At 35.9% G+C, this 66175-nt stretch overlaps 9 protein-coding genes across 15 annotated transcripts; 3 read left to right on the top strand and 6 right to left on the bottom strand.

Moving 5' to 3' along the window:
• Positions 1 to 5478: 5478 nt before the first annotated feature.
• On the bottom strand, positions 5479 to 8150 carry LOC6646050. The gene is made up of 4 exons (XM_002068850.4): positions 7301 to 8150; positions 7070 to 7232; positions 6616 to 6922; positions 5479 to 6551 (listed from the first exon to the last, which is right to left on the bottom strand). Exons 1-4 carry the CDS (start codon positions 7406 to 7408, stop codon positions 5726 to 5728), a joined length of 1404 nt encoding a protein of 467 aa, XP_002068886.1. The 5' UTR covers positions 7409 to 8150; the 3' UTR covers positions 5479 to 5725.
• Positions 8151 to 10575: 2425 nt separating this feature from the next.
• Positions 10576 to 14753, bottom strand: LOC6646031. 3 transcript variants are annotated; one of them, XM_023177851.2, is made up of 4 exons: positions 14597 to 14753; positions 12100 to 12262; positions 11645 to 11951; positions 10576 to 11580 (listed from the first exon to the last, which is right to left on the bottom strand). In XM_023177851.2, exons 2-4 carry the CDS (start codon positions 12251 to 12253, stop codon positions 10674 to 10676), a joined length of 1368 nt encoding a protein of 455 aa, XP_023033619.1. In that variant the 5' UTR covers positions 12254 to 12262; positions 14597 to 14753; the 3' UTR covers positions 10576 to 10673. The 3 variants fall into 3 exon arrangements, with proteins under 3 accessions (XP_023033619.1, XP_046866257.1, XP_002068887.1); XM_047010301.1 differs by having other exon boundaries at positions 12100 to 12278; positions 14626 to 14753; XM_002068851.3 differs by lacking the exon at positions 14597 to 14753 and adding an exon at positions 12331 to 13173.
• A 5808-nt stretch (positions 14754 to 20561) lies between these two features.
• Positions 20562 to 25358, bottom strand: LOC6646032 (uncharacterized protein DDB_G0271670). The gene is made up of 5 exons (XM_023177908.2): positions 25341 to 25358; positions 22239 to 22743; positions 22109 to 22175; positions 20971 to 21360; positions 20562 to 20792 (listed from the first exon to the last, which is right to left on the bottom strand). The coding sequence occupies exons 1-5, from the start codon at positions 25356 to 25358 to the stop codon at positions 20573 to 20575; spliced, it is 1200 nt and encodes a 399-aa protein (XP_023033676.1). The 3' UTR covers positions 20562 to 20572.
• Positions 25359 to 26253: 895 nt separating this feature from the next.
• Positions 26254 to 32443, bottom strand: LOC6646033 (chondroitin sulfate N-acetylgalactosaminyltransferase 1). Its single transcript, XM_002068853.4, has 4 exons — positions 32382 to 32443; positions 27273 to 28326; positions 26735 to 27201; positions 26254 to 26671 (listed from the first exon to the last, which is right to left on the bottom strand). Exons 2-4 carry the CDS (start codon positions 28306 to 28308, stop codon positions 26501 to 26503), a joined length of 1674 nt encoding a protein of 557 aa, XP_002068889.1. The 5' UTR covers positions 28309 to 28326; positions 32382 to 32443; the 3' UTR covers positions 26254 to 26500.
• LOC6646034 (synaptobrevin) lies at positions 28698 to 32304 on the top strand. Of its 3 annotated transcripts, none has more exons than XM_023177841.2 (4): positions 28698 to 28835; positions 29165 to 29218; positions 29694 to 30028; positions 30338 to 30367. In XM_023177841.2, exons 2-4 carry the CDS (start codon positions 29172 to 29174, stop codon positions 30352 to 30354), a joined length of 399 nt encoding a protein of 132 aa, XP_023033609.1. In that variant the 5' UTR covers positions 28698 to 28835; positions 29165 to 29171; the 3' UTR covers positions 30355 to 30367. The 3 variants fall into 3 exon arrangements, with proteins under 3 accessions (XP_023033609.1, XP_002068890.2, XP_015033171.1); XM_002068854.4 differs by lacking the exon at positions 30338 to 30367 and adding an exon at positions 31932 to 32304 and having other exon boundaries at positions 28700 to 28835; XM_015177685.3 differs by lacking the exon at positions 30338 to 30367 and adding an exon at positions 31932 to 32303 and having other exon boundaries at positions 28703 to 28835; positions 29763 to 30028.
• A 3-nt stretch (positions 32444 to 32446) lies between the features above and the next one.
• Positions 32447 to 34121, bottom strand: LOC6646035. Of its 2 annotated transcripts, none has more exons than XM_002068855.4 (5): positions 33738 to 34121; positions 33522 to 33672; positions 33321 to 33467; positions 33128 to 33265; positions 32447 to 33060 (listed from the first exon to the last, which is right to left on the bottom strand). In XM_002068855.4, the coding sequence occupies exons 1-5, from the start codon at positions 33851 to 33853 to the stop codon at positions 32878 to 32880; spliced, it is 735 nt and encodes a 244-aa protein (XP_002068891.1). In that variant the 5' UTR covers positions 33854 to 34121; the 3' UTR covers positions 32447 to 32877. The 2 variants fall into 2 exon arrangements, with proteins under 2 accessions (XP_002068891.1, XP_046866270.1); XM_047010314.1 differs by lacking the exon at positions 33738 to 34121 and having other exon boundaries at positions 33522 to 33543; positions 33636 to 33652.
• A 125-nt stretch (positions 34122 to 34246) lies between these two features.
• On the top strand, positions 34247 to 35823 carry LOC6646036. Its single transcript, XM_002068856.4, has 5 exons — positions 34247 to 34661; positions 34735 to 34879; positions 34947 to 35072; positions 35142 to 35291; positions 35362 to 35823. The coding sequence occupies exons 1-5, from the start codon at positions 34534 to 34536 to the stop codon at positions 35650 to 35652; spliced, it is 840 nt and encodes a 279-aa protein (XP_002068892.1). The 5' UTR covers positions 34247 to 34533; the 3' UTR covers positions 35653 to 35823.
• Positions 35824 to 37285: 1462 nt separating this feature from the next.
• Positions 37286 to 41608, bottom strand: LOC6646037 (histidine decarboxylase). 2 transcript variants are annotated; one of them, XM_002068857.4, is made up of 8 exons: positions 41467 to 41603; positions 40805 to 41383; positions 40627 to 40736; positions 40421 to 40474; positions 39628 to 40321; positions 38468 to 38613; positions 38166 to 38403; positions 37286 to 38017 (listed from the first exon to the last, which is right to left on the bottom strand). In XM_002068857.4, exons 1-8 carry the CDS (start codon positions 41492 to 41494, stop codon positions 37446 to 37448), a joined length of 2421 nt encoding a protein of 806 aa, XP_002068893.3. In that variant the 5' UTR covers positions 41495 to 41603; the 3' UTR covers positions 37286 to 37445. The 2 variants fall into 2 exon arrangements, with proteins under 2 accessions (XP_002068893.3, XP_023033576.1); XM_023177808.2 differs by having other exon boundaries at positions 37950 to 38017; positions 38141 to 38403; positions 41467 to 41608.
• A 12284-nt stretch (positions 41609 to 53892) lies between these two features.
• LOC111519074 (protein kinase 4) lies at positions 53893 to 54220 on the top strand. The gene has a single exon (XM_023177909.2). The coding sequence runs from the start codon at positions 53909 to 53911 to the stop codon at positions 54218 to 54220; it is 312 nt and encodes a 103-aa protein (XP_023033677.2). The 5' UTR covers positions 53893 to 53908.
• The last annotated feature ends 11955 nt before the right edge of the window (positions 54221 to 66175 follow it).

Genomic DNA, 66175 nt, shown 5'->3' with positions numbered 1-66175 from the left:
TCAAGCCATCGATGACAATAAAAATTGCCACCGGCTAAAGGGTTTTCCCTCTCTCTCTCTCCCTTTCTCAACGTGGCCTAAAAGCCAATGACCGCAAAATTTTTGACTCACTGTTAAATATATAATGCATGGTCTGGCCTGATTCTCAAAATATATGGGAAATTGAACAATTGATTGGCCTAGAAAACATTTGGGAACTTAAACAGGTGCAGCTTAAAAAACTTGACAAAAACAAAAACATAAACAATTTAAAACTCAGCAGGAGAATCAATAAGCGCAACGAAAGAAAGAAAAAGCAATATACATTAAAGTTTCCCTTGGGTTTATAATAGATTTTAGTGGGCAAATAGTTTTTAGCACCACTTTACGCTATCGCACAAAATAATTGACAATATTTGTTGTTTTTGTTGGTTCACTCTCCAACTCTCTGCGTAATGCATAGAAAAAAAACCATATAAAGCAGCATTTTTAATACCCTATAAATAAATGAAGTAAATAGCCCACATAAAAAATGGAAATAAAAAACCTTTTCGATTTATGTAAACCGTAGAGGAAGAGACAGTAGATTTCAAGGTCGACTTGGCTACTGCAATCTCTAGTTTAAGCCACAGTTAACAAAGTGTTTCTGGAGGTAGGTGATTACATATATATTTTTATACATATGAGGTTTATCTTAGAAGATCTAAAATCCTAATCGGTGGCTCAGTGGAGACCTATTAAATCGTCAATTCTGTTATCGAGTTCGAACCCCAACGTAGGTGGAGTTTCCCCCTGATGAAGCAATACTAAGAAGTAGTTCCGTCGGGGATAATGAAAACAATTGTGGATAACGAATAATTTTTTTTTTATCTTAGAAAATCTTATCTAAGCTGGGTTGACTCTTCAAATGACCTTCTGCCAATATATTTGCATAACTAAAAGTAGCCAGAAATCTGAACAAGTTTAATATGCACAGCAATAAAACTAAATGGAACAATTTTAACATATAACTTATCCATATATGCGAAGTATCATTGCTTCAAAAAGCTCTTTCGAGGGTTTTTTTTGGACCAAGTAGTGATTCCTTACACTAATTGTAAGCTTAAAACCCTAAGATCGTATTGCCCTCGTAAAACCAGTTGGGAACTACAAGCGGATGAAGCAAAAGAAGAAAATTTTCTCAGAGTTTACTTTATCTAAAGGTGTCAGACTTAAGCTTGCTTGTCAGAAAGCTAATAATTTGCAAAAAAAAAAAAAATCAAAAATAATATTTATAAAATTATAACTTATAATTAACTAAATAATATATATATCTTATTATTAGTTTGAAATTTGTCACATGTTTTATATTTCAAGGAACGAAAAAAATTGAAATTCATGGTATTCAAAAAAACAAAATATGTTTGTAGAAAAAGTTGATGTCAAATTTTCGAAGTCTTACAATTAGCTTAAAAGATATAAGTTGATTTTATCGGAGCAGCAGCAATAAGACACTTAAGACACTTTCCAATACTATAGCTGACTTTAACTCTCTAGTACAGATAAGTCCAAAATCCTAGCAGCCTAATGAGTTGAAAAACCTTTATAGAACTCTCTTTCTCTCACCCTGTCAACTTGTTTCAGCATAGCCATATACCCTTTAACCCATGCATACAGGGTATAAGCATAAACTAGACATGCCAGCTGAGGCTTATCAAAAATTTTGAATTTTTATGTTCTTGTTGCTGTTGCTGTTGTTGGCAATAAACAAAAAAAAATAAAAGAGCCAGAATAATATATAAAAAATTAGCGCAACTAAATTTCAAGGCGAAATCAGTCAAACAAAATTTTAGAATGCGAGACAACAGTCCCAAAAAGAGAGAAAAAAAAAGAATTTTGTTTAATTAATCATGCAAAGTTAATAATGGGGTGGAGGGGAATGGGAGGGGGCCGAAGGGGAAGCCAATTAAATTAACTTGAACAAAGATTCGATTAGGGCATAAGAGTAATTAATTAATTGATATTTGATATATTGAAAAATATGAAAATGAACACACAAAGTGGAGAACTTATGTCTGGTCTCTGTCTATGAACTTCATTTGAATGCAGTCCAAGACCAAGCACCCGAAACATCCGGTCATTATAATACATATACCATATAAACCTAATTGATCCGAACCAGAAAGGTTGCACTGTATAATTTAAAACGAATTAAAATCACAAACACACACACACACACACAAAGAGACTGAGAAAGAGAGACACTAGCACACACACTCACATGGTTAGTGCTATCTAGATTTTGTCTATATAGACAATAGAGCGCAACCCATTTTTAGATGACACAATTAAACCAAATATGGTATCTCAAAAACAAAAAAGATATAAATATGCTTACAAAAATATATATTTCGTCATTTTATCTACCAATTTAAATATTTAATGAACCAAAAGGTTTAGCCAAAGCGCCTACTGATTTTTTTTTTTTTTTTTGCACCAAATTTCAAACTCAATCTCTGAACTTTATGGGAAAGGTATTCTTGTGTTTTGTTTTATGGTAAAAGCATTTTGCAACTCACTTGGCGTATCTATAAGATATTTTGAGCAGCCATAAACGGAAGAACTTTTTTTTTTTTTTGTTTGGTTTTCCAAGCTCTTTTTCTCTCACTCACAAAAATTTTCACGTTCGCTTCTTAACTGTTATTTATTTTTTTTTGTTAGTTAAGTTTGTTGTTGTTGTACGATCGCCGCGAGACGTCCCGCCAACGATTTGCCTATATAGATTTAACACGAACGAATGAACGAACCAACGACTACAGAACCTCTATAGTAACTAAATAGCTATAAAGGGGGGGAAGCCGGAGCCTACGGTATATCGTATACAGCACACACACATTTGGCGACTGCGACGCTGGCAGAGCGAATCAGCGAATCGGCATAGTCAATGCGTTGACTCTTAACATTCGCATATGTACATGCCTGTTGATTAGCGTTGGACGTTGACGTTGACGTTGACGTCGTCGTTGACGTTGACTTCGCTGCCACTGTTAACAGCAAGTGGTGGGTGCTAGGGCAACTGGTCTGGGGTCGGCTTCTCTTCATCTCTCTCGCTTGCTCTCTCTCCCTCTCTCTGTGTGTATCTTTGCTGTCTTTGTTGTTGTTTTGTTGCCGGCTTATAGCCGTGACTTGTTGACGATTTGTTGAGCACGAACCACAGTTTCGATATTTTACAATTTGTATGCATAAATTTACACACAACTGCACACACAACAACAACAAAGACACACACACACACATAGACTCAGACAGTGTATTTAGAATAGAGGCGGTTTAGGGGATAGGCTGCTTGGGCAAAACAAAACATACACAAAAACAAAACAAAAGAATCCAATCATTGTCCATAGCCATGTGCACATCTGGCAAGTGGGGCAAGCAGAGGGGGCTCAGGGCGGGGGTGGGGGCAGCTAGGGAAATGCGGAGGAGACACATGTCTGGAGTGGAGTACAGTAGTGTGGAGTGAGGAGGAGGAGACACAAACGATGAATGAGGATGGAGGATGACGACATGTCGGGTGACTGGTGGCGGTTGACAATCTCACATGGTGAGTTTGATAACATTTGCCTTAAATTGACAGCATTAAAACTCAACTTAACAGATCGTAAAAACTTAATTAATTGCTTTAGTTAGCTATGGCAATCTGGAATGGATTAACAAATAGTGGAGGGGAGTCGTTGGCATAATACTTATGGGAATATTTGAATAAAATTCGAAAAAAATAAACACTTTGTAAATATTACAAATGAATGAAATGAGGATTTCCCTTCCCAAAGCTTCTTTTCTTTGCTGAAGCCCCGAGTTTCCTAGGCGCCAAATCGGCCCCTGATGTGAATTTCTTGAAAATTTTTAGTCAGTTCATTTAAGATACTCAAGAATCCAGGCGTATTCGTTTCCATAAATGAGTACTCATTCAATAAATTCGTTTCATTCGTTTCAGTATTTGATTTTGATGAGCAATATGATCTTGGCCATTCAATTTCATGAATGAGAATCGAATGAGGTTTTAAATCAGAATAGTTATTCCACCCATATTAGCTTTAAACCTCATTCATTTGATACATTCTAACTTTGAAAGTCTAAAGTGTCTTTTGGAATGCATTTTTTCAGCCTTTTTCTTCAAATAATCAAAATATACAAACAGTACTTTATATTTAGGACTGTTTTTAAAAAAAGAAATGAAAGTATGCCAAAATAATAAATTGGATTTGTTTGAGAACAAAAATGAATGAAAAATCAAATACTGAGTAATTTTAGTTTGTTTTAGGGAACTGTCAAAAAACTTTTTTCAATATTAAAGAGAATTTTATGTCCATAACCTAAAAAAAGAGAGAACTAAGATAGAAAAATGTTCTTGGGAATTTGTTTAAAAGTTCTAAGCTAAACACCCTTTAAAAAAATTAAGATCAGGGCACTTTTCAGTTTATAGGCACTCTAATTTTCAATTTCTACACCACTTAAAGACTGGTAATGCAAAAAGACAAACAAATATATTTGGATTGTACTAAGAAATTGCAAATACAAGACATTATCGTTATATTTTGAAAGTTTTCCAATATAACTAGCAAGTTATAGAAATTTTATCCTTCTTAATCAAACAAGTAAGGAGTTTTGATTCTCAGAATAGTAATAGAATTCATTCTCTAAACTCAAGGCCATAATTGACTAGTTATTAATAGTTAATAATGTAGTGAGAAATTTCGACAAGTACATGAGCAACCCTCGCATTTATGTGTATATGTAGATGAGAACACAGTTGCCTGTTGCCGACTTTAGGCAATGTCCACTCTACTCACTCACACTCAATCCCTCGAACACATAACACACCCTCAATTTTGTTGTGACCCCTCCACTTCCACCTCCACCTCCACCTCTCGTCTTCCCCTCCTTTACCCATATCTATAATGCCCGTAATGCCCTAGCGTCATTGTTGTCAACGCGTTCATATATGTCGTCAAGCTCCAACAGACACAGAGACCTAGTATAGGCATCCCGAAATCGGGGTTCACTCTAAATGAGAGGGTTATCTCAAAGGGACAGACTCAGTATGTAAATTGTTGAGATCCAATATATGTTATGTTACTGTAGTTCATGCTGTTACTCATGCTGTTAACTTAACAGTGTTCTGTTAACTTAGGGTACGTGGGAATTTCTGCTCACCTGCAGAGTGATTCTTGCGCTGCGGAAACGGTGTGCCACAATTGGTACAAGCTTTCGGTCGGTCTAAAGGCTCCCCGCTGCAATGTCAAATAATTCCACTTGGCTATAATAGGTAACAGTTTGCTTATAACTTTCACTCACCTGCTCAGAGCTAAAATCAAAGGACCCCTTTGACGTTGCGATTGAAGCACTTTAAGCAGCTGGGCATCGCTCAGCTTGATGTCCTGCAGCCGCAAAGAGGACTGAGAGTTGGACGAGAAAGAAAACTCTATAAATTTGCATCACAAATCACTTAAAGCCACAATTTATTATCAACTAACACTTAGAATTACAAAAGAGAAGGGAGAGCAACAGAAATAAACTTAACTAACTAACTAATTTATCGTACACTTTTGGTCACACGTTGACTTGAAGTCGGTGGTTGGGTGGATTGTTCTTTAAAACGACGTAGTGAACAGAATTTAAGCATGTTGCCAGCTTCAGTCGTATAGATGAACTGATTCAAAATGGAATTTGAGGGGCGTTTTTTCTAATGTCACAGCTTATCAGTTGGCTACGCCAGCTCACAGATGCCTCTGCGCTCCATGAAGACCTCCAGGCAAGTGGTGTCCACGCGATCGAAGAGCAATGATCCAAATCGTCTCGCCGAGTAGTCGACTATCAGAACCATCTTGCAATTGATGCACTTGTCCCGATAGTGATACAACAGACCCACTGTGGGATGGACAATGTGATCCACGAAACCCGGCGCTGTGCGATACACCTGATGGTTGCCCATCTCGACAACGGCGCGAGTATTCACCACGACTTTGCTCCGCATGTAGGCTGGCAGTACCTCCAGGGTTCGCCGCACCTTCGACTGAGTGTAGAGCAGGCGATTGATCACATGGGGCGGGGCATTGAATGTGTCGTTGCTGTCCTTGCGATAGAAAAACACATTGCGGAAGACAAAACCCGCTGTTCGTCCCTCATCGCACTGGCGCAGATATTCGATGAGTGTATTGTGTTTCAAGGGCATCAGAACTTCGTCCAGATCCACGACGGCTGCGTATCGATAATTGTCCACGACATTCGCACGATAGACACAGTCATTGAACTGGGCCACTATTCCCGCATAGTGGAGATCCTGCAGATGGTTCTGCACATTCCACTCGAACACATCGGCCAATCCCATACGCTGATAGTGGTGGAGCACTCGCTGCACTTCCTCACTGGCTTCCACATAGTAGAAGTAGAAGTGAGTTGCTCCCTGGAGGCGATACATCTCTACAAATTCCACCAGACGCAGCACATTCGAGTAGTTCTCCTGCAGAGGACCCACACACATGGATATCGTGGGTCGAGATTTGGCAAACAGCTGAGATATATCGCGGGGGTAGCTGAAGGAAGGAAGCGTAGTTGGATTAGAAAACAGTGGGGCAGAGTACCCTCCAACCCTCTCACCTTATCTGTATGAACGTCGGACTCAAGTGACTCAGTCTGTTGGAGGCATAACTCAAGGCCACCGCCTGGGGCAGTCGGAGGGGCTCTCGTCTCGACACATGCACTGGACACATGATGCTCCAGGCCGCGAAACTATTGTTGTGGACATCATGCATCGCTCCTGCCTCCTCCGCCACGATTTCGTGACTGCTAAAGTCCGCATAGCGAACTATGCAACTCACTTGGGAGTCGCGCAGACGTTCCGGCAATATGGCAAATAAACGCAACGATCCAATGGTAATTTGTTCATCATCCAGTACCACCTTGCCTGTAAAATAATGTGGAAAGTGCCAATTAGAACTCGGAGCGCAGCAAGGTGACCATTAAATTAATGCATCGCGGGCCATAAAAACAAACACACACTTTATGATTTCAAAGGTGATTAAAAATTTACTATTTTTCGCGGCAAACTCACCTACAACATTCGTTCTCACATCGAAGTACGCCGAATAGATCTCATGTCTGAGCGAGGCATTTCCAATCCGCCTCCAGCTGTTGTTGTAGGCCCAATGAGGATTCGGCTTCTCATAGATCAAACGTCGTTGCACTCCATCGAGATCAATGCGCATGCGTTCATTCTGTAAATCAAGAAAGAGAGAGAGTCAATCGGGATCATCGAAGGATTTGATGGATCTGCCTCACTCACAAGACTTGTGCGCATGGAAATGTAGACGAGAATCAAGATGGTGGAGGCCACCAGACCCGAGAGGGTAAAGTAAAGATACTGGAAACGATTCTCTTGGGGAGCCAGCATTGTGAGGAGAATTTAATTTGAATTTTCTGTGAAATTATTCTCGAGTAGGTGGACTCCGCGTGACATGCTCGTCAGGAATTGCCGCCAGCAACTAAAGCTGCTTCTGTTTATTTATTTCTAGTCGTCGTCGTTGTCGATTTCGTTGCGGTCGGTCGTAGTTGTTCTTGTTATTGTTGTTGCTGTTGCTGTTGTTGCTGGCTTCGTCGAGGCGTTCTGGTGGCGTCTCAGACCACCCCCAAAAAGCAGCTCCTGTTGCTTATTTGCTTAGCGTAGTTCTAGTTGATGGGCGACCATCGATTAACGATAACATTGCTTGTGGGGCAAGGTGCTGCTGTTGTCGGTGGAGGCGTCTCTCAGTGTCATCATCGCCGCCCCTCTCCAGCCCTCTTTCGCTCTTTCCACGACATTCTTTGCGGTTGTGTCTGCTGACCTGACGCTACGCAATTGAATAGGAGCAGCACTCAATATAGGGCCAGGACTCGGTCACAGTCACAGGACGCACAGAGCATTCAACAAGTTAATCAACAGACGCTTCGCATGAAACTGGCGCCAAACTGGTGATTAGACTGTCATCAGCCGCGGGCAGCGACCGCAGCAACAGAGCACTGTGACTTAAAAGTCGACAAAAAGGTAACCATTTGTTGATGAATGACTAGGAGAACAACTTGGAGAGATTTGGACGACATCTAATGGAGATTTGAGAAACGGAATCTTGAAGTTGTAACACAAAGAGGTTACTAGAATGAAGTAGTATCCTTCTGTAGTTTCAACAAAAGCATTTAATTTCTTTTTCGTTGCTTTTCGCCCACTGTCCATGACAGCGCAGTTCTCTTGTGTGAGTGGGTGAGGCACATGGACCTTGTAAACGCACTTCACATCACAAGTGTGGGGTTGTGTAAACCTAGAGGGGGGAATGGAGGGTTGGATAACTTTATAAATTGTCTATTTGCTTCTATATTGGAGTGTCCCTAGCTGGGTTGGTTTTGGTTTTGGTTCTAGGTCAATGTATGAGTGAGTCAGCGTCTCCCCTTTTCCCCTTACCCGCCGACAATTTTCGTTGAGCTATTTATAGATTAAAAAAATAGCAACAAAAACATTTCATTTTTATTCCAAATTGTTGCTATATATTTGGATATTTATATGTTTTATACATTTAATAGAGACAAACAAATGTTAAAGAATTCCACTTGATGTGTTATTCTCTCTTGTGACCAAAGACATCAACAACAAGGGGAAATAAGTATACGTATTTGAAATAATACAATTAAATCTATTCAACAGGTGGCCCTTTCGCCTTAAAACCGTCAAAGAAACACATAATCTATCCGTTGTATAGTGAAATTTCCGTAAGATTCGCTCTACAAATCCGGTTTCGAAATAACATTGAGCTGGATAAGTTGAACTTTAAGTAAAATAATAAATGAATCCTCGGAGAGTCATACGGTACGACTTATAAAATAGTAATTAAATTTCTCCATTCGTTATGTATCGGGTTTTGATGATACAAGAAAACTATTACATATTGATATGTAAGTCAAATCACCTTATTGTGTATATTTAAACGCCTAAAAGTATGTAACAAAATCGAAAAAGTCGCACTTTCCTGAAATCTAAGTTCTCCGTAGGCCTAACGGGCTGTTTTTATTAAGTTTTATAGTTTTTAATAAAAGGAGTCGCCACTTTTCTACCGATTATTTATAGAACACCCAAAATAATGGATGAACCTTTTCTGATTATAAACCTAAAGGTATGCAACAAAATGCATATAATCTTGAACCCCCCATAATTATGAAATATTTAGTTTTGATTTTCATCTTTTTTATTGAAATCATAACTCGGTTATTCCTTGTTTATCCGCATTGAGTAGCAGAACCAGGACCTAGAAAATCTATTGAAGAGGAAAATTCATGTTTTTCATCTTTAGACGAAATCTTTCCTGTTGTTACGCTAGCGGAATAAGTTAATCTAGAGGGAAATTAAGAAAATGCTCTCAAAAGTATGCAGTTAGCAGTCCAATCATTCGATTTTTGAAACAAATAAAGAAGTTCTGAAATATTCTGTGGATAATAAATAATTTTCAAAGCAAACTTTGTTTTTCGGAGACTTTTTACGTTCTGTGCATGCAAAAGTTTGTAAATTTCTTGCTAATAGTGATTACTTCTCCGGCCTATTGCATACCTTAAGGGCAAAGTTACCCCATTTCACATGCTAAATGCGCCTATGCTAAAGTTCTTAAGAATTAATCAAAAACTTTCATATAAAACTCGTATAGTTTAAGACAGATAAAGAAAAACGATTATTTTCTCAAAGCTCCGCAGGATCGATTTCAACACGAATTGTATATCCCGAAAATCAGGACTATCAATCTGCATCTTGTTTACTCAGTTATTCACTGACTCAATTGATCACTGACTATTTGCTCACTGTCTAACTCTTTTGAGTCTGTGAACACTTGATCACTGACCTATTATATCACTGATGTACTATACCGACTTACGACTCGTACTTGTTCATTTTTTCTCATACAACAAAGTTTGTAAATTAAACAGTCAAAAGATTAAAATACATATTTTTTCTCGATATATTAGTAATATGAGGTTACTTTTTGTTGTCTCCAGTCATTTCTGAAAGATTTTAAAATGGCCCACCTCAGTTTTATCGCATTTAAGAATGTGTAAGCAAGTTAAGTAACGTGTTAATTGTAGCACAACTATTAAATAATTAATAACCCATCATTAAACAAGAGTATTCGACTTGACTAGTTTTCCTTCAAAAGATTATGACCATTTGTCGCCTGTACTTAACACACCCTCGAATTGTGGCATGTAGTTTAGTTATGGCTATTTCCAGCCCTTTCGTCAAGGTTCAACAGATCCAAAAGGTAAACCCCCAGGAAAGGGGCTTAGCATAATTTCGTGTTAATGCTATTCCGCTTACTAAACTCTGTCAACTACGAATACGTGGGAAATTCTGGTCAACTGCAGAGTCATTCTTGCGCTGCGGAAAATGTTTTACCACAATTTTTACAAACTCTAAAACCTAAAACCTCCCCTCTGCAATTTCAAATTATTCCTTTTGCTTACCTGGCTAAAAACAAAGATTCTCGTTAGCGTTGCGACTAACCTGATATCAGCTTGATATCCTGCAAACAAGAAAACTCCATGAACTTTCATCACAAATCACTTAAAGTCACAATTTATTGTGAACTAACACTTACAATCAAGAGCAGAAAAAGAGACACCTAACTAACTTACTAACTAACCTATCATACACTTTTGGTCACACGTTGAGTTAAAGTCGGCGGTATGGTGGTTTGTTTCTTGATAGAATTTTCCACAGCCTTATCTACGCCAAGCTCACAGACGCCGCTGCGCTCCCTAAAGACCTCCAGGCAAGTGTTGTCCACACGATCGAAGAGTAGTGATCCAAATCGTCTCGCCGAGTAGTCGACTATCAGAACCATCTTACAATTGATGCACTTGTCCCGATAGTGATACAACAGACCCACTGTGGGATGGACAATGTGATCCACGAAACCCGGCGCTGTGCGATATACCTGATGGTTGCCCATCTCGACAACGGCGCGGGTATTCACCACGACTTTGCTCCGCATGTAGGCTGGCAGTACCTCCAGGGTTCGCCGCACCTTCGACTGAGTGTAGAGCAGGCGATTTATCACATGGGGCGGGGCATTAAATGTGTCGTTGCTGTCCTTGCGATAGAAAAACACATTGCGGAAGACAAAACCCGCTGTTCGTCCCTCATCGCACTGGCGCAGATATTCGTTAAGTGTATTGTGTTTCAAGGGCATCAGAACTTCATCCAGATCCACGACGGCTGCGTATCGATGATTGTCCACGACATTCGCACGATAGACACAGTCATTGAACTGGGCAACTATTCCCGCATAGTGGAGATCCTGCAGATGGTTCTGCACATTCCACTCGAACACATCGGCCAATCCCATACGCTGATAGTGGTGGAGCACTCGCTGCACTTCCTCACTGGCTTCCACATAGTAGAAGTAGAAGTGTGTTGCTCCCTGGAGGCGATACATCTCCACAAATTCCACCAGACGCAGTACATTCGAGTAGTTCTCCTGCAGAGGACCCACACACATGGATATCGTGGGTCGAGATTTGGCAAACAGCTGAGATATATCGCGGGGGTAGCTGAAGGAAGGAAGCGTAGTTGGATTAGAAAACAGTGGGGCAGAGTACCCTCCAACCCTCTCACCTTATCTGTATGAACGTCGGACTCAAGTGACTCAGTCTGTTGGAGGCATAACTCAAGGCCACCGCCTGGGGCAGTCGGAGGGGCTCTCGTCTCGACACATGCACTGGACACATGATGCTCCAGGCCGCGAAACTATTGTTGTGGACATCATGCATCGCTCCTGCCTCCTCCGCCACGATTTCGTGACTGCTAAAGTCCGCATAGCGAACTATGCAACTCACTTGGGAGTCGCGCAGACGTTCCGGCAATATGGCAAATAAACGCAACGATCCAATGGTAATTTGTTCATCATCCAGTACCACCTTGCCTGTAAAATAATGTGGAAAGTGCTAATTAGAACTCGGAGCGCAGCAAGGTTACCAATAAATTAATGCATCGCGGGCCAAAAAAAACAAACACACACTTTATGATTTCAAAGGTGATTAAAAATTTACTATTTTCCTCGGCAAACTCACCTACAACATTCGTTCTCACATCGAAGTATGCCGAATAGATCTCATGTCTTAGCGAGGCATTTCCTATTCGCCTCCAGCTGTTGTTGTAGGCCCAATGAGGATTCGGCTTCTCATAGATCAAACGTCGTTGCACTCCATCGAGATCAATGCGCATGCGTTCATTCTGTAAATCAAGAAAGAGAGAGAGTCAATCGGGATCATCGAAGGATTTGATGGATCTGCCTCACTCACAAGACTTGTGCGCATGGAAATGTAGACGAGAATCAAGATGGTGGAGGCCACCAGACCCGAGAGGGTAAAGTAAAGATACTGGAAACGATTCTCTTGGGGAGCCAGCATTGTGAGGAGAATTTAATTTGAATTTTCTGTGAAATTATTCTCGAGTAGGTGGACTCCGCGTGACATGCTCGTCAGGAATTGCCGCCAGCAACTAAAGCTGCTTCTGTTTATTTATTTCTAGTCGTCGTCGTTGTCGATTTCGTTGCGGTCGGTCGTAGTTGTTCTTGTTATTGTTGTTGCTGTTGCTGTTGTTGCTGGCTTCGTCGAGGCGTTCTGGTGGCGTCTCAGACCACCCCCAAAAAGCAGCTCCTGTTGCTTATTTGCTTAGCGTAGTTCTAGTTGATGGGCGACCATCGATTAACGATAACATTGCTTGTGGGGCAAGGTGCTGCTGTTGTCGGTGGAGGCGTCTCTCAGTGTCATCATCGCCGCCCCTCTCCAGCCCTCTTTCGCTCTTTCCACGACATTCTTTGCGGTTGTGTCTGCTGACCTGACGCTACGCAATTGAATAGGAGCAGCACTCAATATAGGGCCAGGACTCGGTCACAGTCACAGGACGCACAGAGCATTCAACAAGTTAATCAACAGACGCTTCGCATGAAACTGGCGCCAAACTGGTGATTAGACTGTCATCAGCCGCGGGCAGCGACCGCAGCAACAGAGCACTGTGACTTAAAAGTCGACAAAAAGGTAACCATTTGTTGATGAATGACTAGGAGAACAACTTGGAGAGATTTGGACGACATCTAATGGAGATTTGAGAAACGGAATCTTGAAGTTGTAACACAAAGAGGTTACTAGAATGAAGTAGTATCCTTCTGTAGTTTCAACAAAAGCATTTAATTTCTTTTTCGATGCTTTTCGCCCACTGTCCATGACAGCGCAGTTCTCTTGTGTGAGTGGGTGAGGCACATGGACCTTGTAAACGCACTTCACATCACAAGTGTGGGGTTGTGTAAAACTAGAGAGGGGGAATGGAGGGTTCGGCAACTTTTAAAATTGTCTATTTGTTTCTATCATAGAGTGTCCCTAGCTGGATTGCCTTTGGTTCCTGGTTCTGGGTCAATGTATGAGTGAGTCAGCGTGCCACCCCCTCCTTTTGCTTTTGTTCACCATCAAATTGAGCTATTTTTAGTTTAAAAAACAGCAGCAAAAAACATTAATTTTTATTCCAAATTTTAGCTTTGTATTTATATAGATATATATGTTCCTACATATGTAGACAAATATATATTTTATACATTTAATACAGACAAATGAATGTGACGGAATTCCACTTGATGTGTTATTCTCTTTTGTGCCCCAATTCATCAAGAACAACAACAACAACACAGTGGGAAGAAAGTACTTAGCAAATAGAATCAAAAATTATTATCTTATCAGTTAAATTGGGGAATAACAACTTTTAACAATAAAAACCCATAAAATGAATGAACTAACAATTTTTTAACTAACAATTTTTTAATCTTTGTATATCTTGAATTAAAGGTAAAAATAATTCAAAAAAAAAATTCTTAGGTATTTGGCGTCGTATTGTTTTATGCCTGGGCCACTCCTTTGAAACATTAAAGCTGTGACATTTATTTAGAAAATAAAGTAAAATAACATGAACAAATCAAATTATTTAAATTTCTGACTTATTTGATAATAATTTCTTTCGCTTCATATTATGCAGTTGTTAACCTCTTTTTTGAATACTTTAGGGGGCAAATTTCTACCGTTGTGCATTAGATTTACATTTGTACTTGTTATATACAGAAACTTCATTTAAAGTATAATTGTGTTCAATTTCGGAAGAACGAATTATTTGAAAGTAATTATAGTTTAATTTGACTTTAAACCAAGTCTTAGTACAATTTATCATGGAACCTTATCATCTTGGTAATATCAAAAACTATATAACGATTATCCGTTTCAACCAAATTCCTTTGTTTCCATCTGGAAACAGTTTGGAATATCCCATCTCCAGTAGAAAGTCTCCATTCGATGTATTTTATTTATTTCAATTCATGCAGTCAATTTTCTATTCACTATTTTGTACCACTGTGCATTGACCACTTGTGGGACCTTTTTTTCCTCATATTTCTTTTTGTCGTTTTCTTTCACTTCAAAGAAAATGAAATATTTCTCAATTTCTCATTTCATTAGGCACTCTAATTGCGTTTGAATTTCAATTTAAATAATATCCCAACCAATTAGGAGGGCAAAAAACACTCACATGCAGATGGGTATTCCTATACCCTTTTCCTAAAGAGCAGAAATATATAAACAATTAGCATTAAGACACAGAAATGTGTCAAACGAGGACGAAAGCAATGAAAGCATTTCATACGAAACATTTTCACTTTAGCCCTAAGGCACTTTGGCCTGCGACTCGAACTGAACGGGTATCTACCAATAACTGATACAATTGACCACTTTCTATTGACTATGCTTGTATATAGCTATGAATCATATCAGTAGAATCGATAAGATAAGATATGAAAGTCAATTTATCAGCATTAACTAATGCTTCTTTTTCAGTTTAGTGTTGCAGCTGCACCGCTAGTGGAAGAGAGAGAAAGGGAGAGTGCCCGCATTATCGTCAAGGTGAGGAGGTGAGGAGTAAGAGTCGATCTAAATGAAATTAAATGCTCTCTCTACCAGCATAATTCCAAATGTTCAACCAGTAGCTAACTAAATGACATAACACAGGGAGCTGGCTGCCTGACAATCGTATAGGCAACCCTCTTAATGAGCGAAAAACTTCACCCCAAACTTAATTCACCCTGTGTGAACAATTCACACACATTCGGGATCCTTTTTCATCATGGTATTCTAACAAATTGATCGAATTTGTGTTTACCTTTTCCTACTTGGCATACCCTTTAAACAGATAAATTTATGTAGACTTTTAATCGTTTAGCCACTTCTTAAAGGCAGTTGAAATATTTACAAAGCATCACATAATTTGAGACTTTAGGACAAACTCTTCACACAAAATTTCAAGTCAATAGTATATTTATTTTCGTAGTTATACCTGAATTTGAGCAAAACATTTGTAGATATATATTACATATACATATTTTTACATTATTTTGTATTAAATTACTTCCGTAAGAAGATTGCTTTGGCCTCCTCGTTTAGTAGATATTTGTTGAATACTTCTGAAACTTAAAGCAATAGTTAGAAGGAGGACTGACGGGCTTTGTTCGCTCAGGACTGTAGTGATCTTGATTTCTTATATATATTTCTCACAGATCCAAAAAAAAATTAAATTATAAAAAAGGATTCATAATTTTTGTTGCAAATATTTGGAGTAAAATGTTCAGTCTAAAACAGATCATTTGTATTAAATTTGAATGAATTTTAGTCAAAGACAGATCGTCTATATCAGTAGAGTTTTAGTCAAAGAAAGATCTTTTTTATTAGATTGGAATTATTTCAGTCAAAGATAGATCTTTTATGTCAGATCGGTATATTTGTTTACATTAAAAGAAAACAGGATAGTTTTATCAAGCCTTAAGAATAATAGAAACTAATATACAATTACCACATCATATATGAACCTGATTTTCATCGGAAGTCTTTTGAAGATCATCATAGGTTGTAGGGTATGGCAATTTCGATTTCGATCTTTTTATTATGCCATTTATTCACCTTTCTTTTGTTGGCTCAGTTTTCGCGGAGGGGAGCGTGAGAAAGCGAACAAGATTGCTAGCGAAATCTTGACTAATTATTATGCACTCAACTGGTAGCAAACTGGTAGTCTCATAAATAGATCTAGACTCTCACGTTTCCCATAAAACGCAGTCAAGAAAGAAGAAATATCCAAGGGTGGCAACGACCATTTAACCCTCCGCACATAAATCCTCCGGACAATCTTGAACCGCACATACCAGCATAAAAGCGCCGAGCATACAAAAAGCATTTTACAATTTCCATTTCAATTCATTTATATCACACACATATATCTATAGATATTCTTGAACCCTCGTTTTCGTATTATTGTTGTTATTACCCAAAGGCACGCAGCCGGTGGTTGCCTTCTTTGTCTCAATTGGGTTCCCCTACACTTCATGCCACTCCACTCGATCCCATTCCATGCCCATGGTAGAGAGCCGGCACGCCTGCGTTTTTCATAAAATTTCATGCGAAACTATTTTTCCAAACCGACAAACGGCGGATGGAGAGGGGGAAATTATTTCTGCTTTTGGTGGTGGGTTTTTCTTTTTGCTATAAATACTCATCAGAGATCGTTTCAACATGACAGTTTCATTCTGAATTTCAAAAAGTGAAGATCGACCAACAAGACAACCCAAAAATAATAAGAATTGTGTGTGCAAACGCCAGGCGAGGCCGTCTTCCTATGTGGGCGGCCTCAGCCAAAGAACATTTAAAAATATTAAGCATCAAGTGACAATAGAATAAAACTTAGCTGAAGTTTCTACTTTCTGGGTAAGTAAAAAAGAGTGTAAATTTGGAAAATTTGTGAAACACAACAACACGTTTATTTCTATTTCACAGTCCTTAAATGGGTTTGGGATCCAAAAATAGTTTTCTAAAAAGAAACGCTCTCAAGAAACCATCAAAGACAACTTTCCACACTTAAAACTCATCAAAGATGTTCTCAGATCCATCCAAAACCAGCTAATGCACTAAAATTATTGGAAATTTTCAATACTAAAAAAGTTTAAAAAGTGATTGTTAAAAAATCTAAGAAATGGTTCAAAGTAATCTAAAAACCTATATATAATTGTTCATAAAACCCATCATCACTGACAAATGGTTCTGAAATCAATATAAAAGTTCCAGAATAGTTTGAAAATATGGAAACGTTCAAAGTGATCTAGAAGCCAAGAAGAATATTCTGGAATTGTCAAAAGTAATCTACAACCTTTTAAGAGATCTTCTAGAATTATCCAAAGAAGACTTCTGAAATTATTCAGAGATTTTCTAGAATCTATCAACAAATAGTTCAAAATCGTTAAAGAAGTTTTACAATAGCTATATACCATCACTCAAAATGAGGATTGAATCATTAACACTTCAATCATCAAAAAAAGATCTACAATTATTCAAAAGCTCTCAAGAGATATTTTGGAAACGTCCAAAGTAATCTACGATCATTTCAAAGACGTTCTGAAATTGTTCAACTTAATCATTACACACCAAAAAAGGAAGTAGAATCATTTGAAATTATGGCATTGTCAAAAAAAATCTATCATCAATTGAAAAAGAGTTCTGAAATCATTCAGAGGTTATCAGGAATCTATAATCACTCAAAGAAATTTCATCAATCGCTTAAAAATAGTTACATATCATAACTCAAAATAAGGTTTAAAATAATTTGAGGTAATCTTGAATCGTCAAAAGAAGATCTACAGTAAATTTATATCCTTCAAAAGATATTTTGGAATCGTACAAGAAAAAGAAGAAGTTAAAAAAGATGTTCCAAGAAACAAAAATTTAGAAGAAGACTTAAATAGATCTTCTTAAGAAACTAAAAACAATAGAAAGAACGAGAAAGTTCTTACTAAATAGTAACTAACTAAAGATTAAAGATACACCCGAAACATGTTGAACCAAAAACAAACTGAAGATCTTGATTGAACTTTGAAAAATCATCGCTAAAACTCATAGAAACCATCTTCCAGAGGAGGACAAACAATCCATGAAGAACTGCCTATAACCGAGTCTACAAAAAATCTTCCTAAATCGAAATAAGAATCTGCTTCCACACCATTCTAAATATAGAAATGTTTAAACTTTTTTTTTTTTTTAGTTTTCTGTGCCTTTTTGTGTTTGTTTTTGGTTTTGTCCTTTTGTTATATTTGTTTTCGTTGAATTTGAAAGCCATAAATTTGTTGGTCTAACAATATTCTTGTTGAATATTTCCCATAAATTGTCTGCTTACTGTACAGTCTCACATGTGGAAATTATTGACAATATATATTGCCAATAGCAGGCGCGTTTTTGTTAAAAATCTATGCTAGTTAAAATTATCCTACAATACTTTTAAATCTCAAAACATACTTTAAAGAAAATCCGCAAGAGCTTTTACTTTTCTAAGTTTTTTTCGTTTGTTTCTTTTTATTGTTTTGCATTTTACAAAATTTTCATTTCCGGTAAGTTTCAACTTTTCATTTCGAATAATAATTTTGGTAAGTTTTCATTTTTTATTTTCTTTTACCATTTTATTTAAGTTTGTTTTTCAATTTTAATTGAAGTTATTTTGATTAATTTTTTATTATTTAAATTATTTTAATTTATTATTTTTTTTATTATTTAAATTATTTTAGTTTTTAAATTACTTTTATTGTTTTGTTTTTTTTTAGTTTTTTTATTTATTTATTTAATTCTTGTTTTGTTAAATAAATAAAATTTCTATTATTATTTTAGTTTGATTTGAATTTTCTTTTAATTATTTTGGTTTTTTCCTTCACTTAATTATTTTAAAGTATAGTTTTGTTACTATTTTTTTTTATATTTTTGTTGTTAGTTTTATTATTTGTTTCTTGTTTTATTCGGTATTTATTTGTTTAGTTTTCGCTCAATTTTTTTAAACGTCTTATTTCAAATGTTTATGTTACATTTTTTTAAATGTATTAATTGTGTTAATTTTTTTTAAATTTTGATTTTTGATTTTTGATTTTTAGTATCCTTTTTCTTTAGGTGTTTATTTCAATTTTTGTTCTTACATATTTCCAAAAAATTTTTATACTTTATTTTGTTTCTTTATAAATTAGTTTTGAATATTTTTTTGTTTTATATACATTTACAACTATTTCATATTAAATTAATTATTCAGTGAATATATCATGTTTGATTTATTTATTAGTTGAAATACTTTTTAACGTTGATTCATTATCTTTTTCTTGTTTATTTAGTTATTGTTTTTTTATTTTAAATTATAATTTAATGTTTATCATTATCAATTTCAATTCCTTTGATTTCTTCTTCAAATTTCAACAGTTTTTTAAAGAATTAATATTAAGTTTTATTCAAATGTTTTATAAATTTTATTTCAAATTAAATTTTGTATAATTTTTTTAATATTGACCAATTTATTCACATTTATGTTGAAACTTATTTTTAGTTTCCTTTTCCTTTAGGTGTTTATTTAAATTTTTGTTCTTAATTATTTCCAAAACTTTTTTCTTTTATTTTGTTTCTTTATTTTTGTCCTTTGTTATTACTATTTTTTATTTTATATATATTTGATATAAATTCGTTACTTTTATTCAAAATAATGATATGATTTTTTCAAAATTAACTTTTTATTTTTTTTGTATAATTTTTTTAATTATAAAAATTAAATTGAATTTATCATGCAATTATTTTGTTCAATTTTGAATTTATCATGCAATTATTTTGTTCAATTTTGGTTTCAAATATTTTGTTTTATAGAAAAATGTTTTATTTTTTCAAACTTTTAGGTTTTAATATTTTTTAAGTTATTAAACTTTAAATTGAATCAAATTTTATTTCATCTTTATTTATTATTTATTTATTTTCGTATTTAACTATCACGTTTTTATATTTATACTGTTTTATTTTTTATTCGTTTATTATTTTAAATATCTTCGATTGATTAAATGTATATGTTTTATATTTTTTTTTATCATTTTTTTATAAATTAATTATGCATTCTTATTTAATATATTTATATTTGTTATTTTTGTTTTTATTCAAATGTTTTGTTTCTTTAAATTTTCAAGTTTTTCAGTTCTTTTTATTATTTAATTATTTTGTTATTTTGTTTGATTTTTTAGTAAATTTTTGTTTTATTTATTAATTATTTTTTTCTTTTACAATTTTATTTGTTTTTTTTCTTTTGAATTGTGTTTCTATTGAGATTTCATTTTCAGTTGTTTTTTTTTAGCAAAAATTTAATTTAAAATTAAGCTCTCATTGCATTTTAATTGTATCCCGATAAAAATTTATCTTTATTGCAAATAAAACTGTACTTTTCCGCATTAAAATACAAATTTGTGTTCTTCTTTTATTTTGAGGATCTTTTGAAATGGTCTCGTTTACTTTTATTTTGAGCAAAATTTGTTATTGTTCTTTAAGACACACAGAGATGACATATATAAATAGTTTTGATTAGCTTAGAATTAGCACGAATTAAATACAGATAGAAACTTTAGAACTACTTCTTTGACAGCCACGCCCACCACAGGGCGAGGTATAGTCCCGGTTAACGCCGTCATTATTGCCTGCCATCGTCCATCGGCTTTAGCTGAGAATCACCTTCGGCGGAAGCGGAGGCCGTTTGAGCCGCTGGGACGGGCATACCCTCACCTTGAATCACTGTTGTCCCACCACCACCACCGTTAACAGTTTGTCCATCGGAGACAACAACCGAGTTGCTGTCCCGCTCCATGAGATAGCTTACGCCTAGAGGACGTGTTCGGCCACCATAGGGAGAGCTACAAGGGGCGATAAGAGGGCGAGCCTAGGCTTAATGCTTTTAACCAATTCCGAAAGCCATCGAGTGCGCAGACCATTCACAGACAGAAACACAGTGAGTGTGATAGGAGAAGAAAGTTGGAGAGTTGGTGGGATCGGGGACCAAAGAAGGAGCAGGAGTGTTGGTTGGATACTTACCTCTGCATATCACGTTCGCGATCACGCTCTCTATCCCTACTACTGCCACTACTGTTGCTCGAAGAAGGTGATGAGGATGACGACGACGACGACGACGATGATGACGAGGAGGAGGAAGAACCAGCGGAGGAGCCAGAACCAGAGCTCGGCTTGTCCTGTTCTCCGCCCAAATAGGTCCAACCTTTGCCTTCAGACCCATAGCTGTTGCTGCCCAAGTGAGCGGAGGATACTCTCGTGCCGCTGCCGTAGGAGCAACTACCGCAGCCTGGCGATGATTGGGATGAGAGAGACGGACCACGATCGCGATTGTTGTGGGGCCGTGGGGAATAGGAGTCCTCATCGGTGGCGAAATAATAGCCACGACCAGAGTTATCAAAGCCCGATTGTCCTCTGGGCAAAGTGGGTGCATTTATTTTGGATATTTGGTGGGGGAGTTTTGCAGTTTGTTTTTTTTTTCAGTGATTGGATTGGAAAAAGGAAGTGAAGTGCATTAAGTGCATTTTAATTTGTTTTCCAAATGGCGTAGAGTATCCAGGTTTGTTGTTGTTGATTGTGTTGTGTATTGTTGTTCGAGTTGTTGTTGTTGTTGTTCGTGTGTTGTTGTTTTGTTGTTGTTGTTGTATGCAAGTAAAAAGTTGTAAAACGCTCAATTGAAAAATAAATAGAGTTATAGACACAGAAAATCGGTGAACCGATACTTATATACCCCTACAGAGATGACTCAAAACCACTTTAATTACTTACTAAAATGAAGTACTAAATATTTCTCGTCTAAAATTAGTTAATTTAGCATTCTATTCTATACTTATAAAAAATTCATATTCGACTTGTAATTCCCAATTGGTTCAAGCTTAAAGAAGAGGAGAAAGTACCTACTATCCTAGACACAAACCATTCGGTTTTTGTATTAAATATATTGAGAGATCTTATATTGAATTCGTAATGGTCAATCACAATCCAACAATAACCAATTGATATATATAGACATAAACATTACTTATTGATCTAAAGTTTTCAACATCTCTCTGTAAGGGTATATAAACAGAACATCGAAAAAGTATATACACAAAGTAGAATGGAAATTCTTAATCGCTACCTGTAGGTCTCATCCCAAGGTTTATAGTTGCGAAAATCATACCTGGAATAATACCGATCGTAGGGATCATAGCGATCATAGCTGGAACGTGAACGATCATAATAGCGATCTAGAAAAAGGAATAATAAATGTATAATAACCCCCAAGCTGGCCATACTCGTACTCAACTTACCTCTCGAACTATCGCTATAGCGATCGGTGTAATAGCGATCTCGATTGTCATAACCATAGCCGCGATCTCTTCCCCCTCCGGTGCGATAGTCATCATAAGCACCTCGACTCTCATAGCGATCGTACGTGCGTGGTGTATACCGATCATCATAGTAGCGACTTCGATCATAATATCTGTCATAGTCGCGATCACGACCAGAGCTGCGATCATCATAGCCCGAATAGTACCAAGAACTGCTACCCCTCAGATAATCATCGCCTGCAGATCGACTGGAATAACTTCCGCCGTAATAACGATCACGTTCCCGATCCTCATAGCAGCGCACACAGCGCGATTGCCGGCTCTTTCCATGCAGCACCGAATCCAGGACTCCAACAACTCCTGTTGAGGCCTGCTGGGAATTGGGATTGGCATGCGAATTCGAATTGGTGGTTACTGATCTGGCCTCTGGTTCTGTGACTTGAACTGCCGCCTGGGCGCAAACCAATATGGTCAGCCCTAGTAGCTGAAAATAATAATTTTGTTTGTGTATGTGTATGGTAGTTAATCACAATCATTAGATTTGAGTTTAGTTAATTGCCCCCGCACACAGACCGCATATTTCACACACGGCTGGACATTTGGGCCACAACCACACACATGCATACATACATAGGGCCACAGCCTCCAATCATAATTGACGAAAGCAGTACAAAGTACAAAATCATCATTAAAAATGGACGACACTCCAATGGGTACAACAATGCTGGGCTTGGGCCTGGTGGCCAACCGCCGTGAAATATGATCAAGCTCCCCGCTTTTATTCCCTCCCCCGATTATGCAATAGATAGAGCATAGATTTGGGTCGCTCTCTCTCTCTCTCTGTCCCAACAACTGTCTCACTCTCTCCGTCTCTATATTTCCATTCATATGCATAAAATAGCATTGACATCATTTTTTGAATGAATTTTAAATTTTTGGTTTTTGGTTTTCGGTATCAGCAGAATCATAACGCTCACTATGAATGAACCTTTGGAAAAGCCTCAAAAGGCCAAAACCCAAAAGCAAATATTTTTGTTAGTTAGCTGGGCTAGCTAGCTAGCCACTCGCCACGCTTTGTTAATCAAGCATCAGGAACAACTTCCGCTTGGGGTTCACATTTACTCGCATCGCACCACAGTGCCAAAGCATTGGTCAATCTTCTCTCCCCTCTCTATATGGATCAGACAAATATACCTGAGGGGTGAAGTACTGACCCCCTGGTGTGGTGGTGTGGTCAACTTCATTAGAATAATTATTATTTCATGGATGGATTTAAAATTAATGTAGCAAAATTTTGATTGTCAATTTTGGCTAGGGTCGTTGGTCTTTAGAATTTGGAAAAATAACAACAAAAATTTTTGGAAGGGAAAATTTGAGTTATATAAGCAATTATGTAATGTATGTTTAGGCATATGAATATTATTCTATTTAATAGAATAAATTATGAAAATTTGCAGTGCTAGGTCATATCTGGAGTTGTATAACAGCAATATAATAAATTCTGTCATTTTACGAAACAAATCGTGGGGTAACCCTAATTTGCAGTGTTGCTAAATGCGATCATACTCCACTCGGTGCAGTCTTTTAACCAACTGTGTTGTAAAAATCATTAAGAAGACAATTTGTGAAGTTTATTTTACACATTTCTTATGACGCACACTTGATAGTGCTTGGCAAATATTAAAATCCTCAAAAAAGAGACAAAAAAAACACTAATTCAAAGTGTTGCTAAGTTCAAAATATGGTCTAGAAGATTAAGTCCCATTTTGGACCGGGCTGATTTTAAGTTGGAAAATGACTTTTTAAAAAAAAAACATTCTGCCTGTTTTAGTTTGGGATGAAACTGGTTCAAAAAATGGATTTGAAGGTTTACTCAACGTAATTTTTGTTGAACTAACTATATACTTCCCTTTAATTGAAATATAGTCAAATAAAATACAGAATCTTTGAAAATATACAAAACTTGCTGTTCGAAAAGTCGAACGGTGGTCCAAAATGGGTTAACGCGCCATATTATAAAGAAGATGATGAAGTTCACAAGAATTGATAAACTAATGGAACCTTTATTATACGTAACTTTAATCTGTAGTTTTACTAAACTTTGAATTTCTATATTAGATCAAGATTTAAGCAGTCAATTACCTCTACATTTACGAAATATTCTACATAAAGTTGTGTGAGAAAGATTAAAACTATAACTATTGAACAAAGTGCTGCCAATTTTTGAAAAGTTTATGGGTTACACTAGTCTGTAGTGTTGATAAATATAAAATGTCGTTAGTTTTCAGCCATAAACACTATTTAGTTCACATAAATCCTACTAGTTATGGTTCAAGAATAATTGCCAGTGTTGCTAATTTCTGTATTGTATGTATATGGGGTCACCTTTTTAGTAGTGTTAATCAGAAAGCTTTGTAAACTAGTTTAAAAATATAATCCAGTTGATTCAAATCTATTTATTTTATGTTTGTTCCACGTTATCTTTAAATATCATGTTTTCCAAAAAATGTCAATCGTCTTGAATTATCTTTATCTTGGTATTACTGTAAGAATTTAATTAAATATGCAACGAAAACATAGAAATTTGATCGTTTAAAAATTATAAAAATTCAGAAATGAAAGATGAAAAGTTTTTAAAATTGATAATGCAAAAAACATTTATATATAGAAGTTTATTATATAGAAAATTCTCTAAACAGCCAGGTAGGTATATCTGTTAAATAACGCATGATATTTAATGTTCATATTATGTAACTTTTGTGGCGCATTTGAATTTAGAAACAACAGAGGTCAACTAAATCAAATAGTCTACTAAATGTAGATAGTTTGGTTCGAAATTTATATTGTTCTTTAGCTAATTATGGAGTTGTCTTTATCGAGATGCTCCTAAATCCATTGTTCAGGTTTATCCCTTTTGAAATTGTAAACGTTTGCTTCAAGCTTTTCACAACACATTTATGATTGTTTCACAGATTTGTAAAGCTTAGAGAGAGAAAAAAACCCTTTATAATGCTTGATTTTCAATCACTTTAAACACTTGACTTATGTATATATTAATTTGAACATTAATTTCGAACTTACCCAGAGCAGGGCATGCATTTTTGATTAGTCACTTATTTAAATCACTGTCACGTGTTGAAAGAGTCCTTTCATACACTTTATATTTATTGATCCGGGTTTTAATTTGGCCTAAGCCACTCCACTTGTCAGAGAATTCAATTCACGAATGGTCTACGGCAAACACAAGCACAGGTATTTATTCAAAACTTCCATTGAATACCGACAGAGCTCCAAAAAAAAAAAAACACAAAAAAATAAAACCAAGCTCGTTGGAGCTAGAGTTATTTAGAATCCGAGGCACTGAACCGCGAGATCAGCTTGATGGGGCGCCGCCGTCGCCACCGAATGTGGTGTGTTTTGGTGGTGTTGGCATATGCGTTGAGAGCAAGCTAGGTCTCTGAGGTGTTGGTCGACGATTTGTCACTTCACCTGCAACACCTTGATTATTATTGTGGGTTGGGTTTTGGTCTGCTCATCATTTCATGGTCAGTTTGGCTTTCACGGAATCGGAGAGGGTGAGATAGATAGACCGAGCCAAAAAGAGGATGTGCCCAACCACAGACAGCCTGTCATTAATCCGACTAATTACGAGTCTATGAGGTAATGCCTTAAGAATATATCCACTCACACTTCTCCTCCATCTTCTTGTCAAATAAGAAATGAGTCAGAAATTAAAGTGTTGGAATTCGTATACTGGGCGGAGCGTCTTTACCATAAACCCTAGAAGCGTGACCATGAAAAGGAGTTTTAAGCGGAATATGTCTTGACTTGTCTACAAATCAGTGAACCTTTTGAAAAATTGTTTTTTTTTTTGGCGAGGTCATTGGCATTTTTCGTAATTCACCAAACGGCGACAAGTTTAATTAAACCATTTAATTTACATTTTCCATACAGCAAAAGATAATTTTTTTGTTTTTTTAGTTTGGTTTAGTTTAGTTTAGTTTTTTTTTTTTGCTCTTAAATATGGGCTTAGTTTATAAGTTACTTGATTTGACGATTGCATCTAGTTTGCTTCATGGAAGAACAATTTTTTGTGTGACTCAACAATTTAAGCTAAGTTTTTTTTTTAACAATTTCTATATATTATATATATATAATATGTATTTTATATCTTTGCGGCTTTCTGCTAAATAAGCAGATTATTGTCTCAATTTTAGGCCCAAAACGAGAAAAGTATTAGATCACGATGATATCGATATGGATGATGACAATGGCTTGGAGGCTTCTTTCTGGGCGGCAGCTATTTCATCTCTGAATGCCAGGAAACCCAATTGGGCATGGGACGCCTCATTCAAAGCGCGTGAACGTATACAGGCTCGATATTGATCGGCAGTCAGAGAATTAGAGCATATCTATGTAAATATTTAGTTAGAAATTATTATTTGTTGTTCATAAGCAATTCGAGCGTAACTTACCTTAGTATGCCAACGATGAAATATGCCAGGATCTGTGGCACGTATGATTTTTATTTTCGATCTAATATACTTTCTATAGAGCATAACATCCTCGCCACCCCAGCCAACGATTTCCTCTTCATCGAATCCACGTATTTGCAGGAAATTCGATCTATATTGGCAGGTCATGCCATAGCCAAAGTCACGCCAAAAGCCCGTGTCTCTGGAGATGATCAATTGCTCGGGATCACTGGGCATGGGTTTGCCTTGCAGCGTATAGACCACGTGAGGATTGTAGAGGCTAAACACCACGGGATAGTAGACCTTTTTACCCGGCGATGAATTCCAACGACAACGTTCTAAAAATTTGCTAGTAAACACTATATCCACATCGCACATAAAGAGCAACGCATCAGAGTCCTTTGCGTCCTTGCTATCCTTTGCCTTGGGCAGTTTAATGTGTTCGGCACCTAAACGAAGAGCTTTAGCTGAAGAAATGGAACCAAAGAGGGAATATGTATAGGTAATTTCGTATAAATTTAATCATATTAAAACTCACCCCTGCTAAAAGTCTCATTCAAGGCCAACAGTTGAACATGTCCTTTGGCACCAATCAACTGCTTGGCCTGGCTCAGTCCTTGCTCTCCGAAATAGACTACAATTAGTCTCAAATGCGGATCATCGAGATGTTTAAACATTTTCAGAAAACTACGAAAACTATGCAAACGTCCAGCTAAAGGCAATATGATATGAATAGTTTCTACATCTTTTGTCCCAGGCGATGCAGTGGCCATCTCTGCCAGCTGCACAGTCTGGAGAGGGGCAAAAGGACGCATTATCAGAGCCTTACGCACCAAAGGCATGGGATGTTTAATGCTCTTAAAGTACAGTTCATACTGTGTTCCAGTGGTGGGTTCAGTACGATAGATGCCCTCAATGAAATCATCCAGGGTAAATTTCACTGCATCTACAGAATTGCCAGTTGAAGATTTGGCTCTCATTCTAGCCGTATGATTACGATTAAGGCTTTCTAAAGCCTTATTTACCGCCTCCAGCAGATCGCGCCTTCTATAGCCAATTGGTTTCTCAACCACACGTTTGCCCAGACCCAAATCGATGGGATAAACGCGTGTGAAGGTGAAATGATTATACGGTATCAATTCGTATTCATTGTTGAGAGGCAAACCATGGAGTATTTCGGCTGCTCCAACTTGCTTGCGTATATAACTGCTGCAGTCATAGTGATGGCTGGCCACCAGTGGTGATGAAATGGCAGTGCTGGTAGTTGTCTCCCCATTGCTTCCACTTGCTCCTCCACTTCGATTATTTTGCATTAATACCAACTGAGCCTTGAGGGTAAGAACTTCATGTTTGAGCCTCTCAATTTCCGCATCCCGCTCGCTTATAATAAAGTTATAACCGGAAGTCACCTCATTAATTTGAGTCTGCGGTTGCGGTTGCTGAGTCTCCTGCTGTTGCTGTGCTGTCAACTCATCGAATCCGCACTTGGTTAGTATAACTATAGACACCACTGTGACCAAGGCAAAGAGCATAAGAAGGCGCACTAGCAATCGAGAAGCCAGCGAGTTATGCATTTTCCATTATTTTATCAGCTGTAATAAGACAGAAACCGAAAAATCATTGAAAATTTGAAGGAAGCGCCAAGTAAGAAATAAATTGGTGATGTGGCAACACCATGCATAATTAGATAATTATCGATAAGTTACTACTCTGCTGAGCCGATAAATTTTTAAAAATTTAATTAAATGTAATTTTTCTAATTTAGAATTGGATAAACGCTTTTTTTGAATTTTACTCATTTACTTCAGACATAAATATTCATCACATAAATAATTTCATTGTGTGATTTAAACAGTGACTGCAATTTTGGTGCCTCATCTCTATGCATGTTATCGATTATTGTTAGAGTGACCGTAGACCTTAAAAACACCAAAGCGGAGAGAGCGATTGCGTCTGTGTGTGTTTGTGTGTGTGATTAAAATTGTTGCTTTTGTAGTTTGATCGCAGCAATCGGCACAAAGCAAAAGAAAAAGAACACAAAAAAAAAATATTGCCAAAAATATAAAACTAACATCCAAAAACGCACAACAACAGTGACAAGGTGAGTCCTAAGACTGGGTGGAGACGTTATCCCAAGAATGTTTTTTTGGGTAGGGGTAAACACAATGCGTTGGCACATGCAACAAGTTTTCATTTTTTTCTTTCGCCTTTTTTGCCTACTCTCCATTGGAGAGTGATTCATAGACTTTGCTCTGGAGCGGGTATTAGTCGGCTGATTGAGGCTACAAAAAGGGTGGGGGATTGGGGGTAGTCCATAGATAAGATGTAGCTGGTCGTTTTTGTTTCGATTTCAAGGCAAATTAAACGCAAAACACAAGTGGGAAAAGTAAACAATAAATGTCTTTCTTCTTCTACTCAATTTCTTTTCAGAATAACGATGGAGAACAACGAGTCCCCTGCCCCCTCCGGTTCCAATGCCAATGAGTAAGTTTTTAGGGAAAGCAATTCACATAAAAGTCATCGCACATATCTATGCAGAAAAGCCATTAACTAAAAACTAAAATGAAACCAATGACGTCATTTAAATACTTGTCATGATATTTCCCTTACTATTTAAATGGAGACGAGACTTAGGGCCTTGGCCTTGCCTTCTAAGATTTGTATATTTAGAAAAAATATGCTGATTATATAGTTTCCATATGGCATAAGATATCATATCATAAACAGCCTTGTTTATGCTGGATCATATGCCAAATTTAAGAAAAGGGTTGTCATACTCTACAGGGTGCCAACCCACTTGATCTCATCATCATCATAATCTCATTGAGATCGATGTCATTGTCCTTTTATCTTTGTCATATCAAACATTTGACTGCATTTTGTGCTTTTGTACTTCTTTTGTTGAATGTGCCTCTCATATCTATATATATATGTCCTCCACAAAAATAAATTTATACAGTTTTCCCATACTTCCGCCGCCGCCCAATGACAACAACAACTACAACAACAACTATAACATCAATCCCAGCAATAACAATGCATCCCAAAAGCGTCTACAACAAACGCAGGCCAAAGTCGATGAAGTTGTTGGCATAATGCGTGTAAATGTGGAAAAAGTATTGGAACGCGATCAGAAGCTATCAGAATTGGGTGAACGTGCCGATCAATTGGAACAGGGTGCCTCACAATTCGAACAGCAGGCTGGCAAATTGAAACGTAAACAATGGTGGGCCAATATGAAAATGATGATCATTCTGGGAGTGATTGCCGTTGTGCTGCTCATTATAATCTTAGGTAAGCTAACATTTTCATATCTATTTTGTGGTTAAGCTTAAGCAAAAAAGATCCACAAAGATCTTAGTTATAATCGTAAGGTTAAAACCTTAGCTTAGCTTTTAGGTGACTGGGCTTAACTTACAGATTAAGTATCTAAAAAACAAAAACTGTTTATTTGGCTTGTGGTTTTGCTTTAACTAATCCTTATCAATGTGGCTTTTTGACGTAACTAATACCAACAAGAAAACATAAAAACAAAACAAAAAATTTGTAATTCAAAACTGATGATGAAATTTTTTTTGCCAACCCTTTTTATTTTATTTACAGTGTCGCTTTTCAATTGAACAAACAAAAAAAAAAAAACAAATATAAATTACACAAAGAAAAAATCAAAAACAAAATCAATAAATCTAAAGCAATTCCATATTATACCCTCAAAACCCAGCAACAAAGTTGATGTTCATATAGATTTATACATTATAATTGTATATTATATATATAGAGAAAGAAAAAGGTTTTGTTTAGGCTAAGCACAACTCGAAAAAACAGAAACTCTAAAAAGGTAAATGTTGAAAATGCTTTTCATGTCGTCTAATTGTTGCTTTTAATTTGTGTTAATTATATTAATAACTGTTAAGTTTATGAACATTTAAGTCATAGTTTATTTATAGATCATGACTGAGCATCGTGCTAAGTATATGACAAATTCTAAGTTATTTTCTAGAGACTACCAAATAATCTTTACATTTAGATTGTTATTAAGTTCTTTTTCCTCTTAAACATGTTTATTTATAACTTTTTTCCAAGTAGAGATCTTTGTAAACTTTGTTGAATCAAATCAAATGTTTTCAATAGCCTTTTCCGTGTATGTATCTAAATAAACATTTTTGACTCCATTGATATTTCCAAAAAAATGAGACTAATTATAAGTATAGTTAAATAATGATCTCAATGTTTCGAAAATTTATTAAGTAGTCTTTAAAATTAAGTTTTAATAATATGTTTTAGAAGTTTACTCTAACTTAAAGCTATCAAATATATATCTAAAAGATATAAGCGGCCAAGAGTTTTGAACGACATGTGTAAGAACCTGCCTAAATGGCAAGAAATAGCTTCAACATATAGTATTTGGATCTAGTCTATATCTAAAAAAGAAATAAGATGAAAAGAACTAAAAGATAAGTCTAAGAAGCTGTCTAAATGTCAAGAAAGCCAAGAGACAATTTTAAGTGGATATAGAAGCTTGATTTAACCTATATCCAATCAAGATATAAGAAAAAACCTGCCTAAGTGCCAAGAAAGCCAAGAGACAACTTAAGGTAGATATAGAAAATTGATTTAACCTATATCTAACCAAGATAAGAGACTTAAAATACCTGCCAAAGTGTCAATAAAGCCAAGAAACAAATTTAATTAGATATAGAACGATGATTTAACCTATATCTAATGAAGAAATGAGACTAAAAGAAGTAAAAGATAAGTCCACGAACCTCCCAAAATGTCAAGAAAGCCAAGAAACAACTTTAAGTGGATATAGAAGCTTGATTTAACGTATATCTAATCAAGATACGAGAGTTGTGTAGATTAAACCTATATCTACTGAAGAAATGGGTCTTAAAGAACCAAAAGATGGGCCTAAGTGACAGAAAACAACTTTACAAAGATATGTAAGTTTGATCTAACCTATATGTAAAGAGGAAATGAGAACAAAATGAAATCAAAATCAAGTGTAAAAGCCAAGAAATCCGAAAGGCGACTTTGATATCCGATTTAAATTCATGTAATTTAATCTAAGAGCCAACGAAATAACGATAGTTGTACTATAAGACACATTAAGCAAGTTATTATTAAGTTTCCTAGACTGTATACTAAATAATTTAATTATATATGCTAATTTCTTGTACTTTGCAACTATTTTCAGTATCAATTTTGCCATCTAGTAGCAGCAGCAGCAGCGATAATCGTGTAGCCGCTGTCACTGAGAAGCCCCAATAAAAAAATCACATCCAAAATAAGCCCAGCACAAATGGATCGTTGGAGGAGAATTATATTGCAAAGAAAATCCCATTTAACCCAAAAAGTAAACTAAAATGCCTTTATGTATTTGGCCTTATGCGTGTAAAACTAAAAAAGAAAACTGTGTCTAAACAAAAAAAACGTATATTTTGATAAACTAAAATGTAATAATTAAACAAAAAGGAAAACAACTAATGTTAAAGTTTACAATTGTTTTGTAATAAGGAAAAAGCAAACAAACGCACAGCAAAAATATTTATATACACATACACACACACATATATACATACATATATATATATATCTAATATACTGTTTGAGAAAATTTGTAAAAGAGAGATTTGATTTTACATACCGCACAGGCACAGCAACAAACTCAAGAGTTAGGCTGAGAAATCTTGTAAAGATAATGATGAAGGATTGAAGCCATTTGTTTTTAGTTTTAATTAGCATGAAATGGAAAAACACAACTCTTATTGATTTTTAAACGAGGCACAGCGACGAGATGTGCCGCATTCTGGAAATGATTCTGGTCGACCAGCCAAGTTGCTTCTAACGACGACAACGACGACGATAATGAAGACGACCACGACAACGACTGACTAACTGAATGGCTCTCTGGCTGGTTGGCTGGCAGACAGGCTGACTCTGAACTCGTAGTATATCCGTATCCGACTTGTGACATAACTTTGGAATGGGTGGCATGGCGGTGGGGTTTAAGAGAGGGGGGATTGATTTTTCTCTTTGGCGCAGGCGCCCAAATACCCGACGACCCTCAAAACAAAACAGCTGTTTCATCTTCTCTTCTGGTGGTACACACACACACTTGACAACCCTGGCGGGAGTTAGGGTTAGGAAAAGAGATTTACATTCCAGCCCATCAATTCAATTCCCGCTGCCGTTGTCCACACATAACCCATATAGAGAGCATAGAAATTGAGATAATACAATTGTCCAATTAAGATATTATCAGCTTTCATTTCAATATGATAGAAATTCGGTTTTCTCATCGAGGCAGCAAAAATGATCACAAACTATATATAATTCGAGGAAAAATGAGAGATTTATCTAAAGATATGAATCGAAAGTATTATCTCATACCACATTTGATAACAAAGTGTAGATAAAGAGAGTGGGAAACTCAATAATAACACGTTTCATTTCTGAGGCGACAATGATGCCAAAACTGGTCAGGACAAAAAGACGTTCACTCCAACGTATGATATTATGGCGGGACATCTAAATAGTCCATAGTGAGATGATTAATGGTTAGAGAATGTTTCTTATAACTTACAAAAAGACCACGTCGATGACGTACAGCCAAATTGCCATAGATCAGGCTAACTAACATTATGAAATAGGTCAATACCAGGGATACCAATAAACTGATATATGGCGCCTTTTTGGCCGGTTTCATAATGGATATGGTATTAACTTCAAACTGCAGAACAAATTATTAAAAACCTTTTCACTGAGCTCAAAAAAAAAAACTCACCGTCCATACGCCGGCCAAAATTCTTTTCCAGGCCGATTTTTGTACAATGATGTGATAGAAAAATACGTACAGCTGGATCGATATAAAACTTAAGAAAAATTGCACAAGACTCACATAATAATGCTGTCTCAGAAATTCCTTTACAGGTTTTCTAAGAGACAAGTAAAAGTTAATTTTAGTGATTATTTTGAAGAGAGAGAGAGAGGGATGGCTTACATTTCCATTACCACGGCCACCTGTATCTGGCCAATGAGAAGCATTACACAAGTCACCAAGTAGGTCTTGCATAGCAATTTTTTCGCTATATATTCATCATCACTATCGGCCGGCATAACTGTTAACTTACGGGTCAATGGAATGGAGCAGCAGGAGTCCTTTATAATAGAATCAAACTCTAAAGGGCTCAAAGCGCGCAGATGTTAAAAGATGTTAACTTTGATAATAATTTGCTTATTTGTTTTTACATTTATAATTTGTATATTAAAAAAGAAAAAAAAAACATAATAATAATATAAAAATTAACTATATATCACTAAACAGAATGCCAACTATGCTGAAATTTAAACTTCACAATACAAAAAGCAAAAATCCCTAAACAAAAATGATTTCCTTTTAAAAATGTATACAACCAAAAACAATACTTGAATATTTTGGAAAGTCAAACACTGATTTACGTGAATTTCACACAATATTCGAATGTGATTTTGATTGAAATTTGTGTTTGTGTGTGTGTGTTTGTGTTCATGAAAACGTATACGGCCTGGATTCTTAACTCAAAAAGTTGTATTCAAAATCTACAATATACATTATACATTTACAGCATTCAAATCCATTTATTGCATTCAATTGTTTCATATACAATACTAAAAAAAAACAAGTGAGAAACCTCAAAAGCAAGTCTATTTGAATTTCTTTGTCGGTGTCCCGAGCCAACAAGAAATCTAAAAACCGAAAAGGGACACCACTTTGTTAAATTTGTAGTCTATGTCGTTAGAGAAACTCTGAGACGATTATGGATGAACGTCGTCAGAGATTGAGGGCCTATCGTCGGGCCCGACGTAAATTTGCATGCGTTGTCTATTTGGTATCAATAGCCTGGATGGTATTGGCTCTGTTACAATGGCTAGTTGTATGTCTAGTGTAAGTAGTGACCTCCCCTCCCCTCCCCCTATATATACTTTTTCTCACATTTCTTTTGGATTTTACATTATAGTAAGGATGTTCGCAATGCCTTTGTGGATTATTACTGGATAAGTGTGATATTTTTTGTTCTTGCCATGGCACTGGTCACATTTTTCATATTCTTCGAGAAGATACGTTTCATAACGGGCGTTAATTGGCTTCTATGTGTACTTATAGTGAGTTTCAAAAAGGATTTAATCAACTAAAATTGTAAACTAATCATTATCAATTTATTTCAATCAGGTGGAATTTGTGACCATTGGCTTATTCTCTTTTGTTGCTCACACTTTATGGCCAGATTTAATTATGTGGTTTGCCGTATGCCTTTTACTTACATTCCTATTCATATTATTTGGATCTATAATACCTGTAAGTTTAATCACAGAGTCTTAAATTTTTAACCCGTTTTGTAATCTATTATCGATCTTAACTGATTAGCACGATTTAACTTTGGACGTAGTTATATTATTTGTGCTGGCTTTTATTTTCCTCATTGTTACTGTGTTTTTCATCATGATGCATGTTGTGGTAGGCATGCCATATGCCTTTATTGCCTACCAGATTTTTATTACAGTTATAGTCCTGCTGGTAAGTTCGATATATTCAATTGATATATCTTGGTTGATATATGATTTTCTTCTCCTTGTTTTTTTTTTAGTTTGTAATGTATCATGCCCAGACCATCAATGGTGGGCGATTTGCTGAAATGCGTCTCGATGATTACCTTTTGGCTTCACTAATACTCTTCCATGATTTTGTTGTTATCTTTATGCTAACTTTCTATGCTCAAATTACCTATAAATTAGCCTCAGAAGGAATGTCAACGACCACAGTTATGCCTAAAGTAACGGTGCCACAAGTAACAACTCCTGGTGTTACCAATATCCCAGATATCCCAACAACAACCATCGCAACCACCACCACCACCACATTAAAACCAGCAGCTTAGTTCGTCTTTTAATTTAATTGCCAAAGGAAGCCACAGAGGGACAGGGAGAGAGAGAGAGAGAGAGATACACACACAGGGAGAGGGAGAAAGATGTTTCAAAATTTAAATGTTATTTTAATAAATTCAAAATGAGATCGCAATGCAAAATAAAGTATTTATATTCAAAGCCTATCGGAAATTTTGTATCTTCTATAAAAGTAAGTTGTTCACAGTCGTTTTAATCGTTGTAGTTGTAGTTAATATTTAATCTGATTCCGTGACCATGAACCATTTAAATTTCAGTACATTCAGTAGATAAATCAATGCAGCATTTACTTTAAAATAGTTCACTCTGGCGCCATCGTCAAATTTTTGTTGCTTATGCTAGTGCTGCCCATCGAATGCATTGAGTACAGTACAACAGCACTAGTTCGTACAAGTGCTGCCCATAATGCAGAAGTTGCCGCCTAAGTTCTTTTAGGTTGCAAGTAAAACTAATTGTTTTAGCTATTTTTATAGAAAAAAACTATTGAGTTACATACTTTAGACCTCCTCATTATTTTGGTAAAATTTTACAATATTTTGATGGGCCCACTACCACTGAGATTTTGACTAAAATGAGGGCGTCAAAAATCTTTTTAAATTACCTAATTACAGGTCCAAAGGCTATATTTATAATAAGTAAATAACAGGAAATGAAATTCAATGAAGAGCGATGCTATTTAAAGTCTTTACGTAGAATATATAAGATAGAAGCATGGACGGAAAAAGTTTTCGATCACAAAATCAAGATTTTTGACTCAGTAATTGCAGCAATTTTGCATTAAAGGTATTTTTACAGTATGAAGATTTGTCTATATAGCACGCCTTTATTCGATGACTCTCTAGTTGGCGGTATAAGAATCTAGAAGAAGTAAATGAAGTCTAGAGTCTAGACACTCTTCGATTTTGAGGATATGTATCAGTAATTGGGTCTAGACTCCAGACTAAAGAACTGTAACATGTCAAAGTAAAATGAAACGAAAATGAAAACGGATGGACATTTGAAATTGAAAAAGGAAAGAGTTTGGAAAAACACAGAAGTCCGTTATTTTACATTCAATTTGGAATATACATATTAGTGCTGTCAACAAAACCGAATTTAAGAGCAAAAAGCTTGAAAACTGCCCCAGTAGACTCTAGTACATTAGTTTAAAACAAAGTTTAAGTAAACTTTTTGCATTATCATCTCAAAATTATATATAGTAACATTGAAATGTAGATTTCCATTAGTTCTTTTACCAAGTGCTGCCCATTAATTTGGGCTTTACTAGCTTCAGAGCGAAAGTGCTGCCCATAATGCACCAAACTTATGTGGCAAAGTCAAATTAGTGAACAAATTTTAACGCAGAAACTTTAATCACATTAGGGGGAAAAAGCATTGACAATACATACATACATACATTCGTGATAAAACGATGAGGATTATACAACAATATTCATAGGTAATAGCTAGTTGAATGATATTTCAAGTGAATTTTTGGATAGTTATATAAATTGGAACTAGTTCTTTAAAGATATTCTAAGCTGGTCAACTGGTCATAAGCAAGTTAAATCTATATATAATATATGTTTTTACATCAATTTTTATCAATTTCAAGACTAATTAGGATAAGTATCGTCTCACTTTGCATTAAGTATATATTACATAGATATATAGATTGCTTGATTCATAGATACATATTTGTATACAATTACGTATGTAGGAGATTACTTATTATTTATTGATTGCACAGCAGTGAATTTTCTCTCTTTTTGGATTCAATATGTCTACATCATTCCAGTGATTCAAGTGACGAAGCCGCCGAGCATATGGTGGCATCATCCGATTGACTTGGCCCGGACAAATCTCGGGCAGACTGCAGTGATTCGAAAGATTTCAACAATGGCGAAGCCAAATCATCATCATTGAGACTTGGTGTTGGTGTTGCGACATCCAATTGGCCGCCAGTTGCACTAGGATAACTTAAGCTACTGCTCTCTGTCGATGAATTGGAATAGCGTTCCATTAGAAGTTGATTAAATGTCCTAGCTGGCCAATCGTAGTCCTCTTCTCGTTCCGTGGGCGTTGTAATCGGCGTGGCCTGATGAAAAACGCTGCTGCTGAAGGAACTATTCTCGATGAGACTATTGACAGGCTCCAGAAAACGTTTCCCATGATAAACAACACAATGCGTCACTGGAGTAAATAAACTATTCACGGATATGGTAATATCGCGATTTTTGGGTGAACAATTGGAAGTGGGACAGTAATTGTGTGGACTAGTTGTTGTCGTAGTGTTAGTGTACAGGGTAATGGGTCGAAAATGATTGATGGGTGTTTGGCAAAGTTGCACAACTTCAGTTTCTACACATTGAAAGATAAAGAGAAGGAGAGAAATCAAGTTTTTAATAGGTTTATCAAATCATAGATCAATGTTTTGGCTTCCGAGCATTAAGCGTTATCTAAAACTGGCAACACCTACACTACCTGTTTACATTAACGGCCGTCATACCTTCCGCAGCAGCAACCGCTTCTTCATTATCTTCCCGTATGCTGGCCTGTTGACCCGGCGGTCCTCCACCGCCTATAGTGGTCTTGCCATAGGAGTCAACAGAATTCGCAGTCACCTCACAACTGCTGGCATCCAGAGTGGTCTGTACTACAACATCCATGTGGGAATCCAGGGAGAACTGTTTGCCCGACATCAAAATGCCGCGTACACGACGTCGCATTGACGGTGATTCCTGATGCTGTCATGTGTAGAATCAATCAAAAGATGAGAGAACACATTTTACAAAGTCCTTCATCACTTACCGCTATTCGTATTCCAGCATAGGTTTTGGCCAGAAACTCATCTGCATCGAAAATGGCTGCAAATGATCCATTTACCACTTTGGGTGACAGCGGCGAATTTGATAGCAGAAGACTGGAACCAAAGGCTTCGCTCTTCTCCTTTGTATCTATTAAAATATGCAAAGGACGAAGCATATAAGGATATAAAATTACCAAGAGTTTTGTCAAAGTCATGTTGATTTGTCTGTCTGCTTCTATACAAACTACTCGCTCAGTTGTTGAGCTATTTATAAAAATCTTAACTTTTATGTAGGCATTACATTTGTAAGAATGAGCTCAATCGGGCCACTATAACATATAGATATCGTCTAAAAACTATGTTTACAAGCAATTGCCCTAAGTGTGAGAGAGATAGATTGTAAAGCACTAACGAATTGCCAAGTGCGACAGAGATAGCTGCTTAGCAGAAAACTTTGCCCGACTCTTTTAAAAATTGGCTTCATTTCAGCTAGTGTGTCCTAAGCTTAATGGCTTAATGGCTAGAGGTCTTTTTTTATAAAACCAAAAGACTGGAATTGAATCCTTTCGAAAGTCCAATAAAAGTTTTAAATTTTTGTTTCATTATATGTTTTTTTCTAGACATTTTTGTAAAAGGAAGACTTTGTTCATAAAGAAAAGGGAGTCTATTTTGAACTCTACTGACAGCAAGCAGAGAAATCCTTTAAAAGGACCCACGAAAAGAATTTAAACAGATATTGGAATTCAATTTCAAATGCAAGAGTATTGAAACTTTGGTTCATTTAAATTTTAAAAGCTTTTTGGATATTTCAAAATCAAGTACAAGTTATATAATACAGAAAGTATGAAAAACCTTTTCAGATTTGCCTTTCTGACAAATTTTGGGAATTTCCATAGCCTACTTAAGGGGGAAGATGACATGGTTTTTCCTTTAGTTTTTCAGTTTATATATATTTGGGTGGATAACAAAAGAAAACAAAGAACACAAACAAATCAAAAATAGAACAATCAAACAAAATTCGAATGCAACATAAAACACAACAAAAAAATTAACAAAACGAAATAAACAAAAAGGTAAACTGAATTAAACAAAAGGCAGGCAAATTGTGTTTAAGTTTTTGGGTTACTCTAGGACTTAATTTCGAGTAACATTTTGCGTTTACCCTTGAGATAGACACGATTCGATATGGTTATATTCATCTCCTCCAGCACCATGGTGGTCACCTGACGTATTTCCATCCAATCCTTAACAATATCATCGACGGTGGTGTGAGTGGAAGTGATGGTAAATCGTATGACATATTGTCCCTTCAAAGATGAGGGTATACAATGCAATTTGCCTCGATGATTCAGACGTTTCAACAATCTCTCGGTGAGCTCATTATCCCCCCGTATGCGAAAACAAACCAGACCCAAATGCCTCTTGGCCGGCAACTCGAAACGATGATCGGCCAGGACAAGAGCCTCGAATTTCTGGGCCAAACGGACACCTTCGCGTATGTGACGTTGCAGCCCTTTGATGCCATAGTTGCGTAGGACAAACCAAACCTTCAATGCCCGAAAACGACGACTCAGTGGAATTTGCCAGTGCATAAAATCAACAGCCACGCCAGAGTTCTCGTGCTGCAAATAGAGTGGCTCCACATTGAATGTCCGATGCACCGCTGTGCTATCCCGCACCCACAATGCTGTGGCATCGAAATGAACCATTAGCCATTTGGATGGATTGAAGGCTATGGAATCGGCACGCTCAATGCCACGCAACCAAGTCCGAAATTCGGGACAAATGAAAGCACTGCCAGCATAGGCAGCATCCACATGTAGCCAAAGATTATGATCCCGACAGACTATGCCAATCTAGAAAAGTACACACACAAAAAGTGATTAGGAATTGACCACACACTTTGGGGACCAGCGATTTGGGCTGACGTCAAAGCCAACCACCCACCCACCCACCTCTTCTAGATTATCAAAGCTGCAGCTGCCCGTGGTGCCGAGAGTGGCGCAAACCTGCAAGGAAAAACCACATGGAAAAAAAGAAAAAAAAAGACCGCGACAAGAATTTATCTTATTAATTGGCTCCCAATGGGAATCAAGACTATGGCGGCAACAACTGGCTTCTATAGTCGAGCCAATTAATTTTGACAGGCATCAGAACTCACCCAGAAGGGTACCAGGCCCTGCTTAATGTCATCCTCGATGGCCTCGCGCAACAGTTTGCCGCGCATTGAGAGATGCTCGTCGGCCTCAATATAACGCATACGCACGAGTCCTTTAAAAAAACGAAGGGACAAAAACAAAACCTCAAAGAAAAGGGCGAGCTGGTGCTAAGCTGCTTACCAATCAGAGCTGCCTTCTCCACGCTCGAATGAGCCTGATCCGAGCAATAGGCCACCAATCGGGCATTAATCTCGGCATCCTGAAACCCATGATGACGCTCATGGAAACGTTGTATGGCTTTCGTCCTGCCAGCCAGAAGACAAACCAATGTGGCCTCACTTGCGGTCGTCTGCAGGACCCCGCCGCCCTTGCTGCTATTGCTGAGATGGAGAAATTCATCTGGTAGACCAATCATTTTGCCCAACCAATTCATCACTATGATCTCCAGTTCTGTACAAGCTGGCGAACTGGCCCAAGTGAATCCAATGCAATTGATGGCATCGGCCAACATATCACCCAGCAGTGAAGGCATTGAATTGAGGGCTGGAAAATAGCCATGCATATGGGGCGATTGCCAATGCGTTATGCCAGGCATCACAATCTTTTCCACATCACTGAAAATCTTTGGCCATGGTTCACCCTCAACTGGTGCCGATTCGGGCAACAGTTGACGCATATAACCCGGACTTACATCGGGAAAGACACGACGTTCACGTATATTCTCCAGATAATCGGCTATGTAGTCGACCATCTCCTTGCCTGGCCGTTTGGAAAGGGTAAAGGGAGGGGGGATGTGAGTAAAACACAATTGCAGCCAACCCGCTGTGAATTTTATGGCTTACCCCGTTGACGATATTCCTTAAAGTCCATAATCCAGGCCAAAAAGGCGTTTCTCCACTGATATTGGTAGCAATTTACTTGTTTATCCTGTTTATTTTACACTACTAATCCCGTTTTGTACTTAATTTGATTCAGTTCAACGCCATTATATATATAGATATATATATATATTATCCAGAAAGAAATCAAATAAAATAGCCAACTGAAATGTATATATTTCCGTTGTGGGGCTTCTTCTATTTCACTTTTGGCTAAATTGGAAATGAAAATGGGTCTTGGAATGGGTAGCTCTTTCTCTCTCTCTCTCTTTCTCTATCGATGTGTGGGAATTTTGTCCACTTGTAAAAATACTAGAAATTTGTTTCTTATTGTTGAGAAAAAAAAAGTGTCAGTCAGTCACTAAATAAATATACTAATAATACTTATTATTCCCTTTTTTCCCAATTTGCTGCTCTATTTATAGTTAAACCCTTTCCGGCCTGACAATGAATTAAAATTAATTAACAACATGAAATATATCGATAGGATCGGATAAACAAAATTCCGTTTATAAAGTTGAATTGTTAAACATTATCTAAGCACTCGAATCGAATCATCATTTTCGATATTGTTAACAACTTTCAACTTATACGTATTGCATGCTATATGTCAAATGGGTTTTTGAACTGCATTTTGTCATGAAAATAATGTTTAAAAAATAATAATAATTTTGCCAAACTCTATTCCAATATTCACTACTGTCACACTGTAACACCTTTCACTTCACAATATTCACAATCAGCTTTTGTCTGTCTGATATGGCAATCAGATTTCGACTGTCTGAAATTGCCGCTAGACAGGATCTATTTATACTCACTTGGGGCAAACCAAAGGAATATCCTTTTTACCATGCAACAAATGAAAATGCCATTAAACAGCAGGATGTGCCCTTGGTTGTTATTGTTGTTGTTGTTGCTGCTGCTGCTGCTGTTGTATTTGTCTAACAACAAGTGACAGCAACAATAATAGGAATTATGTGCGTAGGAATGAATAAAAAAACAAAAGTTATTTCAGTGAAGTTTCAATACCCTTTCTAGCCTCCAAATTGAAGAAAGAGAAAGTGTTTATCCAGGAAAATCAAAACAAAAAGTCAAAAAAATATTTGAAAACATTTTTTATTGTTAGATAAAAAGTTAGTAAAAAGTTAATTTGGAATATGTAACGATAAGGTTTTTAAAGGTATCTTTGCAACGTTAATTTTTTCTCTGTCATTAACTTTTAAGAATGTTATACATCATAGAAACGAATTTCTTTATGATTTATAGCATCTTGAAATTGTTGAAAAGTTAAGAATGCTAAGATTAAAGGAAAGAAAAAAATATAATCTTATTTTGTTGAAAATCTTTAAATTTACATATAATATTTAAAAGGTATGTTGCCTTTCTAATGTCAGATTACCTTGTCTAGCTCTCTCTAATCTCTCTTTGTTTCCCAGTTGATCTTCAGCATGATAAATGTTTATTATTTTTATTATAAAAGAAAGATATTTGTAGAAATACCTAACTAAATCTTTCATACTTATTTTTATAACTGTTATGTAATATATATAAAATCTTTTAAATATCTGTTTTCAAATAAGAGATGATACCGCAGATGACTAACTATTTTGACTATTAGGAATTTCAAATAATAAGTAATAATTCAATCAAAACTAATTACACATGATGACCAAATTTACCAAATGGTTCTATTTTGATTTAAAATCGAAGGAATTTTTAAGGCATGGGCAAATTAAGATAAACTTTATAGTAGAAATTCTAAGGACATCGCTAAATGTCTTCCCTGGAGAAAAATAATTTTTTTTTTGTGTAAAATATTTAAATATTTTGAAAATCAAAACTGAACTAATTTATTTGTAAGATTTTTAATCATAGGCAGCACAAAAGGTGAGCAGGTCCTTTACACTAATTCTTATGGCGCGCGAAGGTATTCACATATAAAAGGTGGAATATGCAGTTGCAAGCTTTGCCGTTCTTTTCACGCTTCATGTCGTTTGAATTCCCAACTACTTTTAGCGTTGAAGATATGGCCATTACAACTGTGGATTCTTTAGCAAAGTCTGCTGATGATAGAACTTGGTGGTTCTTGAAATAGCTATACAGACAACCTGCTCACCTTTTGTGCTGCCTATGATTTAAAATCTTACAAATAAATTAGTAAGATTTATTGAACTGAAGCCTAGCTAAAACTCAGTTTTGATTAACTTCAATACAGGTCGAAATCTAGACAAATATTTTGAAAATCGCTAATCCAATTTCCTTCCGTTTTTTGTGGAGAGTATATCACACCATCTTTTTTCAATAGATAAGTAAAAATTTTAGAAAATTTTATTATTTCAAAACCTTTGTTCCAATAGATGATATATGGAGAAGTTTCTAAGGGAAGTAAAATATATTTTGCAGCTTAAAGTGTTTTGGATCCTCTGATATTATGAATCCTCCAGGGTATTTGATGATCTATTACAAATTCTCTGGCATCTTGGATCCTCAGTTATTTTGGCGTCTGTAACGAAAAGTCAATTCTCTTGTGTAAAATTTGTGTAACTAAAATATAAATTACTTTCTTTCTTTATTCTAGTTTACTCGTACAGATTTAGGTTCTTCGCTAACAAAGGATTTTCAAGACACAGCTTTTCTCTTCTATTTTAATCTGTAATACATAATTTAATAATTTTTCAGTTTTTCTTCTATTTTTTATAACATATTTAATATGATATATGTATATATGTACATATGTATATGATATGTTCTTACTCACTATGGTTCTGGTTTTTAGTTTATATAATTACCTAATCGCAGCTTCTTTTCAAAGAATTTCACAATTATGCTAAATTCCACACTTAAAAAACTTTATATTATATCTATTTGTTTCCAAAAAAAAAAAACACAGTTTTATTAATGTACTCCAAGGTTTAGAAAGAGTAGCAAATCAAGCAACAGGCAGGACAAAATGAAAAGGACAACAGCAAGCCAAGTAAAAGGGAAAAAACCGAATGTAGGCAGACAGAAAGAAGGATAAAGAGAGAGAGAGAGAGAGACAATTAGGGAGGAAGAGATAGTGTGCAGAGATTTCAGCCAATGGCAGCGAGTATCCTGGCTGACTAAATTTACATTCGACCAATGGCCAGAGGGTAGGCAACCCACACACATCACACACACACACAACAACTCGGACACCCACACAAAAAGTCAAGGGAGATAAATGACAAACTCAAATAGGATCAACAGGCTCCCTTTTATTTACTTAATTGAATGTGCAAATATCAAAAAGTTTTATCACATTAGGAAAAAAAAGTTGCATAACAAAAAAAAAGGAAAACAAACTACAGAACTTTATTATGCTTTTAGGGGAAATTTTCCCAAAAAAAAAAATGATTGTTTAAACTTGGCTTAGCAACAGTCATAAGAATTATTTAATACTTCTTTCCCTGCCCCTCTTCCCTTTCCTTTGTCAGCTGCTGCTGCTGGTGCTGGCTCATTACAAGCTCGTTACAACTCTCAGCATTTGGGCGGGGATTTTCAGGCAGTGGGCCGGTGGGGGAGGGGAGGTGGTGCTGCTGCGGAGGAGGTCAATGAGCTTTGCTTTGCGAGCGCGGTACTCGTCTTGAGACTTGGACAAAAAAAAAAAACATACACACAGAAACAGAAACAAATTTCGACAGAATACCGCTACAATTCAATGGCTTTTGCACGTACATAAGTTGGCTCTCCCTTACTCTCTCCTCAATCTATCTCTTTCTCCGTATGTTTCTTATCTATCTCTCTCTCTTTCTCTCTGTCTTTCTCTGTGTGTATTACCAAATATTGAGCAATAAAAGAATTTCAGTTTCTTTTGACGGCTTTTGTCCCGCTCGCCTCACAATTTTTGTTATATTGTTAAACAAAAAATTTTAATTCTTACTAAAAATAGATTGCATTATTAATTGTGATTTTTTTTTTGCTTACAATTTTTATATTTATGTTATTTTGTAAAAATGCATAAAGATGTTCAAAATGTTTCATTCTTTACTTGTTGCTTCCCCTGACGAACGTTACCTCTCTCCCTTGCACTCTCTTGTGGTTCATTCACTCTTTTGTTTGATAACCTTTCTCTTACTTTTGCTTTCTCTCTTTGACAAGCACATGATCACCTGTCCGAACTCTCTTCTTGCTTGGCTCTCTCCCACTCGATCGCTCTCTCTCTCTCTCTTGTTCGTTCTCTCTTTGCTGCTTTCTTCTGGTTGTTTGCTCCCTCGCTCACACACACACACACACTCCCTTACTCATACTCACATCCATATGCTTGTCGCATATTTTTTGTGTGTGTTTTGATTCCTTCATTCTTCTGCTTTAGCGCTAAGAACGTTCGTTGACCTTTTTTGCTGGGTACTGGGGCTACGCTTAGCGGTACTTCTCAACCTGTTTCTATATATGTATGTGTATCTCTCTCTCGCTCTCTCTCTCTCTCTCTCACTCTTTCTCTTCTTGTGTATGAGTGAGTGTTGTATTTACTGTAGAAGTCTTCCTGTTTATTCAGCGATTAAAGGTGCAACTGCAACTGAGCACAAGCTTCGATCATGATCATCATTATGATCACAATGATGATGATCACGTTGATGACGACGACGGGCCCCAAAGCAAACTCGCGCGGGTCTCTGACTCTTAACTCTGATGAAATGCACGCATGACTCTGTCTTTTGGATACTTCTTCTTCTTCTTCTTGTTATTTTTTTTTTTTGTGATTTTTGATTTTTTGGGCAATGATCACGCATTTAATTAGCGGGAATTTCTCGTTGTATCTTTATTGTATTTCGTTTTTTTTTCAGGTGTGTGTTGAGATTTCTTGCAGTTCCTTTCTCCTTTCTTTCGATTTGCTGCTGCTTCTCACTTACACACATCCGAGTACTGAGACTTGGGTCTTGGAGTCTCCAGCCTCGGACTTGGACAGAGTTTAAAGAGGAAGAGAGGTAGGAGGAGGAGGAGGATGATGAGGATGATGATGATGCCGCCGCCGCCGCCGCCACCGCGTAGCAGGCAAATGCAACGGTTCTTCTTACTTTTGCCATTTAGTGTGCAAACGTTTGTCCATACATCCAGTCCGTGTATTCGGTTTTTACCTTCATCGTCTACTTTCAAACAGCTGTGCACAACAACTTCCGCATCCGTTTTAGGCATCCGCGAGTCGTCATCGTCGTCGTCATCATCGTCATCATCATCGTCTTTAACTTCATCTAGATGATCATCTTACCAAGTGTAACAGCAAATGTATATCGTAATCATGATGCCATCGTAGCTTGATTCTATTTCGATTCAAATAACAATTCCTTATATGTGATTTGTTTGTGTACAAAGTTATTTAGTTATATAACCATATTTAACATTTAGATGAGATCAAAGAATTTTCATAACATGCCAAGCACCATAAGAGGTATGTATGTAAAGATCGTTTTTAAATCTGGGGTATATCTAGATTTGGGGATGAAATTGATAATTTTTGGGTTGGAAATCAAGTTCCTTCAGGAAACATATGTCTAATTTTAACCCAAGAGGATCTGCTATTGCCTTTAATATTTGAATTAAGAGGTTTTTTTTATTGTAATGAAGTCATTTTTATGTACACATGGCCAATAATTTATAAATTTAAAACTATTTGTTACTTTTTTTCCAATTACCATATAAGAATCATTATTGTTAATTGATCTACTATGAAACAGAAGTATTGTAATCTATTAAATTAGGCTATTATCAGTACAGTACGCTCGTAAGTTGGAACTACTTAATTTATAACTTAATATTTTTCTATTTTTACAAAATTTTTTAATTTTTAAACATTTTTTTTTTCAAATATTTATTTTTTTAAGTAAAATATTACAAATATCATAATAATAATTAATAATAATTATATTTTTACAAAATTTTTTAATTTCTAAACATTTTTTCATTGAATTATTTACTTTTTTCAGTAAAATATTACAAATATGTATATACAAACTATAGTTAGGTAATACATTATTTACATTTTTTATACCAATAAATATAAAAATTGACATTCATTTCGAAGATCTTTGCAACTTTTGATAACCCTTTCACCTTTTGAAGACCTTTGGAACTTTAATTTCAAGGCACTCCAACTTTTTAAGCTAAGCAAAGACATATGATCGAGTTTTTTAATCGATCTAGAACTGTAATGCTAAAACTAGTTGAGAATTCTAAACACTTGAAGCAAAGATAATAATACCATAGCTTACAATGCTTAAATTTCAGATAGGGCTTTTTATTGATTTTAAATTAGTTTAAAAAAAGTTACCCGCAGTAAGCTAGAGAGAATGTCTACAAAAAATATACCAGAACTATTACCATTGAATTGCAATTCTATATAAATTCTACTTTTTTTTTTATTAAAAAACCATAAAATTTTATATTAAAAGTAATAACAATGTTATTGCTATCTAAGAAAGAAGAGAACGTCCATTTACATTTAATATAGAATATAAAAAAAACTACCTACCAATTATAAACCTCTTGGTTAACCAACTATATAATTCTAAACTTGAGCAATAATTTAATTGCACAAAGTAATAAAAAAATTATGGTTTAATTCTATTTCGTCAATGAAGAAACGTTTCACTGGCAATCAAAATAGTTTTGGTGATATTTTTTGAGTTACATAACTCCTAATCACAAGACCTTGCACAGACTCAAAAAAAAGAAGAAAAAAAAAAACAATTTTTAACATTAAACAAAAAATATAAAAAACAAACTATTAATTGATCATTAAAGGCAACGGCAAATAGACAAAGTCCATAGATGCAAAATGCAGTCAGGCCGAAAGACATGCAACAAAGCAAACAATTCCGATTCTAGGCAAACTTTAGATTTTGCAACATCTTCCAACAACAAGAAAAAAAACCAACAAAGTTTATTTAACAAAAAAATAAAAGATAAACAGCCAAGCTGAGCTGAGCTGAGCTTAGGCGCCCAGCCACAACCAGCAGCAGCAGCAACAGCAGAAGAAGTTGCCTCATAGGCAGAGTCGTCGTCGTCGTCGTCATCATTGCAATAAACCAGTCAGTGACTGAAGGGGGAGGAGTAGCTCTAGTGGTAGAGAAGTAGGAGGAGGTGGAGGGCACCAGCAGAGTCTCAGCTAATCTTGCAACACAGTTGCGCAACAAAGAATCCGAAGCAACGGTACTAACGTGTTTTCTTGGCCGATGTTGCTGCTGCTGCTGTTGTTGTGGTTTGTTCTTAGCCAAGTTGAGCCAGTTGCGTGTAACAGGTTTTTCCTCTTGAATAACTGGGACTTTCTTACGGGACTTTTGCACGTAGAAAGAGAAGATACAACAGGAATTGAGAAAGACAGCAAGAAAGAGGGAGACAGTCAACGAAAGAGGGAAAGAAAACAGGTTAGAATTGGTAAGACCAGCTAACTGCAACTATATAGATGATAGCCAACAGCAACAGCAGCCGCCGTCGCCGCAGCAGTAGCTAACAACAGCGGCAACAACATCAGCAACAACTGAACTGCAAAAAACCAAAACTATAACCAATATTCCATTTAGCAATGACTTTAAGTTACCCTCTAAATTTTGGAAAAATTAATATATATCTCTCTCTCTCTCTCTAACTTTTTAAAAATAAGTAAATTTAAAGAAATTCAACTGTATTAGGAAAATACAAGTCCGAAATTAAAATTGTATCCCATTGGCATTTTAAACTTTTTAAACTTTTACTAATTTGTGCCATTATTAAGGCAATCTTCTATATTAAATCAGATTTGAGGTATCCGAAAAAAACTAAAATGTTGTGAAAAGTATCACAAAACTAAAATTATAGTTTACTTTGTTTCATTTGTAAAAGGTCAAACAATTCAAATGTGATCTGAAAAATAAATGACAAATTCAATAACTTTACTCTTCAATCAAACTAAAACTGAAAATACCAAAATCTTCTTCGACAATTCTTATCAGATGTAGAGTGTATGAGATAGTGATGTAGAAAAACATCGATGTTCTCTTGTCTCTCGATGTTCACCGAAGTTTGTGTTAATGTCGATGTTCACCGATGCATCGGTTTTATTTGTCACTTATCAAGTTTTATCATATACATGTCGGAGATTGAATTAGGCATTTCTAATATGTAATTTGAATTGTGTGCCTACTTTTAAGGCGAATTGGTCATTGTTGAGTAATGAATAACATGACTGATGTATAACTGTTTAGCACTAGATATGTGAGATGACAGTATAGGCTGTCATCGACCGTAGCTCAGTGTACGGTTAAGAGAATTCAATCTCGATTCCTTCTGGAATTCAACCTGAACGCACGTTGAGACTCGCTGCACAAACCTAATCACAAAAATGGAAGCCAATACTGGAAACAACTATTCAGGAATCCCTGAAATCCTCAACTCGCCGGTATACTTATACGAAGTTGTCTTTAAAAAGTCCTTTCAAGCCTTACTTAAGTTATACCTTCAAGCGCATTTCTTTCAGATTGACAACAAAAACAAGGAAAAGAGTTTTTCACCAAGTGGCAAAATATTAATAGATAAAAGAAATTAAATAAGTTCAAAGCAGATAAACGAAATTTTATGTTATTAAATAGTTTTTGAAAGATAAAGAAAACATTAAGAAAAGAGACCAGCGGGTTTCAATATTTGATTAACACTTTATTCATTTAAGATTAATTTTAAATACTATTAAGAGAACTTTTCATAACAAGAAAACAGTGAACTTTATTAGAGAAAAGCATTAGAGATACATCGATGCATTGAGATTTTAGCCCGATGTTTCAAAACCATCGATTATTAGCATTGAAACCGATTTACATATGTATACATCGATGTTTTTATTGAAATTTACATTAATAGTTTGAGAATCTTTAAAAGCATTTGCCAATTCAAAACTTTATACACATTCTATATTATCCATTATACCCATTCTATATTATCCACCTTCGAAATATCTATCTGATATTATATTAACTCTAAATTTTTCCAACATTTCCCACATTTTATATTATAAACTTATTAGTTTTGATTAACCTAGTATGAAAAATTGTGTCCCTTCTATATTAATAATTACTATAAAATAGACAAAGAAATTCAATTGGATCAAAAATTTTAGCAGCTAAATGGTGTCTAACTAGTCTTTTATCATAAGATTCTTCTCCAAATTACAAATGGGGATTTTGGTATAATAACTCGACAAAAGTTTACCAATTTCACTAGTTGCCTTCTCAATAATCTAATATACCCGCTGAATTTGGCAACTTCTGATTACTGGGTATAAACACTAGAAGAATAGACACAACGGTGAGTCGACACACATTTTCTTCTTCTTCTTCTTCTTCTTCTTCTTCTTGTGTTTAGAACCAACGGCTTCTTTTCACAAAGTCTGAGGCCAAATTGTAGGCTTAGAGCCAAGAACCAGTTAGGTCTTGCGCAAGCGGCAAACGGCAGCAACAGCAAAACCAGCACAAATAAATCTAACATGATTTAAGCAACGGAAAAACATGAAATATTAATGTGGCTGGTGACGTTTCCCCCCGTTTAAACCTCACCCTCCTCTCCGTCCTCTTGCCCACCCAACAACTCTCATGTGGCTAATGATGCGTTGTCAGCTCAACTCTTTCAGTTTTGGTCTAATCCAAAAGGGCCAGTTAGATGATTAGTCCAACTCCCTCTGTCCCCCTTCCACCATCTAACTTTTCAGTTGAGTAATGGTCAAAAAAGTTCTCTTCTGACTGATGCTATTTGATAGTTTTTTTTCCAGTTGCTGATTGGGGTTTACCTAGGTCATAACTGTCGTTTGAATTGCTGTTCTTTAAATGAAAAATGAGCAGTTATCAGAAATACTTGAACCGAAAAATTTTAAAATTCGTAAGGTGTATTTCGTTTTAAGCTTTGCTAAATGAAGATGTGATTGATCTGCTGATCAATGGTGAAACTCGCACCTATCTTATCTTATACATTTCTTATCAGATACGGAAAATCGCCTATAATACATACACAAAAGTCCATAAAGCTGTCTTAACCATTTATTAGTTGATATGTTTCGATACTGTGACTTTGAATGGCTCTAAAACCCAGGAAAATACATTAATCGAATCCAAATTTTTAATAAAAATTATTAATAATATATAAAACGAAAAACAAAAACATTTATTCATTATCAGAGCCAGAAAAAACTTAAAAATGAGCAAGTATCCACTTTTGCTCGTCTAACTTATAGATTAAGGCATTTTTTTAATACTTAGTTCAAAGGCCGTTTCCTTTAATCATGCTATTATTGTTCCTGGGCACACTCTCCACCAATTTGTTGTATCAATCTGTGCGACAGAGTTCTCCATTCCGCTTGGACTCGACTCCAAAGATCGTCCATTGTCCTGGGCGGATTATCGTAGCGCGACAGTTGCTTCTTTACCAGAGCCCATAGGTTTTCGATCGCATTTAAATCTAGGTTTTGAGCCGGCCACTGCATTTTCAGAAAACTTCCTTTACAATTTTGGCGGTGTTGGAGACTTGTACTTAATTTCTTGGCTTATCAATTTGGAAGATATTCATCTAAAAAGTTGAAGATCTTTAATGTCTGAATAAATACTTTTATAAATTAAGCATTATCGTTTTCTAATATTTTGTTCTCATATCCAAGAGAATATCAAGATTCAAAATTCCAATATTCTATATAAATATATCTACTAAAATATATCGACAAGAATATATCGCTTTACAACGCTCTTAATTTTGATTTTGAAACAAAATATTCTCACAGTTTGTCATATTTTAGGGTTGTCAGAGCTCGCAATTTATTAATACAAAAACAATTTGCATTCTTTTCTCAAATCTCAACTAAAATATCATATATAAAATTTGTTAATGATTTTTAGTTTCGTATTATTAACACAAATTAATTATTTTTACAGCAATTTTATATTCAGTGGCTAATAAAAATGATTGCATTAAATTTTAAATTGCACAATTAATACAAAGATATGCTTTGACATGTTTTGAACACTTTTAAGATTAACAGAAAATTTTAAAAAAAAGTTAATTTGGATGTATTTTGCAATTACTTTATATAATAACCAATGGAACTAACATACAAACGATTTCATATCAAGCAATTTGGTCCATAAAGTCAAGAATTTTCGATAATTAATGAAGCATAAAGAAGTATCGTTTCCTATTCCAGGTAAATCAGTTGAAAAAGAAACGATATCAGGCTCTAATTATTGGATTTTTATGAAAAACTGGGGCAAAAGTATGGCCTAAAGAGATCTTGATATATATAAAATATATATTTAGGCTCATATCTTTCTATTTATCTATCTGATATTCAGCAGATTAGAATAAAATACAGAAAATTAATTTAAATATTTAATTTTAGAAATATTAAATTGAATAGACTTAAATATTATAGCCATCATTATATACGAATAATGTTAGCATCCTAATTATTGCGTTAGGCAAGAACAGACAGCAAAAACAATCAAAAGGAAGAACAATTTTCGGTCCTTACCAATAGAAATACAAATTTCACTTTATTAAAGAAATTTGAAATTCAAATTTTGGCGGCTTTAAGAAGAATTTCATAGCAATCTGAAAATTTCCCTAAATAATTTCCATTACCTCTCTCTCTCAATCTCTCTCCGAGTGACTCTCTCTGTGGTCTTTGGTTAAGCTTAAGGGTGTGAAAAACTGCGCACTGTAAAGGCGCGCATTTCGTTACTCGCATTTCCACTTCCATTTCCACTTCCAGTTTTTCCTGGCTATGCACTTGGCATTATGCCTACTAACCCTATTTTGCAGCACACGAGTCCCATTTTTTCAACTTGCATATATAAAAGGCACACACACACTCTAACACTCGCATTGTACGCACACACATACACAGAGAGAGAGTCAACTGTGTGAGGCAAGTCCTTATTCCAACTCAGCCAGCTGAGGCAACCCCCAAAAACTTAAATGAAAAAAAAAATATACAAAAAAAAAAAAGGGAAAAAGAAGAAAATTGAAAAACAGCGAAACGGAAAGTTGTGCAGCAGCAACAGCAGCGGCAGCAGCAGCAGCAGCAGAAGTGGCAGTGTCAGCAAAAGGAGAGCACACACACAAAATGTGTTTTTGTGGCACTTGAATTTGGGACACATTCCAGTAAAGGACACACAGGATTTTGAATGCAGTTTGAAATTCGTAAATAAAAATTGAAAGAAAATTCAGTTTTGGAAAACGGCAAATGGAAAGACTCAAAATAAATTCGAATTCTATGGAAAAGTGAAAATGGCAAATTCCCATGTCTTGGGGATTTGCAAATAAGTGTTTGTGTTTGTGTGTGTGAGTGAGTATACATGTTAAAAAAATAGAAAATATGTGAGTGTATTTGTGTAAAATGAAAAATCGATTATTAAAGTGCTGCTTGGTTTTGGTTGCAATGTGGAAAATCAACAGAAGCAACAGCAGCAGTAGCAGCAGCAGCAGCAACAACAGCAGCAGCAGCACCAGCAGCAATATCAACAGAGGCATCGACTGCGACGCCAACAGCGACACATTTCCAACTGTTTTGACGTCGTCAAGTTCCAATGGCGCCTTGCAGCCATCCACATCCAAATCTACATCCACATCCAGCTCCAGCTCCTTGCCGTTGCATGTGCAGCACCAACAGCAGCAGCAACAACAACAGCAGCAACATCAACAGCAGCAGCAGCAGCAGCACCAGCACCAGCAACGAATGCGACAACGATGATGATGACGACGACATTTAGTCACGGGGATCTATCTATACAGATACAGCAAGGATTTTAACACAATATTGTGAATGTGAAAAGAAAAAAACCCAAAAACCAAAAGAAAACAATAAACTAAACCATAAACAATAAAAAGAACAACAAACAAAAACAAAGAAAAACGCAAAAGAAAACGTTAACCAAATCAAGTCAAGACATACAAAAAAAAAAAAAAAAATAGTTGTGAAAACGTGAGAGAAAATATATATAATGCAAATTCATTGCAAGATTTTCGCACAAAGCCGCGCATTTCCAGCCAAACGTAAAAACGCACAGGTGCATAGGTCCCCCCCCTACTCCACCACTAACCCCTTCTCAACCACCACCCATTTGCCCTGCCCCTGCTCCTTGTTCAATGCATTTCCGTGAATCGGTATCTCCCAGAAGTATCTATACCAATTGAAAAGCAATTTACTTATACTTATATATTATATATATATATTATGAATTCAAATTGAACGATTTTAAGTGCACTTTTAGAAGGCTGATTTTAAAAATTACAATTTATTTTGATGTTGTGCTTCTACCAAAAACAATCCTTAATAAAAATAAACAATTAACAAGTAACGCACAAAAACAAAACAAACTAAATTAAAATTAAAATTTAAACCGTTAAGCATTAAAAGCCTTCACAACGGATAGGCCAAGAGAACTCCTGCTGATACAGCAGGCAGGCAGCAAGCTGGCCAAGTGCAACAACAACAACAGCAGCAGCAGCAGCGGCAGCAGCGGTGCAAACAGCAACAGCACCACCACAACCACCACCTACATCAATGCGGATGCTGCCACTGCTGCTGCTGTGGCCAATTTGCGTAGCAAAGTGCCCTCCATATCAATAATACCGCTGCCAGCAGCAACAGGAACGGCAACAGCAACAGCAACAGCAATTGTTGGTGGTGGAAGCAGCACCACCACCACACCCACACAGACCTCACCGCCACAGTTGACACATGTGCGTACGTCCAATAAGGCCACATCGCCACCGTTGGCCTTTCTACAACGTGTGGTATCGCCTGGTCTCACAGCGGCAACATGCCACATGCGACCACAGCAGCAACATCAATACCAACAGACCGATAAATGTACGGTCCTTAAATTGGATGTCCTTAAACCATCCGGTCTGACCACCATCAGGACACCAAAGAACACCAATTCGACGGCAACAACGACGACGACGACTTATCTGCAGATTGAGCAGCAATTAAGTGAATTGGAGGCTGTCGACGAGGAGGACGAACAAATGGCCAGCCTGTTGAGTGGTGCCACCACTGGGCCTGGTGGTGGTGGTCCACCTGCCCAGATATTGGCCAATCAACCGATTATTGTTAAAATTGAGCCAACACAATCATTTCATATTGTCGATGAGCACGACACGCGTGTGTTGAGTTTACCTCTCAGCGATGCTGATAAATTGGGTGCCAGTTGGATTGATCTCAAAGATATTGCCGGCCTACAGGCTGCAACTGGTGATGGGGGCATCGATGCAGGGGATGTGGGTGCTCCTACACTGCTCGATGTTTGTTTCGAGGAAGAGGTAACCGTTGAAGAAATGACCAAAGACGAGCAAGACCCAGAACCAGAACCGGCACGCAAGAGGTTGGCCCTGCATCTGCAGCAACAGCAACAGCAACAGCAGCAGCAACAACATCAGCAACAGAAACAACAACTACAACCCAAATTCATGTCCGAGCCTCCAGCATTGGTACGCTCCAGCAGCTTTAGCAGTCTGAGCAGTTTTAGCAGCTTGAGCAACATTAGCAGCGTCTGCAAGAATATGGCCAACAGTGATCAAAGCAATTCTGGTAACACACCACCCATCAATAGCGCCATTAAAGGAAGAGAACGTCTTAAGGATCGAACACCTCCGCCGCTGCTGCTGACAACGTCCACTTCCACAGCAACAGCAACTGCATCCACAGCAGCAGCAGCAGCAGCAGCAGCAGCACCAACAGCAACAGCAACTTCGGCTACAGCCACAGCAACTACACAGAAATCAACAACAGCCAACACAAATTCAACTTCCACAACAGGTCAGTAACAAGATGAACATTTATAGTAAATTATATAAGCAATGGATCTAATGATTGTGAGAACTAAGGGAAATACCACCATAGGGTTCTCCTCATATGAACCCCAGAAGTGGACAACTCTAAGGATTTAAATGAATTTTAAATGCATGAATTTTATTTCCTGAAGGGGTGATATTGGGTGAAAATCTCTCCAATTTGATGGGTAAATATAAAACTTACTAAATATTACAAAAAGTTGGTATATTTAGTTGACAATCTGCCGACAATATCAATATCATGTAAAGACTTTATAGGATGGGCTTTTGGAGAGTTACGAGCCACTCAAAAGACTCCAAAGAAGTTTAATAAAGGGGGACTTTAGAGAGGTACAAGACACTCTAAACTCTCCAAATACAAATCTAGAAGCTATTTCAAAGTGAAATTTAAGTAGTGCATGAATCTAAACTGGGCTTAAGCCGGCTTGAGGTCGATAAATCTTACTAATTTATAAGATTTTAAATCATAGGCAGGACAAAAGGTGAGCAGGTTGTCTCTATCGCTATTTCAAGAACCACCAAGTTCTATCATCAGCAGTCTTCGCTAAAGAAAGCAAGAATATTTTATGATATTGTAGATCTGTCTATGGAGATCTAGGTAGGCTTTTATGGTGAGATTAGGGATCGGGGAATCGGGTATTGAGACTTTTGGTCTTTCTTGTTTATATAAGATACTTCGAAGGATTTCATAACATGTGAAAGCATCTTTAAAATAAAATATTCTGTGCTTTTGTACAGTTATTAAACGAGCTTTTTGAAGTTTTGAGTTTCATGAAATCCAGAGAGTCGAAAATATATTTCTTGTTATTGAACACACATTGAAATTTGGAGAGTTTAGTTTTATGTGATCTTTGCAATTTGTGGACTTAAAGAATATTACTCTCGATAGACTAGAGGGAGCACAATCAACTATTAAAACTATTTGGATATGTATCTTTGCCGATTCGGAAATACTCTTAGACTAAATATAATAGTTTCGACAAGGAAATATTTTAAAGTTTTGTAGATTTTTTGTTTATTGGAATATTGGAGGCTTTTTAATTGTGCTTTCCAACAGAATTTTCAAGAGTATAAGTCCTAGAATAGAAAAGGTCTAATTATTTGTATTTGAAGACGAAATAAATTAGTTTTTATAAAGTAACTGGAAGCCCTGCCACGCTTCGCTGTGCCCGCTTTTGAAAAATTAAAATTGCGACTATAATTTGAGATTTAAACTATCCTATCTCTTAAGTTAGATCGAACTGCACATGGTGTGCGAATTTTATTATAATCGGTTAATTGGTTTAGGAGTCCATTGAGGACAAATATTGTGACACGAGATTTATATATATTAAGATATTTAAAGGATTTGTATGTTTAAACTCTTTAATGAATTTTCACTTGTTGTTGGGTTTTGAAGAGATTTTGAAGGTTTTGACTAAAACTAGTCTCCTTAGAAACATGGAGAAAGTTTCATTGATCAAAAAGCGTTTGGAGAGGATATATGTATGTATAATGTTTCCAAGCAATCTGCACTCTAAGTCTTTGTAGATTTATTAATTTACCCTTCTTGGAGAGTTTTAAAGCTCCTTTAGAAAGTAAAGAAGAAAAGCATCAACATTTTTCGCTTTTGTAGAATATTTTCTATACGTTTAGACGTTTTTAAATTCTTTTTTCTCTAAGAATATGGAGACTTATGAATGTTCCATAAACTATTTATTCCATTTGTTTGTAGGGTCAATAAACAAGACGCGTATCTTGTTATATAAGTCATTCATTATTATCGTACATAATATTCAATGATTTGAAGACCTTTTGGTTTCAAAATTTTTGCCAACTCCATTCACATTCAGTTAAAGATGTGACTTGACGAAGTAAACTTTGTTGTTAAGGCCACCAAAGTGACTTAAATTGCAAGTTTCAGCATTTTTTTGATGCAAATTCCAACTACAACTGTCATTTCCTTGCCCCTTCTCTCTTGGCCCCTTCTGCTAGTCCTCTTCAAGTAGTTTAGAAGGTGTTTAAAGAAGTAGACCTTCATTCAAATTGTGTGTTTTAGCTTTCACTGTAGCCAAAATTGAAGAAGAATCTGAGTTATGCAAATGGCAAGCAGCAGGCAAAGAGTATTGCGCAAGCGTTCAGGCCACAATTAACAACAACAACAACAACAACGACGACGACTACTACTACTGGCTACTACTGACACGTCGTCTGTGCCATCAGCACCTCAAGAATACCAGCAACAACAGGTGTATCTATATATATATATATATTTTGTGCACACACACACCCCGTTGCTTCAACAACAACTACAACAACAAAAAGAGGAGGGGAAAAAAAAAGAATTTTCATTTACAAGCCTCGATTTATTGGCTATTCACCTTTTGAGAGTTGCTGCTGCAGCCAAACGACGACGACGACGACAACAAACCACGATGACTGCCGACTACAACGACTACGGGCATGTGTCCCACTTTCCATGGCAAAAAAAAAAACAAAGAAAAAAAAAACCAAAACCAAACAGAAAAACATGTTTTGACATACTAAATAAGCCGCTGCTAGGCGGCAGCCAATGCTCGGTGCTGGGTTCTACTATGTGGCTAGAGGAGTAGTGAGCTCTAGAGGTGTTCTTTATCATTAGGTTCTGTTAGCTCTTTTTTTGTTGTTGTGTTGCGATTCTTTTTGCCGTTTGACTCACTTGCGGCACAAATGAGCCGAGCCAAGCCAAGCTAAGACAAGGCGAGGCAAGGCGAGGAGAGGCGAGCTGAGCCGGCACCCAACTATCTAGCTGGCTAGCTAGCTTTGCTTCTTTATTTCTACTTTTCATATTTTTTTTACCGTAGCACGAACCTTAGCGGTAAAAACGTCAACTACAAACTATACAGTTAGTTGAATGAACGAACGAAAGAAAGAACAAAGTAACAAACGAAACGCCAAAGAAACCGAGGAAGGGAGAGGAGAATACAACATAGATTGACTTGATTACAATAGAATTAAAGTCTGAGGGCAGTCAAGCAGTCAACAGTCAGCCCCAAATGACTGGCAAGAGGGCTAAAAGAGAGGAATGAGACAGAGGGAGAGAGGAGGGGAGGGAAGTTTATGGCTAGCTGAAAATTGATTTGGCAGTTGCCTCAAGGCAACCAGTTAATGTGCCCGATGACTGACTACAAATAGGCAACAACTTCGCTGGCTTGTAAGAAGCCACAAAGATTGATCTATATTTTATAGTTCTTTTGTTGATATATTTTGTCCTCGGGGGAGGGGGAGAGCACTTTAGCAGCAAACATCTGGCTCATTAGTCTGTTAACTTGACTGGGGCGTTGTTTAAACGTCAATTTTTTAAATGATTTATGTCTATCTGTATATCAATGCAATGTTATATGAATAGGGATTACATTATATTTGAGGAATTTACATTTTCTTCCCAAAAATATTGCATACCTTTGGGAGTATATGTTGAATATATTAAATAATTATACTTTCAATCCCAATTGAAACCACAATGGGGTTTTATTTTTAACTGGACAGTTTAAAAATGACAAATTAATAATTTCTTAAATAAATATTGCACACTTCTGGTAATAACTTTTGGATATATTGTATTAGCGTAGATCTTTCAAGGTCAAATGCGCTTGAAAGGCTTTTATTCAGAGTAAAACAAAATTTAGTTGATGAATTTACCGTTTTTTGCAAAATTATTGCATATTTTTGGGAAACAAATTTTAAGGTTGCTCAGGCAGATTTTTCAAGAGGTAGTAGTAGGTTTTTGCATTTAGTAGGTTTTTTATTTATTGTAGGAAAAAATAAGGACCGAATTTAAAATTTTTTTAAAAATTATTGCATATATACAATATACTATTTTTAGATTTTGTGATGTTAAAGTTCTTTAAGGATTAATTGGGTTTAGAAGAGTTTCAAAATCGAAGCTTGTAGGTTTTTGTAACGTAATATATCAGCTGATCTAATATATTGATCAATAATATTCTAATATCAATTAATTTAAGTAGAGTAAATTGTAAATCAGTTCTTGTAGTAAATTTTATTCTCTAAAAATAAGTCCTTAAATTTTAAAATGACACAAAAAGAGTTGTCCATTTGTGTTAATATCAATCTATTAGAGTTATCCTAAAACCTTAGGATAACCATTTGGGTTCAATAAAGTTGTTTTGTGATAAAAAGGGGAAAGTAAAAGAACTTTTGGTAATTAAAAATCACTTCTTTGGAGGCATTTAGATTGTGAAGTTCCTTGAGTTTTTAGAATCTTTAACAATAAAAAAACGTTTCTTGATTTATTTATTTAAAACGTTTGGCAATTCTCTACTGTCGTACGCATTCAAAATAAAAATACATTTTTTTTAAATTTGTCATTTTTGCTTTCGGTTGACTTTTCTAGAGAATTGTCCATGTGTTTATTGTTTTTGCCTGTTTCTAGCTACCTTTCAATTCTAAAATCATTAGGAACGTATAAAAATGGATCAACACAATATGTTCACAAAATATTGCCTAGGAACAACACTTGTCCTGAAAGGTTTAAGACTTTTAGATTAATTTTTCTACTTATTTATATTTTTGTTCATTTTGCAGTTTCTTGAAACTTCTCCAACTTATAATGATCACAATAGATTTCTTCAATGTTAATTGTAATGAAACTAAAAGAAGTTTTACTTAGATTGTAGATAAATTTACTGCAAAGTTATTATGATCGAGATTATGGATTGTAAAAATTTCTTTTGTATGAAAATTTAGAAGTCTAAAAAATTTCTATTTAATGAAAATCTAAAAGCCCTTTGATCACTTAGGCTTGTGAAAGCACTTTGGATTACCTATCTAAATTGTTATTGGTTTCTTCGAATGGCTTATACTTTTGTATGTCTCTGCATCTATTAGTTAAAATTTGTCTACGTATCATTTTATGTACATATCGATGAAGATAAATTTAAGCTATAATTTGAAATGAGCCACATCGTTTAGTGTTTTTTTTGTGCAGTTTTCTTGCAAATTTAAACGTAAAGGTTTTCTGTTCACATAAATATGTCCATACGTGTGTATCCGTGAGTAAGTTTTGCCCGCCATCGACCCTGAACATGGTCGTTGGACTTGGTTTTTGGCGGTGGCCCGTCAAGATTTTGCAACTGGCAAACACACGGACAGACGGACGACATGCAGATTACGATACTAACTATACTTAGTTGTGTCTATTCGATTTGGGATTCACACTATCACTTTTTCCCTAACCCAATGCTGCCCAATGATGATAATAATAATGACGTGGTCGTTCGATAGGTGATCGGCAATAGTATGGGGCCAACTTCATTATAATTTTTGGTTTTTTTTTTCGTTTTTTTGGTTAAACAATCTTTTTGCATTTCATGCATGAATCTTCTTCAATGTTTCCACAATCATTAGTTTTGGGCCAGCATGGGGTTGGTTGGGGAATCGGGTTTTAGGTTTTAAGTTTTAGCTATAAGTTTCTTCTCCAATCGAGCGTATAGAGTTTGTCAGCTTGGCAGGTTTCATTATAATATTTTCGATTTTTGTTGGTTTCTTTTTTTATGTTTCTTTTTTCTGTTTCTTTTTATATATCAACTTTGTTTTTTTTTTTTGTGATTTTTTTTTGCCAAACTTCATGGCTATGTTGTAATAAACCAATGTTTTATGATACATTTCAGTGACTAGCTCTGTGTGTGTGTTAGTTAATGGTATGCAAAAACTACATAAATTGGTTTAAAAGAGAAATATTAATTTATAACTTTTGAACAGACTTATGTCGAAGAAAAAAAATAAAAATAAAATGGGAAAAATGGAAGTAAAAAAAAAAAAAAAGAAATAGCTCGATTGCCAAATTTTTTTCTGTTTTAGTGTCTCTAATTTTTTAACATTTTTAATTGGCGAACTTTGACTGCAGTTTACCTTGGCTGGTGTATTTTTTTTGCTTTGCCAAATTATAAATTAATTTATAAAATATATAATTTATTTAAAAAAAACAAAATAGTTGTACATATATCAAAAGTGAAGATTTTCGACAACAAATTAAATGGGGCAACTAACTTATACTTTTTTGGTGGGGAGGGGGGTGCCTTTTGTTAATCAAGGTTTTACATCATCGTCACGTCTCACAGTGGTGACTCTTAATGGGAAATATCTGTTAAATAATCTATGAAATTATAAATTTATAGCTCATTATAATGCACTTCTTGATATTATTCAGTTTAGTCTTAGATTTGGTGAATATTTTTTGTTATTTATCTGCTAAATAAGGAAATTACTTGAAGTTACCTTAAGAAGGGTACCTTGTAGATTGGCATAGCGAAGCCGTTTAATTAAAGCCATTTGAGAAATTAGACATAGTACCTACTATAATGACAAAGTATTTATTAAGTATTTAAACTGTGATAAAATTGCATATACATACATATGTACCTAAAAATTATAATTGATGAATCCTAATATATGGTGTAACATTTAAAGAAATTTTTGACTGTACTGTGGATAAAAACTATCAAAAATGAATACTTTTCCAGCATATTGCATACTTTAAGGGGCACAGTTTCCCCATTTCGCTGCCTTAGATTGGCGTATGTATATTGGCATGTGGCTATGGCCAAGAAAAATAAACTTTTCTAAGCCCTTATAAAAATTTGGTTAACAGTTTTGTGTTAACTGGTTAGATTACGACCTATTTGAAATTTAAGTCAAACCTTGCCATTTAGCCGGCTCGAGGTCAAGCTTCCAAACTAAGATTATTTCAAAGCCCACCCTATCTACATAATAGTTGGGTTAGGTCTCTAATTCTTTTACTAGCCTTACCTACCAGGATCATACAAAAGTTGTATACTTAAAGTTAACAAGTGATTGAATATTTTAACTTATTGTCTGATTTACATTTTTTGGTTGTTATAAGATAGCACTTTAGGTTGGTTGATTTTACATAGTTTTCAAAGTAATTAGGAAATATGTACATAAGATATACCTAGTTATTTCAAATAATTTTCTATCTATCTAAATTGATTTAAAATTTAAATCAAACTTTGCATTTAAGCACGATCGAAGCCAACCTACTGAAAAAATTTTTTCAAAGACAGCTCAAAAAGGTAAGCAGTTGGTCTGTAATAGTATTTCAAGAACCACCAAGTGCTGTAACAAGTAAACTTTGCTAAAGAATTTCAGAATTGCAATATCCATATATAGACGTAGTCGTACAACGCTCAGTACGAACAAGGTTCCCATATGACACAAGGCCTCTCCTGTTGCGAATGATCCTAGGTAAAGTTAGTGTTACAACCTCATTTCATATCTTTAAAGCTAAAACTAGTTGTGAACTACAGCTAAAAGAAGCGAACAGAAGCAGAGTAAATTTTTAATACAATACTTTCCTCTTCTCAGTAGAAAATCTCTAATGGAGAAATCTTTTAAATCCAGTATGAAAATATTAATTTAAGGCGGGTCGAGATCAATCTTCCAACAAGAGATTATTTCAAGATGGTTTAGATGCAAAAGAGCTTTTACAAAATATTTTCCTACAATTTTAAAAAATTTTCCAATTTAATGCTATTTAGTTAATAACTTTCTAACGAAAAATATAATTTTAAACAACATTTTTAAAATAAGTGACATCTCAACTACTATTTTTCTATGTTTCTATGTTTCATGGAAGTATGTATATACACTCGTGATGAAAATAATAGGTACACCACTTAAAATTTAACTTTTTAGACTTTAGATTAGCAAAACTTTTTTTCTATTGCATTGATCACCAAAAAACATATCACTTTGTACATAAAAGTAGTTACTTTTAGTTGAAATTTTAATGGCTTTGTGAAAAGAAACATCAAATAACGCTCACGAATAATAACTTTTAATAACCTTTTTTAGTTACACGGAATAGTCTAGCTATGATTCTTAAAGGACTTTCTTAAAGAATAAGGAGCTTCAAGTTATGTGGGCTTAATGCAAAAAACGTAATTTTTAATTGTTAAATAGAATGCTGTTGATTTTTTTAGTATTCCATTAAACTGCAATACAAGAGATTACCAATCGAAATAATTCACTTTATTACCATGAGGCCTTTCCATCTATTTTAGTGCCTATATTATTTTCCTAATTGAATTGTAAAGTCTGCAAAAGTTGCATACATATATCTATGTATATGGGAAAAATATCATATGGTCGTAGGTCTATTGTGAGCATAAAATATGCATTTTATGCGCAATTTCCCCGGCAATTTGAAAACAATTTTCCACCCAGAGTAAGTCATTTGTATAAAGAGCCCCCCTTCCAAAAAAAGAAAAAGAACAAACACAGACACACAAAGTGTAATTAAAGGGGAAGCGGATGGAAATGACATAGAAGAGGAGCCCAAAAGGCAAATAGGAAAAATAAGTCAAATGCAGCCGCAGCCCAGCGCAGACGGCAAAAATTTTGGCCTAAAAAGCAATTGACCTGCTAATTGAGATACATATACATAGAAGAAAAGCAAGACGAAGAAGATGAAAGAAGTATGCAAAAAAAAAAAAAACAACAAAGAAGAAAATTAAAGGGAAGGAAATATGCAAGCAAAATATGTTGGAAAAACAGTTGGCCAACAGCTTTTGGCCAAAGCCAAAGCTCGTTACACACACACACACACACAGCCAAGAGCGGAAAAATTCAAAATGAAGAGAAATGAAACAGCTGATTACAAAATGTCTGACAAGAGACAAAAAGCTCTCTTACATGCTCCCCACACTCTCGAAGTGTGTTTGTGTGTGTGTGTGTGTGTATGCGGTTGCCATAGCGAATGAACGGCCCAAAACGGAATAACGCAAAAAGAAATGAAGAAGTCATCGGCACAGAGACACATATACCCACTCAGCTCAGCTGCGCTGCCGGCGTTGCCACGAAAAGGCTCCAACAACCACGCTCTCTCATTGTTTCTCTCTCTCGTTCGCGTTCTCTCTCTCTGGCAACTCTCTTCGTTTTTGTAATATGGCTCCCCCATTTGATTTCTTGCTTGGCTGTTGCTCTGTCTCTTTCACATTCTCTTGATTTTTTGGGGGCACCGCTGTGCGACGCGGCAAGTTGCCTGCCTGCGTTTTGGAGTGGAGTGGGGGCTGCCTTTCGGTACGTTGAGCGAAACTCGATAATATTTTTGAGGCAGTCTTCAGCTACATTTCGTATTGAGCGTTTCGCGGCGGACGGCGGTTGATTTTTGTTCGACGACGTTGCCCGTTGTATTTTTAATTATTAATTATTTGTTGTTGTTGTTTTATTGAATCTATCTCTCTGTATATATATATATATATATATATAAACGCATATATGTATATTATGTAAAAGTGTGTGTATGTGTATGTGTATTTATTTCAACTACTGTTAACTATTGCAACTGCAACATTAGCAACTGCAACATAAGCAACATCAGCAACAGCAACAACAACAGCATCTGAAAACAACAACAACAACAACAACACCTCGCCGCGGCGTTCTCGTACGTTTGTGTGTGTGCGTGTGTGTGTGTGTGAGTTTGTGTCTCCAATTTGTTGCATTTCGAATTTTTGATACAACATTCGATTCGGTTTCAAAAAATAAAATAAAAAGACAACCTAAAGCAAAACACAATTTTTCACTCAAAACGTGTGCATTTAAAATCTATTCCAAATCGTGCCTAAAACTAAAAACCCCCCCAACACACACACACATCCTGACCGCCACCACCACCACCTCCCCCCAACAAGCAAAATAAGAAAAAAGCTAAAAGAAAATTTATAATGCAAATGCCATTGCAATGCCTGCCGGGCCCCCTATACCTCCTGGCTGCCAACACCCCCGCTAAAACGGAAGTGCAAGTGACGTAATTTTCCTCACCACCCACCCCCCCATTTGTCTCTCTGTC

This window comes from Drosophila willistoni, assembly GCF_018902025.1.
Source record: "Drosophila willistoni isolate 14030-0811.24 chromosome 2L unlocalized genomic scaffold, UCI_dwil_1.1 Seg72.1, whole genome shotgun sequence".
NCBI classification, from domain to species: Eukaryota; Metazoa; Arthropoda; class Insecta; order Diptera; family Drosophilidae; genus Drosophila; species Drosophila willistoni.
This window is presented reverse-complemented; position numbering and strand designations above follow the sequence as displayed.

Excerpts from the sequence above, each read along its gene's own strand:
- LOC6646037 (XM_002068857.4), bottom strand. The coding sequence starts at position 41,494 with ATGGACTTTAAGGAATATCGTCAACGGG. Across the intron at positions 41,384-41,466 it reads TAAGGAATATCGTCAACGGG|GCAAGGAGATGGTCGACTAC; the intron begins GTAAGCCATAAA and ends CCAAACGGCCAG. Across the intron at positions 40,322-40,420 it reads GCTTTGATAATCTAGAAGAG|ATTGGCATAGTCTGTCGGGA; the intron begins GTGGGTGGGTGG and ends GTACTTTTCTAG.
- LOC6646032 (XM_023177908.2), bottom strand. Across the intron at positions 22,176-22,238 it reads CTATAGCGATAGTTCGAGAG|ATCGCTATTATGATCGTTCA; the intron begins GTAAGTTGAGTA and ends TCCTTTTTCTAG. Across the intron at positions 20,793-20,970 it reads CGCGAACGTGATATGCAGAG|CTCTCCCTATGGTGGCCGAA; the intron begins GTAAGTATCCAA and ends CGCCCCTTGTAG.
- LOC6646031 (XM_047010301.1), bottom strand. The coding sequence starts at position 14,717 with ATGTTTCGTATGAAATGCTTTCATTGCTTTCGTCCTCGTTTGACACAT. Across the intron at positions 12,279-14,625 it reads TATATATTTCTGCTCTTTAG|CTTTCTTGATTTACAGAATG; the intron begins GAAAAGGGTATA and ends TTGACTCTCTCT. Across the intron at positions 11,581-11,644 it reads CCGACGTTCATACAGATAAG|CTACCCCCGCGATATATCTC; the intron begins GTGAGAGGGTTG and ends TCCTTCCTTCAG.
- LOC6646036 (XM_002068856.4), top strand. The coding sequence starts at position 34,534 with ATGGATGAACGTCGTCAGAGATTGAGGGCCTATCGTCGGGCCCGACGT. Across the intron at positions 34,662-34,734 it reads TGGCTAGTTGTATGTCTAGT|TAAGGATGTTCGCAATGCCT; the intron begins GTAAGTAGTGAC and ends TTTACATTATAG. Across the intron at positions 34,880-34,946 it reads GGCTTCTATGTGTACTTATA|GTGGAATTTGTGACCATTGG; the intron begins GTGAGTTTCAAA and ends TATTTCAATCAG.
- LOC6646034 (XM_002068854.4), top strand. The coding sequence starts at position 29,172 with ATGGAGAACAACGAGTCCCCTGCCCCCTCCGGTTCCAATGCCAATGA. Across the intron at positions 29,219-29,693 it reads TCCGGTTCCAATGCCAATGA|TTTTCCCATACTTCCGCCGC; the intron begins GTAAGTTTTTAG and ends AAATTTATACAG. Across the intron at positions 30,029-31,931 it reads GCTGCTCATTATAATCTTAG|TATCAATTTTGCCATCTAGT; the intron begins GTAAGCTAACAT and ends AACTATTTTCAG.
- LOC6646035 (XM_002068855.4), bottom strand. The coding sequence starts at position 33,853 with ATGCCGGCCGATAGTGATGATGAATATATAGCGAAAAAATTGCTATGC. Across the intron at positions 33,673-33,737 it reads GTGGCCGTGGTAATGGAAAT|AAAACCTGTAAAGGAATTTC; the intron begins GTAAGCCATCCC and ends CTTGTCTCTTAG. Across the intron at positions 33,266-33,320 it reads GTCATCGACGTGGTCTTTTT|ATGTCCCGCCATAATATCAT; the intron begins GTAAGTTATAAG and ends TGGACTATTTAG.
- LOC6646050 (XM_002068850.4), bottom strand. The coding sequence starts at position 7,408 with ATGCTGGCTCCCCAAGAGAATCGTTTCCAGTATCTTTACTTTACCCTC. Across the intron at positions 7,233-7,300 it reads TTTCCATGCGCACAAGTCTT|AATGAACGCATGCGCATTGA; the intron begins GTGAGTGAGGCA and ends CTTGATTTACAG. Across the intron at positions 6,923-7,069 it reads TGTGAGAACGAATGTTGTAG|GCAAGGTGGTACTGGATGAT; the intron begins GTGAGTTTGCCG and ends ATTATTTTACAG.
- LOC6646033 (XM_002068853.4), bottom strand. The coding sequence starts at position 28,308 with ATGCATAACTCGCTGGCTTCTCGATTGCTAGTGCGCCTTCTTATGCTC. Across the intron at positions 27,202-27,272 it reads GAATGAGACTTTTAGCAGGG|CTAAAGCTCTTCGTTTAGGT; the intron begins GTGAGTTTTAAT and ends CCATTTCTTCAG. Across the intron at positions 26,672-26,734 it reads TTCATCGTTGGCATACTAAG|ATATGCTCTAATTCTCTGAC; the intron begins GTAAGTTACGCT and ends ATATTTACATAG.
- LOC111519074 (XM_023177909.2), top strand. The coding sequence starts at position 53,909 with ATGTGGAAAATCAACAGAAGCAACAGCAGCAGTAGCAGCAGCAGCAGC.